This window comes from Lampetra fluviatilis, chromosome 66 (assembly GCF_964198595.1).
Source record: "Lampetra fluviatilis chromosome 66, kcLamFluv1.1, whole genome shotgun sequence".
Taxonomy (NCBI): domain Eukaryota; kingdom Metazoa; phylum Chordata; class Hyperoartia; order Petromyzontiformes; family Petromyzontidae; genus Lampetra; species Lampetra fluviatilis.
Genome location: NC_136340.1, coordinates 1,459,178 through 1,531,266, shown reverse-complemented (window position 1 = coordinate 1,531,266; position 72,089 = coordinate 1,459,178). Strand labels below are relative to the sequence as shown.

Genomic DNA, 72,089 nt, shown 5'->3' with positions numbered 1-72,089 from the left:
CTTTGGTGCAGGCTCCCCCCTTGTGTTACCCCGATTTCACACAACCGTTTTTGCTTGACACGGACGCCAGCAATACGGGTATCGGGGGGGTGCTCTCACAGGTGGTCGGGGGGGTTGAACGGGTGGTCGCCTACGGTAGTAGGGTTCTTTCCCCCGCAGAACAACGCTATTGCGTAACTCGTCGTGAATTGTTAGCCATTGTGTTTTTTACACAGCAATTCAGGCCGTATCTTTACGGCCGTCATTTTACGGTCCGGACGGACCATGCGGCTCTACAATACGCTATGCGCGTGGCACAGCCATCGGGCCAATTGTCCCGATGGTTGGAGGTCCTTCAAGACTACCAATTCACGACGATTTACCGCAAGGGGTTGCGGCACTCAAACGCGGACGCCTTGTCGCGGTTGCCGCCGTGCACGGACTGCACATGTTTGTTGGGATCAGCGCGGTGCAAACCCCCGGTCGCCGGCACCCCGGGAGTTGCGCTCGCCGCCACTGACACCCCGGGAGAGGACGCCCCCACGGGGAGGGATTCGCTGTTGTCGTTGCCCCTCATTGAGTGGGGCCGCCTCCAGATGTCCGACAGCTCCCTACTTACGCTACGTCGGAAAGTTGGCGCTCCCGAAGAAGGGGAGGCGCGGGTCGGTTCCTGGGTGTGCAGACAGGGCCTTTTGATGAGGTGGGACAACATGTCCCGGCGTCACGTGCTCGTTGTGCCTGTTGCTATGCGGGGTAGGGTTGTTCTGGCAGCTCATGAACGGCTCATGCATCTGGGTTTTCACAAAACGCTCGCCCTAATCCAGCGAGACTATTATTGGCCGGGGATGGGTAACGACGTGGCGAATATTCTTAAGGGATGCGTAGGGTGCGCCAAAAGGAAACCGCCACCATTGGCAGCTAATCCACCGCTGCAATCCATTCAGGTTTCGCGTATAAACGAATTGGTAGCGTTGGACATCTTGGGGCCCTTTCCGGTTACACCAAGGGGAAATAGGTTCCTGCTGGTTGGCGTGGAATACTTCACCCGATGGCCTATGGCATGGCCGCTCGCCAACCAGTCGGCTGCGGCGGTGGCGGACGCCTTTGTCCAGGGTTATGTGTTGGACAAGGGCGCCCCCGAACGCTTGCTGACGGATCAAGGGAAGAATTTTTCGAGCGTTTTGTTGCGCGAGGTGTGCGACCTGTTGGGTACAAAGAAAGTGCGTACTTCCCCCTACCACCCGCAGACTGACGGGATGGTTGAGCGTCTGAACAGGACGATTACGTCTATGTTGTGCCAACAGGTCTGCGACGATCAGGTTGATTGGGACTTACAGGTGCCGGGGGTACTCGCGGCCTATCGAATGGCCCCTCATGCGGCGACGGGGTTTTCCCCATTTTTTCTTATGTATGGGCGGGAGGCCGATCCGGCCATGGACGTCCAACTGGGGATTTCCCAGCCACGTGCAAAATCTAAATTGGCAGACCACATCAAATTTAATATCGGCAAATTGACTGAAGCGCGGGAGGCGGCAAGGTTGAATTCGCGGTCGCGGCAAATTGCAAACGAGAAATTGCATGAGCGGAGGGTGCATACGCATGATTGGAAACCAGGCGATAAGGCCTGGCTGCATTGTCCACATGCACCGTTGGCTACGTCCCCCAAGTTGTTGAGACCTTGGAGGGGACCGGTGGAAATTGTGCGGGTTGCACGACCCCAGAGTATACAGATTAAATGGGGGAAACGCCGTTGGTATGTGCACCCCTCCCGACTGAAGCCCTATGCGGCACCGTGTGACCCCGTTCTGTGCCGTGACGACCGGGCGTGTGATGTGACCGTCGACTCGGGGAGGGAGGTGTCGCAGGCTGATCCTCACGTGTCTCCACCTGACCCACCCCCAGGTGCCTCGGGCTTGACGGCTGCTGACCGTCGAGAGCCTGAACCCCGGGGCACGCACGAGTCCTCGATGCCTGGCCGATGTCTTCCTGAACCGCCGGCACCACCGGACGTTCAACCGCGTCTGGTGCCATACGACGGACCGGCAAGGCGGACTCGGGCTAGGTCTCAACAATTTTCATGAAGACGTTTTTTGCTCTACACCGAGCTCGCCCGGTGTTCCCCTCTGCCGGGGTAATGTCCCGTTGTAGGGACGCTCGGAAGAAAAGGGGACACTGCACGAGTCGAAAGAAAAAAAAAAAATTTCCATTTATTTTTTTTTTGCATACACTTTGCTATTGTCACTCGCCGGTTTGTATATATTGTTCTATTGTCGCGGTGGCATTGGTTGAGGGTTGCGGATGGTAGTGTTCGCGTCGTGTTGTGTTGTTAGCTTAGTTGTTGTTCTTGTTGTTGTGTTGTGTTACGGGGCACACAGGGGGGGTTTGTATATTTTTATAGCAGCCGGGGCGGCTGCGAGCTATGTGGTAGGGGGTGATGTAGTGGTGGTATTGACGTGCGCCGACTGTGACAGTGATGGATCACGGGGCGGCGCGGGGTGCGGGGTTGGGCACGCGTTGTGGGCGTGGTGTGGACGCGCGCGCCGGGAGTGACAGATGACGGGGCGGCGCGGAGTGAGTGGTGAGGCACGATGAGATGTGGGAAAAGAGGATCGTAGCCAGCGCCCGGCGATTGGTCGAATAAGTGGGTGCTCGCAGCGACGTCCGCAGGTGGGGTATAAAGGGGGACGCGCGAGAGCACTCGGGGAGAGTTACCCAGTTGAAGACCCGAAGACGGAGCTGAAGACTTAGTCGCCGAGTAGCTAAGTGGATGTTGGTCATCCGAGTAGCTCAGTGGCGTTAGTCGCCGAGTAGCTAAGTGGATGTTGGTCATCCGAGTAGCTCAGTGGCGTTAGTCGCCGAGTAGCTAAGTGGATGTTGGTCATCCGAGTAGCTCAGTGGCGTTAGTCGCCGAGTAGCTAAGTGGATGTTGGTCATCCGAGTAGCTCAGTGGGCGTTAGTCGCCAAGTAGCTAAGTGGGTGGTTGTCACCCGAGTACTAAGTGGATGTTGGTCATCCGAGTAGCCCAGTGGCGTTAGTCGCCGAGTAGCTAAGTGGATGTTGGTCATCCGAGTAGCTCAGTGGGCGTTAGTCGCCAAGTAGCTAAGTGGGTGTTTGTCACCCGAGTACTAAGTGGATGTTGGTCATCCGAGTAGCTCAGTGGGCGTTAGTCGCCAAGTAGCTAAGTGGGTGTTTGTCACCCGAGATACAAAGTAGGTGTTAGTCACCTGTAACCAAGTTTGATAAAATAAAGAGTGTGTTACCCGTGAAGTCGTCTCCCGCCGAGTTACTACATTACACAGGCACCACTCACTGGGCACCTCGCTCAGGTGCTGCTCCCTGGGCCATCTGCATGCCGCCAATACTAGCGTCGTTTCCTTGTCCATCTCTTCAGCTTTGGTTTCGGCGTCATCCACCTGTTTCCTCATGACCCACGCCTCAAGGTCATACCTGCTATCCTTCCGCCATGCTGCATCTGTCCATGGTCTCCACCTGCACCGATCTATACTCTCCACTCTGACCTGCGTCTATTTAATGGCCTCCACCGGCGTCGTGTGCACCGTGGTTGCAGGCGACGCACCAACATTTGACCGAACATACAACCACCAATGCTTCGTCCACTCAGACTAACGCCTGAGTTACCAGCCATCCTGCCTCCTGGGTCTCCTCAACACTCGCTCCATCACTAACAAGTCTGCCCTCGTTCATGACACCATCTTGGATCATAGCCTAGACCTCATCACTGAGACCTGATCCAGGCCTGATGATCCTCCTGCGGCTACATCGGAAGTCGCCCCGCATGGCTACAATGTTCTCCATGTTAACCCTACAACTGGACATCGTGGTGGAGGCTTGGCAGTCATTTACGCTACATAGCTCAGCATTAAACCACTTCATTACCATCCGTTTCTTCCACCTTTGAGATGCGTGTCTCTTACACCCAGTCTTCCACCTTCATCCTCATCCTTATTAACTGCATGCTCTCGTGAGGGCAGTATTTCCAACTTCCTGTTTGACCTATCAGGCCTTTGTTACGCCCTTAATATTTCATCCCAGGGGTTCGTGCTTACCGGTGATTTCAAATGCCTTAACACAAACCAATCAACCATTGACAATCACATTGCCGACACTCTCAATTCTCATAATTTGGAAGTTGTCAATCTGGACTCAAACCGTGTCTCTTCCACGGGCAGCGAGAGCATACTTGACCTCATCATCAAGCTGGATTCTGATAATCGCATTACTTCTGTCATGCAGGTAGCATATGTGTTTTATGAGTTGGCAGTACAGTGGTGTAGAGGAGTCACTCTGTGATTTGAGAAAGGGGATGGTGTAAGTGACAAGCCTACCGGCTGAGAACAGTTATAGAGGGAAAACCAGTCTCGACGGGTTGGGGACTCCCTATAAAAGGCAGCTCAGTTGGGGAAGGAGGGTGAGGCATAAAACAGCAACTCGACAGCCCTCCACCAGCAGAAGCAGCACCATCAGAATAACCATCAGCACCAGCAGCAAAAGCAGCTCCAGCAGCGCCAGCGAGAGGGGACCAGTAGGAGAGGTCTATCTCTCAGCTGTGAGTACAGAGTGTACACATTCACTAGAGGTATACTTTGCTTAAAACATGTCGTGAAAACCTGCACACAGAGACTTAAAAATGGGGTTACCCTGTATCTGTCTCACGTGGTTCGCAGCGGACCCGGATGGGATGGGGTACAAAGGCTAGTTATATCAAATTACACCCACCTTGTCTCCTCTCATCTGATCTACTTCTCCAGTAGCACGCTTAACCTTATCTTCACTTCCACTTGCTCAGCTTCCCATATCCTAGTTGACCCACATCTTCTGTCCGATCACCTATTACTGACTGTGACACTCACAATTCCATCCAACCTTTCATCCCTCTCCCCACGCCTCTGCCGAAATCTACGCTCCATCGATCACTCTGCACTTAATTCCCTAGTTTCCATGAACCTACCATTCATATCTGATTTCTCCTATCTCTACCCAGACCAAGCATCATCCATCCTACATTCCGCACTATCCTACTGATTAGACGCTCTTGCCCAACTGCTGCCTTTCACCCCTCTGAATCATCCCCCTAGGTATTGGCTAACACCTGGGCTAAAGATTCAACATCACCTCGTACCCGAAGCCGAGCAAACCTGAAATACCGTGCCCACTATTGATTCCTACTCACCTTACATTTTCTTATTTTATGGCTTCGTTTCCACACTGGAGGCTGCTCGCCAATGACATTTTCTATCCCGCATTTATTCCCTTTCCGTGCACCCTGCTCTGCTATTTTCGACCTTAAACACTCTACTACATCCTTCGCCATTCTCAACTGTTATGTATTCTTCTGCCCCTTCCCATTAGTTTTACCCAAATATTTGTTGGAGAATATTTCTCGAATGTGTCCTACCCTCCTCAATACCTGCCTTCCTGCCACCATCATATCTACCTGCCCCTCTCTTCCCTCCTCCAATTTTCCTCTACTTTAAATACCTTTTCCCCTGCGTTCCTCTTGGAGCTGTCAAACATCATCTCCTCAGCTCATCCGGCCCTTTATCAACTACCACCTTCCTCGCTTTCATCTGCCATCCCTACTATTCACCTGTTCCTCCTCGCTCTTTTCAACTCTTCCCTCTCATCTGGTATCATTCCTAACTTTTTAAAACCCGCCACTATTCTACCATTCTGAAAAAAAACCTTTAATAGTCCCTTTCATCCCTGCACACTATCGCCATATTTCCTAGCTTTCCTACTTCTCCAATCTCAATGAACGTCTAATTGACACCTTACCCACATCCTATATCTCTTCTTATGCTCGCTATCCCCTCCACCAATCTTGTTTCCACCCTCTCCATTCCACCAATACTACTCTCCTCCATGTGCATAACCACTTGGCTAACTCACACCACTCGGGCCTTTCATCTGTCCTAATTTCGCTAGATCTGTCTGTGGCTTTTGACACCCTTGATAACTCCATCCTCTTATCCACTCTGTCGAACCTCGGTATCTCTGGCATCCCACTTAAATTGCTCTGCTCTTAACCTCACTTCTCATTCATCCACTTTCTATTTTAACCATGGTTCTTCCTCCACCCTGCCCTGTCATGGTCGGCATCTCCCAGGGTTCTTTACTTGGTCCTCTGTGGGGGCTGACGCCCACCTCCCCGCTCCCCGTGAGCTGGTGGGGCGCGACGTCCACCCCCTCCACTCCCCCATCCTCCTCGGCCGCTTCTCGCCGGGCCACCGCCGATCGGGTGATCGCCCCCCCCCGCGCCCTCTCTGAGGGACATCGCTCACTAGCTGGCTCACCACCGCCCTGGGATTAACACGCGTGCGCCCCTATGGGCCCTCTTCACTCCACAACACGTCCGCACTCGCGGCGTTCCACCTGCCCACGCTGATTGCGCAATATACGTGTGTGTGTCCGCGCTCTCCCTGCGGGCTGGAGGCTAAGCCGTCGTGTCAACACGGTGAACGGCCACGGGTGGTTACTGAATAACCCGCTGGCAGTCACAGAGGCTCTGCAGCTGTTCGGATATTACTGGTAGGAACGAAGTCAACCAGCCTACAATAGATTATATCGTCCGTCCGTCCGTCCGTCCGATGTCCGATTAGGTGTAGCAACATCGCTCCCTACTGCAAACACTTGGCAGGACCCTACAAAAACCTTTAGACTCAGTGAGGCTTTCCTGGCTAAACAAGTGTAACATTCCCTTATAATTCCCTGAGATAGCTTTTAATTAAAACATTTAAATTAAAAATTAACTCATAATTCCCTGAGATAGCTTTTAATTAAAACATTTAAATTAAAAATTAACTCACAGCGGCCTAAAGCCTACAGCTAGGCCTAAAGCCTAGAATTAGGCCTCAAACTCTCCCTTCGTATCGTACCCCCGCGTGTGTGAAAGGGAGTTAATGTTTAACAATGTTACATTCCCTGATGTTTTTAAATAGAAACATTTAAATTTAAAGCTTTTACATAAATAATTAAAACATTTAAATTAAAAATTAACTCACAGCGGCCTTAAGCCTACAGCTAGGCCTAAAGACTAGAACTAGGCCTCAAACTCTCCCTTCGTATCGTACCCCCGCGTGTGTGAAAGGGAGTTAATGTTTAACAATGTTACATTCCCTGATGTTTTTTAAATAGAAACATTTATATTTAAAGCTTTTACATGAATAATTAAAACATTTAAATTAAAAATTAACTCACAGCGGCCTAAAGCCTACAGCTAGGCCTAAAGCCTAGAACTAGGCCTCAAACTCTCCCTTCGTATCGTCCGATTAGATGTAGCAACATCGCCCCCTACTACAAATACTTGGCAGGACCCTACAAAAACCTTTAGACTCAGTGAGGCTTTCCTGGCTAAACAAGTGTAATAATACATTATGTTTATATTCTTTGGTTATTCGTTCCTACCAGCCCACCCCGCAGGAACCTGTTAATTAATTAATCTGCGCTCGCGTGATACCCACCCACTTATTTTCTCTGCGCGATACACGTTAAAACTGCGGTTCTCGCGCGTACACGCGCTGGCGCGGACGGAGATTTATATTTTAATATGCGCGCACATCATACACACACTGATTTATATCACCCACACGCCGCAGTCCGCCAATCGCTGTTCCACCAATCTTCACACACACACACACAACGCGTCAACCATCAATCTGTACTAAGGTTTTATTCCCGGCGCGAATAGTGAACCCCTGTTTATGGCCCCCAGCGAACACCCTACGGGTCACGCCTAGCCTCTTATTTCCCACCCTTCGCGATGTGCGACTATTCTCAGGCTAGGTTTAACGGGAGAACTGGGCTGAATCGGCCAACTGAACGATCACTCACCTCGCAGACAAACTCACGGCATCAAACGGACACGGTGGGAGTTGGGGAGGACGCTGGACAGTGAAGACTCTGCCTGGCCGACGGTTCGCAGCTACACCCGGCAGACGTCATGCGGACGCTGAGGGCGGCTGGGATTCACGACGGTCGCACAAGAACTCTGATCTAAATTTGCTCCCTCCCTCCCCTCTTATCCTCTCAGAGCCCGTTAATCCCCGGGTGACATGATGTCATCCTGTGCGGCCAACCCGACCGCTTTACCTGCCGGGTTTTGAACGCTCTGGCCGTTGTGGGGGCATCACGTCATCCTCCCCCCTCTCTTCCCCCCCTTTCCATTGTCTCCGTATCTGCGTTCCTCATCTCTGATTCACCGACAATTTGTCTCTCTCTTAAATCCTCCTCCTAGGGTACCTAGGGAGTTTCCCACCACCTATTGTTTGCAAAGCCCCTAGAGTGTTTGCCTTCGAGGCCCCACCTCCCGTGTTGTGTATGCTTTATCGCGGCCAGCCTGCACCCCTACGACTTTTAAAGTTGATTTTAGGGGGGCCGCCATGTAATCCGGCCTGGGGGGGGAGGGTCGGCCAATCTCCTGGCAATGGGAAACCGGAGGACATCCTTGCTAGGGGCTCTTCGGATGAAAACCCTTGGTGCCAGGCACCCCCCATCGAGACCCTACGTGCGTGTGTGTGTTTAGTGGGGGTGTGCGTGTGTGTGTTTAGTGGGAGTGTGGGTGTGTGTGTTTAGTGGGGGTGTGCGTGTGTGTGTTTAGTGGGGGTGTGCGTGTGTGTGTTTAGTGGCGGTGTACGTGTGTGTGTTTAGTTGGGGTGTGTGTTTAGTGGGGGTGTGCATGTGTGTGTTTAGTGGGGGTGTGCGTGCGTTCGTGTGGAGAGGTGTGAGGGGATGGCGGCGCTGGCGGAGTTGCTCCATTGCTGTGGCACCACACCTCTCCAATGCTCCCTCGTGACGTCCCCCCTCGAGCCCATCCTTTCTTCTTTCAATCTCTGGTATCACCTATTTGCCGGCGACACTAACATTTTTTTCTCTTTCGGCTTTTACCTCTGACCTTTCCGACCACATCTCATCCTGCCTAATGGTCATCCAAGCATGGCTGACACGACATTTTATTTCCCTTAACCCTTCTAAAACCACTGTGCTCTCTATTCCCGCCTCCCGCTCTCCTCCTCCTAACCCCTCCACATCTTTCCATCTGCTCAGTCTTATTTAGATTGCTTCCGTCCAAATTATTGGCGTTGCCTTGATTCCTCATTCCCTTCACTTCCCACATCGCCAACACTACTTGCACATGCCGCTTCCATCTTTTAAATAGCCCCCTCATCACCATCACCGTTGCCAAACTTCTTGTGCACCCCCTCGACTTCACTCATCTGGATTACTGCAACTCGCTCCTGGTCGGTCTCTCTGCCTCTGCCCTTGCCCCTCTGCAACAAATGTAAAACTCAGCTGCACGCACCGCTCTCTTTAACCTCCCCTTCACCGCTCATTGCTCCCTTTTCCTTCAACAACTTCACTCATTTCCTATCTATCACCACTACTCACCTTCAGTTTTCAAAGCTTTGCATGGACTGACCCCCCCTGTCTGTCTTCTCTAATTTGCTTATATGTCCAATCACACCCGCTCAAGTCACAAGCTGCCTATCTTTATGCTGTCCCTCCTGCACCCTGCGCCCAATCTCACTTTCGTTCCTTCTCACTGCTTGCCTCTTTACAGTGAGGGAAAAAAGTATTTGATTCCCTGCTGATTTTGTACGTTTGCCCACTGACAAAGAAATGATCAGTCGATAATTTTAATGGTAGGTTTATTTGAACAGTGAGAGATAGAATAACAACAACAAAATCCAGAAAAACGCATGTCAAAAATGTTATAAATTGATTGGCATTAGTACTACTTGTGAAATGCGTAGGAGGTGGGCGGGGGGTTTTCAAAGTCATATTATGCCCGTGCATTATGCAGGATTAGCAGCATCAAAGGGAGGGGATAGGAGTAGCATTAATAAAGGGAAGGAATGTTAATAGTATGTAGCTGCAGTAGCTTATGGAGAGTATATTTAGTACACTGATGATACTATGTAGTTTATACTTTAGTTTTTTAAGTGGTTGTTTAGTTACTGCAGCTACATACTATTAACATTCCTTCCCTTTATTAATGCTACCCCTATCCCCTCCCTTTGATGCTGCTAATCCTGCATAATGCACGGGCATAATATGACTTTGAAAACCCCCCGCCCACCTCATTTCACAAGTAGTACTAATCACATACCTGCATTTCCCATAAATATGCTAAAATCATCTTGATATGCAAATTCTTTTGTCAAGGCGCCCTTCCCCCCTTCCAACCCAGCTTAAATATATGCTCCAAGCGTGGTGGTGTTTCATTCAGACGCTGTCTCCCCGACAGACCTGGTGTTCACCTGAGGACGGCTGATTGCGTTGTGGCCGAAACGTCGTGAGAATTATTTTATTGTTTTATTTTTATTATTTTATTACTTCCCTTCTACGTGACTTTACCGAAAGAACCAAGAAAATGGTTTATTGTATTTGCTTGTTTTTCGTTTAACTTCCTATCATTTGCACGCCTATCGAGTTTGTGTATTGTTTGTTATTGTAACGTTCTTACTCGCCCCTACTGTACATCTGTGAAATAGCTCATCGGATTCCTCCAATATACATAAATATTCTGATTCTCCCCATACACCCCCCTTTTATGCTCAGCACCCCAACCCCCCCAGCTCCATACCTTCTACCCCTCGTGTTGACATTGTTAATAAACCGGGAATACTTGTCTATCTCCCCACCACCACCCACCGTCGCTTGGGGTTCACGACTGCACCCCATCGCTCGCTAAAATTTACATCCTCATTTGATTGCTTACCGTGCACGCATTGATTCTGCTGGATCTCCTCTCTGTTTCAAAAAACTAATTTGACCTAAGGTCTTCGCTCATTTACCAGCTTCACATTCCCTATTGCTGTACAAATATTGGAGGAAGGGCCTTTGCTATTGATGCCCCCAGGGTCTGGAATGCTATTGCCAATAAACTGCAACTTGAATAACTACCTATGAGATCTTCACTCAAAACTGCTCTAGAGGAGTTGTACACCCCTAGCTGCCACTGCAATTTAGTGGCCTAAAATACAATGTTTCGCTCCGGATGATCGTAGCAAAGTATGCAAAGTATGATCTGTGTTTTGATTTAGTGCGCTGATCTTAAACGTGCATTGAAAAATGTTGATACTCCGACTGATGCTCCTACTGTTGTCGAGTGACTCATGCAGCCAGCTATGGCTGCAGAGTTTGGTAGTACATGTTGTTCACGTCGTTTATTGTGAAAATTCGGTCACAGTTCCTATGACCTGCACTGTTTCATTGCTTTTATGGCTTTATTTTGGTGATTTTCAAAAGTTTTTTGGTTTGGCCATGTTTGTTTGTTGTAGTATAGAGTTAGACTGATGGCCTTAATCTAAGTTGTCTTGTGGTTGTTATTGTTTTACTTACATCCCACTGGGATATTTGCACAGGGTTGGTGTACGGTGATTTTTTCAGCAATATTTTGCCGTCTTTTCTTGGATTTTCTGTTTGCACTTAGTCACTTTAAGATGTTTTCTTGCTCATGTTTTTGTTTTTTGTTTGTTGCGGTTGCACCCGATTCAAGAGCCGAATGGCTCACAGGGATATACCTAATAAATGAACTTTGAACTTTGAACTTTACGGACTGCAATTGCACGCCTGCGGGAACGTACAGACCGTGAGCATTCAAACGACGAAACAGACATCGCACAGGGTGCAGCAAAACGCCGTGCATCACTACGGTTGGGGACGAGTCTCTCGTGGGGTAACTGTTGACTTGCCCACAGAGTCGTACTTATGTTATAGACCTCAGGAGGGATGATAGGTTGAGTCAACCCCAAACCAGTATGTGACCTCGTAACCTTCTGATTGCGAGGAGCTCGCTCGCTCTATGAGCCACTCCACTGCTGACCAAAGGGACTCCACTAGAGGGAGCCGTCTCGGGTATTTGGTTTACTCTCTAAGACTGAGCGGACGTGTTGCTAGAAGTGGGCTCACCCACACTGTACCCCCCCACACGCGACCTGCGTATCGAACAATTGCAATCTACCGATTTAGACGACTGCCAGGTGGAGGTGATTGGGGCGAGTGCAACAAAGTTTCCTCATTGCTTTGCTGTGTCGGAAGATAGAGAAGGAACGAGCGACCTCTGGATTGAGAGTCCAGCGTGCAAACCCTGGCACCCAGAGCATCTCGTGAGCCAGCTGACAGACCATGGCCAATGTGCCATCGAGTGGACGAAAAGTGATCCCAACAAAGTAAAATAAACTTTGTTATAAATATAAATATTTATTTGACAATGTGAAACTTTTTATACTTCTAATTTAATCCTGTTTTGAAGCTTTATTCCTGTGCAGATCATTCCATTTAGCTTAGTTTTTTTGTCCGGTTCAGTTAATGAAAAGGGGTTAATACCGGTTTCCAGTTCCGGTTTTTGGTTCCAATGAATAACTCCTCTTTTTGGGAGCCCCTCTGCCTGAAGGCGCCTGGTCTTGATCAAGCCGAGCCCTGAAACATGCGGTCACTGTTGTGAATACTGTCCCCTAACCCGACAGACCCTTTCTGATTCAAACGTCACCGCTGTACCGAATTCTTTATATCAATGAATTTAAAATAACAAAGGGCGACGTTGGAAAGTTCATCTTCATTGTAAGACAGTACACGAAGGTGCGTTTTGTATCGTTGCGATGTGGTCGTCTCTGTGCAGGGTGGCCGTGGCACCCATGAGAAGTTGGCACGGACAGGGAGGGCATTCGCATGGAAGTGGCAACTCCACCCACGGATGGGTCAGGGGCCGTCCATAATCACGTCACGCACCTGGGGGGGGGGGGTCAGACATTTGTGACGATGTATGACGAGGGGGGGGGGGGTTGAGAAATGTGACGTCCCGTAAAAATGCGCAACTTTAAATAAATATGGACAACACGTTCTACTTAATTAAGTATACTTTTTAATAAATGTTTTCTCCTAGAACTTCAGAGTGCAGCGCCACATTAAATACGCACTGCAATTACAATAGTTTAAAGCGATTTGAAGCATGTTTTTTTTTTGGGGGGTGGGGGGGGCAGAGCTTTGTGACGTCATATTTGAGGGGGGTCTGACTTTTTGTGACGCCGTGTGATGAAGGTGGGGGGGGTCAAAAATCTTCCAAAATCGCGTGACGTCATTTATGGACGGCCCCTCATCACATGAGGACAGCAAGGGATCGAGACAATCTCCTGGGGTTGTTCGTCAACACAGGGTGGTCGCTAAACAAGGTTTGGGTTATTTTGCACGTTTCCAGTTGAATAATTTAAATAAAAAAAATAACAATGAAAATGTCAATCTCAAGTGTAGATTTGAATACAAACCGGGATAGGCTGTGACGTGGCGGGTCGTCTGCCCTGCTTTGACAGATTTTATTAATTGGAGCAGCAGTTGCACTAAAGCGAACTGTGGCACATTATGAATGGATCACTCTTTTAATTATATCCTTGTGCAGCAAGGGAGTAAAGTGTGGTTCTGTGAAAGTCCTGATGTGCAGTGCAGTGCATCAATGCATGTGATGACTGAGTCGGGCCTGTAGGTGGCTGGCAGGGTTATTGAATGACCGTGCGGATACCCCAGCCACATGGTTAATGGCGACTCGGAATAATTGCTGTGTGTGACACGTGCTGGTGCATTTTACAGGTAAAGGATCCAAAGGTTGTTTTTGATCGTTATATACATGTTCCAGACTTGTTCTAGACTTTTAGCTTCGCTTTGAATTGTTCGTTTGTGATATATGCAATTAGATGCGTTTTAGCACTGTGCATGGTAAAGGGATGACGCACTGTAATTACTTACTGTCATTATAAATCTCTAACTCTAATACTGTTTAGTCTATAACCATGCCCATGTACCCAGAGTATGACTACTTGCAGTGCTATTGAGAATAGAACACATGTAAAGTAGTAAGCTCTACAATGGTGATATACAGTACGTATACTGTACACATACAGTACATATAATGGGTGTAAGATACCGATATAAGTGGATGGTATAGATAGACATACAGCTTAGGATTAAAGGAATATTCGAATAGTGATGTGCAAATGTGATTGTCAAAGACAAAGATGGTTTATCAGTAGTAGAATTTGGTTTTAGAGAAAACTGTGATTGCATAACCGCACTTGAATACACCAGCCACATGGTTAATGGCGACTCGCAATAATTGCTGTGTGTGACACGTGCTGGTGCATTTTACAGAGTGACGGTGCTGTTCTTCACAAGATTGCTATTAACCACAATAAATGTGCTTGCCCTCGATTGGGAGCACCTGCCCACGTCCTTCATTTCGAGTGTGCAACAGAACCACTACGGAAAGTTCTCCATACATCGTCATCAGCACTGTTTTATACAAATATTTGTAACAGCATCTTCCAACCATTATTGTGCTTTAGTTTTTTTGCTGGCAAAGCTAATATTAATAATGTTTTTAGTAATACTGAGCTTGCTAACAGATTGTGGTCATTGGACATAGCTTGACAATATTCTCAGCCTGATTAGAGCCCCCGCATTAATATTCCAGTTGTAAGGATCGCCAGCAGCACTTACAATATTAAAATTATCTTCCATTTATGTTTCCCCTTCAATCTTTTTTGTTGTTTTTCTTTGTAAATGGCTTTTGTGTAAGCAAAGATCTAACATACTGAGTTGCGGGATTTATGTTATGTCAGTAACTATTAACAAGCTGTAGATTGAGTCTGTATGTGTGTATTTTTAGCCTGTATGGCTGTGGGCAGTGAGCCTCTCTAGTGAGCCTGTAGCGTGAGCCTGTTTGTGAGGCTGATGTGTGAAGTGAATCTGTGCAGTAAGCCGGTCTGTGTCTAGTGAGTCTGTATATCGTGAGCGTGTGCAGTGAGGCTGATGTGTGAAGTGAATCTGTGCAGTAAGCCGGTCTGTGTCTAGTGAGTCTGTATATCGTGAGCGTGTGCAGTGAGGCTGATGTGTGAAGTGAATCTGTGCAGTAAGCCGGTCTGTGTCTAGTGAGTCTGTATATCGTGAGCGTGTGCAGTGAGGCTGATGTGTGAAGTGAATCTGTGCAGTAAGCCGGTCTGTGTCTAGTGAGTCTGTATATCGTGAGCGTGTGCAGTGAGGCTGATGTGTGAAGTGAATCTGTGCAGTAAGCCGGTCTGTGTCTAGTGAGTGTGTCTGCATATCGTGAGCGGGTGCAGTGAGTGGCGACGTGGGGCGTCCATAGTGGAGCCTCCACGAGACCGGTGTTTGTCAGCAGCTCGAGTGGCGTGTGCTGTCTGCGTTATGGACAGGAATTCAACTTCCTTCTTGAGCTCGGCACACGCGCCCCTGCATCGTAGCAGCTACACGAGGTCTGTTGCCGTAGATTGGACAGGGCACTCAATCTCTTCATCAATAACGCTGCATTGACGGGGAACTATGTATCTATTCTCGTTGGTTCTTTCGGTAAATATACTCTTAGGTTTTTTCGGTAAAGTCACGTAGGTAAAAATAAATAATACAAATAATATAAATAATAATATAAATAAAATAATAAATCACGACGTTTCGGAGGCAACACAAGTCTCCATCATCAGGTGGGACCGTCACAGCTAAATTTGCTGTATCAAGTGAGGCAAAATTCCAAGAGACAAGCTCTTAAATACAAGTTAAGGGGGAGGGGGTGAGGGGCTTATCTGAATGTGGTAGCCAGGGAATGGAACGTGTTGGGGGGGGGGGGCTAAAAGAGAACAATCTTTCGGTAAAGTGACGTAGGTAGAAAAATAAAATAAGATAAAAAAAATCACATCACGACGTTTCGATCGCAACACAAGCGGTCGTCCGCAGGTGGAATAAGTATAACCCGTAAAAACAAAGTTTTTCACTATAAATCCTTTATATGCGTGGCAGCGAACTTAATATAAAGGATTTAAAAATATATTCGCCTGTGGAGGACGCGGGGATCGATCCCGCGACTTTTGGCATGGGAAGCGAGGGCGCTACCAACTGCGCTACTCCGCCACGGCCTGTGGAGGGGTTACGCTCTGGGCTCTTACACTCTTACGTTCAGCCAAAGCCATGAATGCGTTCTATTTGAATATATGTAAAATACAATTTTTTTGCCTAAAAAGTGTAAAATTTTGGGAATTTTTTTCACGAACAATAATTGTCTGGCACAACGAGTCTGTGTGGAAAATGTCAGCTCGATTGGATCACGGGAAGTGGGTTAAACAAACGACCGAAAGATTTGCACGGTCCTAAGCAAGCAAGCAAGCACGCAAGCAAGCAAGCAAGCACGCGAACTTAATATAAAGGATTTAACAAAAATCATCCAGCAGTGGAACTGCTGAACCAGGAAGAACACAGTGAGAGAGCTGTTACAACAAGAGGCTATATATGTTGGCTTGTTGTAGCAATAGGTTATATATGTTGGCTTGTTGTAATAGCTCTCTCGCTGTGTTCTTTCTGGTTCAGCAGTTCCACTGCTGGTTGATTTTTTACGCATGAGGACGACCGCTTGTGTTGCGATCGACCGCTTGTGTTGCGATCGATACTTCGCGATATATTTTATTTTATTGTTCTACCTACGTGACTTTACCGAAAGAACCAAAGAGTATGGATTCCTGCAGTCACGAAAGCTTCAAATCATTATGTATCTATTACATATTCATTATTTAAAATATTTCATATTCATATATTTTACTGATCTTTTGCGCCACTGTTAAGGCACGGAGGGTGACATCAGAACAGCCGCTGCAGAAACTGCAAAGAAAAAGTGGCCTAGAATTGTGAAGCCAAAGCAAACCGCAGCAGCCTCGCCCCACTGCCCACGCCTCCTGTTACCCCTTCAACCCGCATCTCGCCGTGGGTGCAGTGAGAGCTCTGGTCTCTCCGGTACACGGCCAGACGGGATCCTGGAGGACACGGGACCACCTCATCGAGAAGGACGACTTCTAGACCCACACCGCCTGCTCTAGAGCCATCTCTTCCAAAATAACCTCCTCCAGAACCTGCACCTTCCACAAGACCCACCACCTCCAACTCCAAGACCAGTCCCTCCACCAGCTTCCAGGCAAGTCGACTCGACTATGTATGGTTAACATGTAAGAGTGTAGGGAAAATGTACCAAGTATGATTGTGAATGTACCGATTTGTGAGGCGTTGCGAGTGACCATTGCGTGTCGTGAGCCTTTGTGTGTAGTGAGCGTGTTTGTTCCGTGATCCTGGTTGTGTAGTGAGCCTGTCTGTGCAGTGATCCTGTCAGGGTAATAAGCTTATCAGTGTAGTATGTCGGTCTTTGGATTTAGCAAGTCTGTGTAGTGAGCCTTTGTGTGTAGCGAGCGTGTTTGTATCGTGAGCCTGACTGTGTAGTGAGCATGTCTGTGTAGTCATTCTGTTTGCGTAGTATGCCTGTCAGTGTAGTGAGCCAGTCAGTGTAGTTGTGGTGCCACAGCGACGGGGCCGCTCGGCCGAGCCAGGGAGCCGCCCGGCTTCCACCGCCGCACTGCCCCCCATCACCCCCCCCACATAAACACGCACCCGCACCCACGTAGGGCCTCGTGGTCGGGTCACCTACCCTGAGTTTTCACCCGAGGGCCCCCTAGGGGGGTTACCCCACGGTTTCTCAGGGCCAGGGAATTGGACAGGACCCTTCCCAGGCCAAGTAACACTGCGGCGCCGTGGGCGGATTTGAGATCGCACGACCACGGCGAGCTCAGAGAGCCCCGCAGTTAGAAACGCATACAAACACAAACACGGGTCAGCAAGGCAGATAGCTGGGATCAGGAACCGGGACGACTGATTGGTCGAAAGTTCAAAGGCCGGCGGGATCGCAAAAGAGCGGGAAATCCTAGGCTCAGGATTGGTCGAGAGACCAAGGCGGTCGGGACGGGGGCGCCTAGCCTTTGATGTGAATAGTTTAAAAGAAAACGCAGGGGCAGTAGGGAACTCTCTTCTTCTGGAGTTTGGACACGGGGTCAGCGACGAAGGAGTCATCGGGCGAGCCGCTAGATTGTCTGCAGGACGATCTGAGCGCCGCAAGGTCACCAAGGACTACAGACGGTATCGTGTTGCGCGCCTTACAACACCTCAGAGCGGAGAGTAGGGTCCGTAGGAGAGGGTTAGTTCGGGGTAAGGACGAGTGGGAAAGCGGTTTAGCAGAGAGCTCAGCATAGAAGAGGGCTACACGGCACCAGAGTGTGGGTTAGAAGCGCCTTGCGGGCCCGCACACACACACGGGTGGCTCGGTTGGTTAGCAAGGGCTAATAAAATCTCGAGCGTAGTAACAAAACCGTGTTGTTGGGTGTTTTTGGAACGTGGTATTAGCGTGCACTGCATTCGCGAGTGTGTGGTCGATGTATGCATAAAGGCCGTGGTCTCTGTCCGATTGTGCGGGTACGGAGGTGTGTGCGTTAACGCCCGGGGAGAGCACTTTTGTGTGTTGGCGTGACTACGCAGCCGTGTGAGAGGAGAATCGTCCTTGTACGATATTTGGGTTGACGTGCACGCGCGAGTGGGGGAGGGGACGAGTCGTCGTGTCGGCGTGTGCCCCGCTTGCGTGTGCTCGTTACTTGCGTAAGCTCTCGGCGTGCGTAATCGGCGTACTCCAGGTGCGCGATCGTAACGTGAGCGACCAGCGCGGCGCAGAGCGGCGCAAGAGTGGGTGTCGCGTGGGGAGCTGCGTGTGTGTGCGTGCGACCACCCCGTGTGCGATACAGGTGCGCGATCATAACGCGAGTTGAGTTGGAGTGCGCGGAGCGGCGTGTGTGTGTGTGGGCGTGCGTACGTTCGCTCCGTGTGGGTTGCAGGCGCGCGATTAGGACAGGGAGGTATCGTAGTAGGGAGGGGCAGAATACTACTCGGTAATTAGCCATGCCGGCTACGCGGACCCGCGGGGGAGGGGAATCCTCGGGCGATGGTTCCCACGCCACGGGTGAGGAACCTAGCAGCGGGGGGGCGATTGATGATGCTAGCCCGGCCGTTAGCATTATCGAGGGAGGGATCTCGGGGGCTAGCGACCCCTACAAATTGGTGTCGGAAGCGGTACGGACCCCCGCGTTACCTCACGCTAAAATAAGACTGATATTTACCGGCCGGGGGGCCCCTTCGTGGAAGGCATTCGCCCGCAATCTCTTAGGGGCCAAGGAAATTAATGGATGGACGGACGCGCAGGCAGTACGTCAACTTAATATGAATCTTGATGGGCGGGCAGCCGATTTTGTAGAAGCGTTACCCGCGAGCGCACAGACACAGCTAGAGGAGCTGATGCGCCGACTCGATCAGCGTTTTGGCACGCGTGACGAGGAGGAAGCAAAATCGGCCTTAGAGGCGCGCCGTCGCCAACCTGGCGAAGATCTACGTGATTACGCCGAGGATGTGCGCGAGTTAACAAGGATCGCACGCCCGGGGTACGCAACTAATGTTATTGAGGAACTGGCCGCCGAGAAAATCCAGCGGTACCTGTCTCGCACGGCGTGGTGGCAGCCAGACATGAGCTGCCCACGTCTTCCCTTTAACGCCCTTGTCGAGCGCGCACGTAAGTGTGAAAGAATTCACAGCGAACGCGCGCAGCTCCGGGGGCTGGGACGAGAGCACGCCATTGCGAGCCTGCTCTCGGAAGACGAGGAGGAGGAACAGGAGCTCGCGAGAACGGTAAGGGGCCGGGAAAGAGAGCCTCCAGTGTCCCGCGAGACAACCCCGGGATGGGTTGCCGGTATACAAACGGGTATAAAGGATGTCTCCGGCCAGGTAACCCAGGTAGGTGACAGGGTAACCCAAGTAGACAACAAGGTAACCCAAGTACGGGCACACATGACTGCGCTGGAGACAATGGTAGAGACGGTCCAGGCCGAGGTAGGAGGATTAACTGGGAGGATAGCCCGACTAGAAGCAGAGTATGAGCAACAGCGCACGGGGGGAGGAGGGAGTGGGCAGAAAGTTCGCCACAGAGCCGCCACTCCTCCCAGGACGTGTTATGTGTGCGACCGTCGAGGGCATCTCATGAGGGACTGCCCTCAGCGCGCCCGTGCGAGGCCGATGCATAGGTCAAACACTAAGCCCCCCCTAGAGAGGGGACCACCAGGGGATGAAATCGACGTAGACCCGACCCAAACCAGCTGTAATAATAATGGCGAGCGAGTGATCCATAAACAGGTTACAACGACAACACCCAAGGGCGCATGGACCTCGGGCGATTGGCTGCGGGAGCTGGTGGCAGGGATAACGGGAGCCACGTCGCTGGTGGAAGGCCAGGTGAACGGGCAGCGCACCCGGATCCTGTTGGACACGGGCGCCGTGGCCTCTCTCATGAGCGCCGCGCACTGCAGCATGCTCGGGGTGGACGTGGGCTGCCTGCAGGCCCCGGATCGCGCGCTGCACACGGCAAGCGGAGCCGGGATGGGGTTGCTGGGGAAGGTCTCCCTCGAGGTCCGTCTAGGAAACCAGGTGTGCACACAGGAATTCTACGTTTCGAGTGTGTTGTGCCACGAGTGCATTGCAGGAACGGACCTCCTGGAAAAGTTGGGACTTAACGTACAGCCCCGGCAACGATGCGCTACGGTGGAGGGCAGCGGGGAGCGGATTCCGTTCCTAGGACAGGAGCCGAATCGCCCACGCTTCACACCCGTGGCCGCTACGCTGGTGTCGGCCGTCACCATCGGGCCTCTCGCCGAGATGCTGGTGCCAGTGGCAACCCTCTCCACCGACCCAACCCACCGACCATCGGGCGAGGTAATGCTGACTCCTCACCCGGAGTTGGCATCGCGATACGGGGTGGTAGGGTCAGCCACACTGGTAAACGCAGATGGGGGCCGGCTGTTTATACGTGTGTTTAACCCACACAGTACCCCGGCAATGATACGACGACGCACCCCGGTAGCCACCGTACACCCCCTGCACGCTCGCCACTCGAACGACTCGGTGTTCGCACTCTGGGCGGAGGACCCTGGCCGCCCCGAGGACAGCCAGGATCTGGCCTGGCGAGTCGGCCCGACCCCCCGAGCCGAGATTGTTCCCCTGCAGGATGCGCTACATGTGCCTTGGGCAGCCTTACCTAAGGGGGAGGCCGATCAGCTGCGCGGGTTATTGCGGGAGTACGCCGACGTGTTCAGTGAGCACGATTCGGACGTGGGCCGGACCGACCTGGTCAAGCACCAAATTGACACAGGTGCAGCCCGACCCATCAAACTCCCCGCATACCGAGTGGGCGCGCCTGAACGGACCCAGATCAAAGAGGCAGTCACGGATATGCTACGCGATAACATAATCCAGCCCTCCGCGAGCCCTTGGTCTGCCCCGGTGGTACTGGTAACGAAAAAGGACGGATCGACTCGGTTCTGCGTTGATTACCGAAAATTGAACGCAGTCACCCTCGGCGACGCTTTTCCCATCCCACGCATCGACGACACCTTCGACAGTCTCGCAGGAGCGCGGTATTTTTCCACCCTCGATCTGGCGTCCGGTTACTGGCAGGTGGAGATGACGGAGGAGGATCGGCCAAAAACAGCATTCACCACCCCGATGGGCCTGTTTGAGTTTCGAGTGTTGCCGTTCGGACTCACTAACGCGCCCGCGACGTTCCAGCGGTTGATGGAGTTGGTGATGCGGGGCTTGCAGTGGGAACAGTGCCTGATTTACCTGGACGACGTAATAGTGTTCAGTAGGTCGCTGTCCGAACACTGGTCCAGGCTGCGGGAAGTATTCCAGCGACTGCGAGCAGCCCATCTCAAGCTCAAGCCACGCAAGTGTTACATTGCGCAACGCGAGGTGGGGTACCTCGGACACCGAGTCAGCGAGGCAGGGGTGAGCACCGATCCCGAGAAGGTGCGTGCCGTAGTGGATTGGCCGCGGCCGAGGAACCTGACGGAGATCAGGTCATTCTTGGGACTCGCCACTTATTACCGTCGATTTGTAAAGGGATTCAGTGAGATTGCACGCCCCCTCACCCAACTCACCTCCCCTAAGAACCCCTATCAGTGGTCGGAGGCCTGCCAGACGGCTTTCACCACACTCAAAGACCACCTCACCCACACCCCCACCTTGGCTTTCCCAGATTTCACCACCGATTTTATTTTGGACACTGACGCCTGCAGCAGTGGGCTGGGCGCGGTGCTGTCGCAAGTGCAGGGTGGGACGGAGCGGGTCATCGCGTACGCCAGTCGGACCCTGAGCGGGGCCGAACTGAACTATTGTGTAACCCGTCAGGAACTGTATGCTGTAATTTTCGCGTGTAAACAGTTCCGACCGTACTTGTACGGCAGGAAATGTCGTGTGCGCACCGATCATTATGCACTGCAGTTCCTCCTTACATTCAAGGAACCGCGGGGGCAGATGGCTCGATGGCTGGCGCAGCTGCAGGAGTACAACCTGCAGATCGAGTACCGAGTGGGGCGGACACACGCGAACGCGGACGCCTTGTCAAGACGGCCCGCGGTGCGCGCTGAGACGAGGGAGGGAGACGCCTGCCCGTGCTTCACGGGGGGACGCTGCCGCCAGGCAGCAGAACCCAAGGAGCGCGCGGGAACTAAACTCCCCCCCCCGAGAGAGAGTGCAGTGTGCGCCACAGAGACCCTCGCAGGTGGCACTGAGGATCCCGTCGACCGCCCGGCAAGCGCGGGACCCGCGGCTCGGGACCCGATCGGACGGATCCAGGAGGACGTCGGCTGTGCCTTCCCGGGCCTAAACGACGAGCAGCTGAGACAGACCCAGCAGCGAGATCCGGATCTGGCGGCAGTGGAGGCGGCACTGCGGGAGGAAAAGAGCGCCCTACCAGGACCCTGGAGCGGTTTGTATGCCCGGTTGTGTGTACAGAACGGAGTGGTACGGGAGTTAACCGAGGCCGGCCAGCCGGGGTGTATCTGTGTTCCTGCCCAAGTGCGACCCCAGCTGCTACGACTGGTACACGACCACCCGCTCGGGGGCCATGATGGGGAACGGCGCACCCGGGAGACTCTGCGTCGCCAGTATCTCTGGCCTAAATTGGCGCAAGATGTGGCCGCCTGGGTGCAGGGCTGCCGGGCCTGTCAGCAGTGTGGGCAAAAGCCGGCGAGGTACCAGGTACCCCTGAGGCCGTTCCGAGTCAGTCGGACGAATCAGTTGGTCGGAATCGACCTGCAAGGGCCCTTTCCACGATCCCACCGGGGCAACCGATATATTCTTGTAGCGGTGGAGTACTTCACCCGCTACCCCGTGGCGGTGGCTATCCCGGATAAAACAGCCCTCGTAGTGGCCCGGGCCTTCGTGGAAAACTACGTACTTAAGTGCGGGATCCCCGAACGAGTCATTACCGACCAGGGTAGTGAATTCGAGGCCGAACTATTCCAGGCGCTGTGCCGAGAGTTCGGGATCCAGAAGGACCGAACCACGGCATATCACCCCCAGGCGAACGGGATGGTAGAGAGGATGAACCAGACTCTGGCCGGGAAGCTTAAACGCATGGCGGCCGCGAATCAACAGGACTGGGACGAACACCTCCCCTATGCCCTGTTCGCCTACACCACCGCCGTTCACACATCTACAGGACAGACCCCGTTCCTAATGATGTTTGGTCGCGAGTCTCGCCTGCCCGCAGATCTGCTGTTCGGTGTCCCTCCGCCGCAACGGGAGGAAGGGAGCCACCCCGTGGAGCACTTGCTGGAGACCCTGCGAGGGGCCAGGGGCCGAGCCTACCCGCACGGAGAGGCCGCGCACCAGCGGCAAGAGCAGGGCGCCCGACCCCGTATGGAGCCCCCCTTCTACACTGCGGGCTCCGAGGTGTGGCTGTACACTCCCCGCGTCGGTGCCGGACAGGTGGGGAAGCTGACCACCTACTGGCGAGGACCCTGGATTGTGAGACGGCAGATCTCACCATGGACGGTGCTGATTCAGGGAGGAGAGAGGGGCCGGGAGATGGTGGTCAACATCCGCCGACTGAAGCCGTGGCGAGCAGCCCCCGAGGGGGGGAGCCCCGCCGTCCAAGTACCCCGAAACCCCGGGGTCCCCCTACCCCCCGTGCCCGGGGGCCTCGCGCAGTATATGGGCCCCACGGAGCCCCGGGCTCCGAGGGGCCCCGGGCGGGGCCGGGGGCGACGAGGACGGCGACCCTTAAACCCCACCGCCTCTGAGTTTGTTCCCCAGCCCGCAGGTGCCAGAGACCGAGGGGAGCCGTTGGAATGGAGGAGGAGACCACCGCCGGAGCCCCAGGAGACGGAGCCGCCACCCCCGAGGCCAGCCACAAGGGCCGGGCGAATCCCGCGGACCCCGCGGCGATACCTCGTGGGGGCAACCCAGGCGAGGTGCTCCAGTCAACCCGGGACGGGGACTGGCACCCCGGGGGGCTATGTGGTGCCACAGCGACGGGGCCGCTCGGCCGAGCCAGGGAGCCGCCCGGCTTCCACCGCCGCACTGCCCCCCATCACCCCCCCCACATAAACACGCACCCGCACCCACGTAGGGCCTCGTGGTCGGGTCACCTACCCTGAGTTTTCACCCGAGGGCCCCCTAGGGGGGTTACCCCACGGTTTCTCAGGGCCAGGGAATTGGACAGGACCCTTCCCAGGCCAAGTAACACTGCGGCGCCGTGGGCGGATTTGAGATCGCACGACCACGGCGAGCTCAGAGAGCCCCGCAGTTAGAAACGCATACAAACACAAACACGGGTCAGCAAGGCAGATAGCTGGGATCAGGAACCGGGACGACTGATTGGTCGAAAGTTCAAAGGCCGGCGGGATCGCAAAAGAGCGGGAAATCCTAGGCTCAGGATTGGTCGAGAGACCAAGGCGGTCGGGACGGGGGCGCCTAGCCTTTGATGTGAATAGTTTAAAAGAAAACGCAGGGGCAGTAGGGAACTCTCTTCTTCTGGAGTTTGGACACGGGGTCAGCGACGAAGGAGTCATCGGGCGAGCCGCTAGATTGTCTGCAGGACGATCTGAGCGCCGCAAGGTCACCAAGGACTACAGACGGTATCGTGTTGCGCGCCTTACAACACCTCAGAGCGGAGAGTAGGGTCCGTAGGAGAGGGTTAGTTCGGGGTAAGGACGAGTGGGAAAGCGGTTTAGCAGAGAGCTCAGCATAGAAGAGGGCTACACGGCACCAGAGTGTGGGTTAGAAGCGCCTTGCGGGCCCGCACACACACACGGGTGGCTCGGTTGGTTAGCAAGGGCTAATAAAATCTCGAGCGTAGTAACAAAACCGTGTTGTTGGGTGTTTTTGGAACGTGGTATTAGCGTGCACTGCATTCGCGAGTGTGTGGTCGATGTATGCATAAAGGCCGTGGTCTCTGTCCGATTGTGCGGGTACGGAGGTGTGTGCGTTAACGCCCGGGGAGAGCACTTTTGTGTGTTGGCGTGACTACGCAGCCGTGTGAGAGGAGAATCGTCCTTGTACGATATTTGGGTTGACGTGCACGCGCGAGTGGGGGAGGGGACGAGTCGTCGTGTCGGCGTGTGCCCCGCTTGCGTGTGCTCGTTACTTGCGTAAGCTCTCGGCGTGCGTAATCGGCGTACTCCAGGTGCGCGATCGTAACGTGAGCGACCAGCGCGGCGCAGAGCGGCGCAAGAGTGGGTGTCGCGTGGGGAGCTGCGTGTGTGTGCGTGCGACCACCCCGTGTGCGATACAGGTGCGCGATCATAACGCGAGTTGAGTTGGAGTGCGCGGAGCGGCGTGTGTGTGTGTGGGCGTGCGTACGTTCGCTCCGTGTGGGTTGCAGGCGCGCGATTAGGACAGGGAGGTATCGTAGTAGGGAGGGGCAGAATACTACTCGGTAATTAGCCATGCCGGCTACGCGGACCCGCGGGGGAGGGGAATCCTCGGGCGATGGTTCCCACGCCACGGGTGAGGAACCTAGCAGCGGGGGGGCGATTGATGATGCTAGCCCGGCCGTTAGCATTATCGAGGGAGGGATCTCGGGGGCTAGCGACCCCTACATAGTGAGTCTGTCCGTGTTGCAGGCATGATGGGAGTGTTACAGACAAGGCTCTTCCTGTGTCTTCTCGCTGGAAGCCTCCATCTGAACGGTGACTCCTCACTGATCTCTTTTGCTCACGCACTCCGCCATCTCTCCAGACACCTCTCTTCACAACTTCTCACGTCTTTTCCTATGTTGCACTCATTCCCTCTGTAAAGGAGAGCCGACACAAGATTGCAGGGGTTTCGTCTTTTAATCCTTTTCTCCCATCCACACCTGTCCCCAGCCGTCCCAATCTCGTACCCGCCAAAGGCCCCTTCTTCTCGCCCGTTCTCCTCGATTACCCCTCCCACTAACCCTCCTATTGGTGGGAATTCTTCCCCTGACACCCCTACACCTCCATCTGTGCTCTTGCCATAACGCGATAAACTCCTCTATCTCCAGTACATGAGGAGTTATCCTGGGTGACCCCTAATCCCCAATCTTCTTCTCTCAACGAAAAGCCCAGTAATGAGGGCATCTCTCTCACTCGGAGGCATTTCCTCGCTACTCATGTCCACGTGGGACGTGTCTTCGCTTGTCACGATTACTTTGTTCAACATACATACGTCATTGTGATGCGACTTCATGTGTCATGTACCCCTTGTGCTCTCAGAGGCTGAAGGCAATGATTGGGGAGTAAACTATGGGCAGTTGGTGGTGACTGCAACAGAGGGAGCAGAGGTGGAAGTCCCTTGCGTGTTCTCGTTCCCCTCGGGACGAGGACCCGTTGTACGACAATGGTGGACGAGAGATGGCACTGCAGCCACAGCAGATAACATCGTCTACAGCTCCACGCCAACAGAGGTGGCTGTGAGCTACAGAGGGCGGACCTCCTTGAGCAGATATCTCAGCAGCGGTAGCTGCGCTATTATGATCAAGAATGTCGCAGTCTCAGATGCCACCATCTACTACTTCAAATTTGAGTTGAAGACCCAGGGCTACACTGGGACACCTGGAGTTCAGCTTCGTGTAAAATGTAGGACTGCACCTGGAGGATAAAATGATATTAAGATCATATGTGCTATTTTGCTACTTGCGTGGTAATGGATTTATTAGAATATGAAATCGACCATCTTTCATCTTATCGGAATATTAAGTTATATATTTTTTGTATTTATATTCTATGACCTGCTTACCTTTTCTCTATTTTTTACTCTAATCGTTTTGTTATATTGTTTGATGAGAAAATTGGTGACCTGCCCTTACTGGACATTTGGGGAAAAGCGCTTCATAGGTCATCAGATTCCTCCACTCTAAATACAGATTCTGACATTCCGGGGAAGGAGTCAGTAGTGGGATGTATTAGGCACTTAAATGGCGCGACATCTCCAAGTGCCCCACGTAGTTTCATGTACAGGAGATGTTCACCGCCATTTGTACGATCTGTGCGTCTCTCACAGGCGGTGGTGGGTTGACTGGCCCCTTGGTGAGCTACGGGCTCGCGGTGAGGGTGCGGGAGGGAGACCGGGCGCTACTGCCCTGCGCCTTCTGCTTCCCGTGGAGCCGCATTAGCTACAAAGTGCAGGGCTCCTGGCTCATTAACGATGCCTTTGGCGAGACAAAGACAGAGAACATCGTCTACAGCTCAGTGAGCAACACCAGCCCCATAGAGGGGTACAGGGGGAGAGTGGCGCTGGTGGGGAGTCTGAGCTCGGGGAGCTGCTCCCTGGAGATCAGAGACGCGAGGAAGGGAGACTCGAGGACATATTTTTTCCACGCCAACAGCGATGGAACTAAGTTCAGTGGCAATGCAGGAATTACAATTACAGGTATGGAACCTTTCATGGCTATTTTCTTAACAGTAAATAACTTAAGAGGCACCATTGGAACCTCATTTGCCAGTAATAAATATGATAAGTGGTTTTTTACCCTTCTATCTGGCAACAAAACTGACACCTTTTTTACAAGGAGTCATGTTTGCATAGACCACAATACTTTTGGCGTCATCTGGTCCAACCCATGTGAGACTAGGCTCTAAGGAAAGCTGTCTCGGGTGTGGACCAATCAACATCAAGGACAGTGCACATTATCAGAGTTGTGTTTTTTGTTTGCATTATGACTTCAGGTATTGTGGTCTATGCAAACATGACTCCTTGTAAAAAAGGTGTCAGTTTTGTTGCCAGATAGAAGGGTAAAAAAACAATTATCAACTTAAGAGGCATTACACTGGAAATGTTAAAAAACTGCAAACTCGTGTTTATATTTAGAGGCGAATGGATGTGATACGAGAATCCACGGCAATGTAACGTTCTGCCAAAACGAGACGCGCGTTGTGTGAGCTCCACAGCCTGTACCGTGGCATTCCCCTCTTCTATTCTATAATTGAAGTTTTCGTTACTGCAATAATAAAGTCACGTAGGTAGAAAATAATAGATCACGTCGTTTCGATCGCAACACAATCGTCCGTCATCAGGCGAAACAATCACAGCATGAAACTGCTGAACCAAAGAGTATGGATTCCTGCAGTCACGAAAGCTTCAAATCAAGATTTTAAATGCGTTTTTAAACCTGCCACCACCCGACACAGCCAATTAGTAAGGTTTGTCAAGTAAACAAAACAATCCAATTCGTTACTAGTACAGCACACCGGTGTGTTGGAGAGTAAACCATATATGGAGGCATGGCAGCGCAGTGCCTGGCCTTCTGGACACACTGGCTACCAGGAGGCCAGGAGATGGGTGGTACTGCTATGGATTGCTGAATCTATCAGTGCAGAGCTATGGGTGTTTCACCCACGTATGCATTTTTCCTCTCACTTCCCAAAATATAATTCATGGATGTGGACAAACATTTAAATGTGAGGTTTCAATTCATTGAGGCTTTCCAAGCTAAATAAAGGATGTTATTATTACTGTCCCATCATATGATTCCAGTGTGAGTATTCAATAGGGAGATCTGTGACTTGCAATACATGTATACCCCATCATAACCATGATGGTTATGACGATGATACCGTACCTCCAATTAGCGTCGTTGGCTATGTACGCTGGAAAGGAAGTTTAGCATACATGTTTTTTGTTGTAACAACTTTTTGTTCAGTCTATAACAGGTCATTAATTCCTGATACTGAGGGAAGCAAGAGACGGAGGGAGAAAGTGGGGACACGAGCTACTCTGAACTGCAGAACCACGAGCTCCCAGCAAGCAAACAACTTTAAGTGGTGGAAATACAGATCAGATGGTCAGTACGAGAGGTTGTCTGAGACGAGAAGTCACCTGACCTTGGAAGCTGTGGCTGTAAAACACGTGGGCTGGTATGAATGTGAAGCGTGGAGCTCAACAACAAACAGCGAATATTCATGGACGGAGCTGCAAGTTTTCTGTAAGTAATCACCCCCTAACTTGGTGACACGTGACATTAAAGATACTCTAATCGACAAACTACGAACTGTGCCACCAACTAACGGAGGGCATGCAATTAGCCTGACTAGAATTGGGATGAATGTTCCCTGTTATTCATGGTATTTGTGCAGAACTCAGCAGTGAAGCCACTGCTCGAGCAAGCCGGGGAGAGGCTCCCTGGTGCAGAGCACCGAGCGGTGCACCTCATTTCGTGTGGCACACAAACGCGCCACTGACGTTGTGTTCATGGTGTGTGTCAGCTGCTTCGGGACAGCGAATTGACTTGCAGGCACCATCGATATTTACCCGCTATCATTATAACACTTGCTAGTTGATCTAATATTAGATTTTTGAATGGATAGTGCAGCGCCTTATGTAGGCGCAGCTTTCTTGTACCAAAAATAAGCTATGCCTTAACTTGTGGGAGCAATACGTCTGACACGTGTTTGAGGTGTCTTGAATCAAACGGTTTCTTTATTTCTTAGTTGTGTAATGGGTTCCGGAGACACTTGTAGAGGTAACTTCTTTATTACAATTCAACACTCCAACTCTCCAACAGTCCTGACACTCCTGATACTCTGTTACAGCCTAGGTACACAGCCTAGGTACACAGCCTAGATACTCTACTCTGACTACGCTCTGGAACTCGCCCTCACAAGGTCGTAGAGTCGGGAGTTCCAGAGTCCCACCACTGGCTCTCACAACATCCCAGGGTCCTCAGATGGCTGGTCTTGTGTCTTGGGTCTTGAGCTACGACTGGCCCTGATCGTCCAGGGAGCTCCCCTTTTATGCCTAGTCCAACGAGGGGTGGGGTCGTGTGCACCACCAGACATCCCACAGAGCACACACAGCCCCCCCCCCCCCCCCGTTGGCGGCGCCAAGAGGCTTAAGCGCCTGGGAACCCAACGCCTGGCGCCAAGAGGCTTAAGCGTCTGGACCCGCCTGGGAACCCAGCGCCTGGTGCCAAGAGGCTTAAGCGCCTGGCCCGCCCAGGGTCCCAGAGCCCCCAGCAGCCCCTCCCTTCTTATGTCACTACAGTTGCACAAAAACGAGCGATTTCTAAAGGTATATCTTCGCCTGTTCACGTACTGTATCACGTTGTTGCACGGTCAAAGACTGTGTCCACTCGCTCCCCGCCCGGCTCTTCTCGTAACTTCCCGTTTATAATCTAGATTTGAAGTTTTCGTTTATACTCTAAAACCGGAAATGACGTCATGTGTTCAACCAACGGAGCGTCTAACCTAGGCCTCGGCAAGGTAAGGTAAAAGTGTAAAAACAACGAGCCTACCTTTACCCTACCTTAAACCTTACCACAATACAATCACTCTACCCTACCCTTTTACCCTTTAACAGGTAAGGTAAAAGGTAAAAAGCAACGAGCGTACCTTTACCCTACCCTTTACCCTTACCCCTTGGCATGCCGACACCTTTACCCTTTACCTTTACCCTTTTACCCGGTAAAAAGGGTAAATTACCTTACCTTGCCGAGGCCTAGTCTAACCACAGGGGGGTTTCTAAACAGTTGAAATATTCCAAATCAAATATAACCAGTCTGTCCAACAAATGTATGTCAGATGTACATCAAATGTATACACAGAAATAATACATTCACTTTCTGTCTCATGGCTCTCACACCTTGCTCTCAGTGTGTACCACTGCCTCTGTGCGTTGTGGGTGATGCCCTAAACTGCCGACCTGAACCCACCTTAACGTCACCGTGCCCCCTGCCCCAGCCATTCCCACGCGTGTGGCGCTCACCCCGGCCCCGCTGGAGTTGCACGCCACCGAGCCGGCCACCCTGGACTGCAGCGTGGACGCCGTGTTCCCCATGGACTCCGTCACCGTCCGCTGGATCCTGGTCGATGCCGTAAAGTGGACAAACTCAACCTCCCAGAGTCGATCTCCAGACGGGACGTTCACCGTGACGAGCCGGCTCAGCTTCACCCCGTCAGCCGAGGACGATGGAAAGAAATGTCGCTGTGAAGCCTCGGGAGGCGACCTGGTCTCAACGATGGTCCAAGAATTCATCTTGGTCGTCAAGTGTGAGTGTCCAGCAGTGGTTGTTGCTCGTGTGTCTAGATTGGTGTAGAAATTGTGCCACTGTGTGGTGCTGTAGTGACAATGTTACGAGCAGTACAGAGATTACTTGCTGTGTAATGTCCTCCAGTGACTGGAGGTCACTTAATTAATTTAGGTCAGATGATACATGTGAGCACAGCTGCTTTCTATGAAGGAAACTTAATAGGGGGTTTGATCTACAGTTGACTCCCCCTGCAAGGTCACCAAGACCCACTCGCTGAGCCCTGTGTGGCTGCACAAGAGAGTGGGTTGAAGGTCCCTCTCCTCTCCCATCCAGCGGTCGGGACGTTCTCTGCTCAGTGTTCAGGGTGCTTGTCTGGGCTCTCCGAGAGTCACAATCATTGTCACAATGACTGTCGGATTCTCCTCTGTTGACAGATGCACCGGTGGTGGTGAACCTGACTCAGGACGAGACGTGTGGGGGTGACCTCTGCATCCTCTGTGAGGTGAAGGCTAATCCTCGTGCCACCATCACCTGGAGGACCATGGAGAGTGATGCGTCAGAATTGATCCAGACCCAGGATGGAAATGGAACCGTGACCTTGAGCTCCTTAGTCATGAAGCGGTCACAGGAACAGAATGTGACCTGTGTGGCGGCAAACGAGGTTGGCGAGACCGAGGCCGTGTTTTACTTTAAAGGTGCTCATTCCGGAATTCACTCACTCAGGGTTTTGCTTCTTCCTCGTTTAACTCACTGAGGGTTTCACTCACTCACGATTTCCCTCATTCATGACTTTACTCAATCAACCTCCGTGCTGTGTGCAGGTTAACCTCGGGGAATAAGTGAACGGCGTATTTAACATAAATTGCTAAGGTTAATTTGCTGCCAACATATGTGCGTTTTTGCACAATTTTAGGTTTTCATAAGTTTTTTTAAATTGTATTTCAGAAGAGCCAAACTGTGCAGTTTAAAATATTAACCTAGCAGGCATTAGGGGCCTAATTCCATTCTTGTGGCAAGGACAAACCGAGCAGCACAACACTGATAATGTTGTAGCTCTTTACAAAACACGTGGCGACAAAAGCACGTGACTTGTGGCGAGGCACGTGGTGAGGGGCTGGCACAGGAAGCCACCAGCTCCACGCCGCCCAGGCCGTGACGGGGAGAGCCACGTGCAGCCGTGAGGGCTGCGGCTGCACGGGAGAGGCACCGCGCTGCACGCGCCCCTCTCCCCTGGCCAGCCACAGGGAGCTGCTGCTTCACCACCGCACTCGCTGCCCGCCTGGAGCCTCGAATGCTCGCGGGTGGCCTTCGTGTGGGGTCGTCTTGTAGCCACGGTAACGAGGAGGGCTCCTTTCTGCAGGCGGCGCGGGCTCTGGCTGCTGGTGCGTCCTCTCCCTCCTGGCGCCGGTGGTCGCCTGGACGGCCGTAGGGCTTTGTCTGCTGCTGCTGCTGTGGCGAGGGGCGGGCGAGGTAACGATGCAGCTGCCTCCATCGTGTCTGAGTGTGGCGACTGCCGCCCCTCTCCCCAACTCCAGCCTGTCTGTCACCTTCCGCTGCTACCTGTTTGTGGTTTGTTCAGGGAACAGCTCGAGATGGATCTTGGGTCCTGACAGGGTGGTTCCAGCAGCAGGTTGTACGCGCCAGGGAGTTGAGCCGATTGGTTTTCCGCTTTGGTTCAGGCAAAGCGCGAAAACCAATTGAACCGGTTACAGTTCACTTGGTTCAAAACGGTCTCGTAAGGTTGCGAAAAGCAGGGTAACCACGTTCACATTTGAACTTTTGCTCAAAATTAGCTACGTAAATTCAGATAAAATTACAAATGACAACTTCTCGGCAATGTGCAATGTTGATGTAGTGACCCAGACCAAGACCAAGGGGATTGAGCTCACTGCTGGTTTTATTGTCCCGTAACCTCCACCGCTCAAGAGCACTTCCAAGTCCCATAACCGGGAACAAGTCGCATGAGCAACAACTGAAGCAATGCCCGCTTCACAGCCCTCTTCAACAGTAGCTATATCCAACACACAATTACACTGAACATAGCGCCAGCTTGCACAGCACGCTTCAAGGGTCGGTGTATTCAGACAGTCGGTTTCAATTAACACCGCACGGTCCTGCACAGTGCTGGGTGGAGTTTGCGTCTCTCTCCGTGGTCGCGTGGTCGCGTGGATTTTTTCTCTCCGGCTCCTCCGATTTTTTTTTCCTCCAAATTAGAAACGTGCATTGAGGTTAATTTGATTATTTTGCTGCTGTAAATTTCCACATGATGAGCCACTTTGTTGAGCTCGCATTTGTCGCCAGGAGGCTTCTGAAAAATAAGTGAATACCCCAGTGGGCTTTGTCTGGTAAGATAAAAAAGAGTTTAGTTTAACTTGTTTGTTTTCAAGTGATTTGTTTACCTTTCCTATACTATGCACTCCTGTCGTGTTTGTGTTTTGTTTGTTGTTGTAACGTTCTTACCCGTCCCTACTGGGCATTGCTGAACAACAGATTTCTAGCTCACCGGATTGTCCTCCAGTATAAATACATATTAATTTTGGAGCTTTCGTGACTGCAGGAATTATTCTTTGGTTCTTTCGGTAAAGTCACGTATAGAGATAATATAATACATTAAATAATAGCATACTACGACGTTTCGATTGCAACACAGGCAATCATCATCAGGTATAAAAGAAATAGCAACAAAAATCTTATATGTCTGTCTATAGTTTTCTGGTTAGATTTTTGTTGCTATTTCTTTTATGCCTGATGATGATTGCTTGTGTTGCAATCGAAACGTCGTAGTTTGCCATTATTTAATTTATTATTTTATCTTTATTCGTGACTTTACCGAAAGAACCAAAGAATAAATACATATTTTGATTCTCCCCGTACACCCCCTTTGATTCTCAGCACACCAACCCCCCCCCCACCCCCAGCTGAAGGCCACCTCCTGTTGCCATTGTTTAGAAACCGTAAATACTTGTCTTTCTCCCCACCACCACCCCCCATCTATCACTGCCGCTTGGGTTCACGACTTGTACCCCCATGGGTCGCTAACATTTACATCTTCATTTGATTGCTGGCCGTGCACGCGTTGATTCACGGCCTGCACTTCCACGCCTGCGGGAACGCGCAGAGCGCGACATTCAGACGAAGCAACAGGCATCGCGCAGGGCGCAGCAAACGCGGCGGTATAAGCCCTGTTGACTTACCCACAAAGCGGAACTTATTTTATAAACCTCAGGAGGGATGATGGGCTGAGTAAACCCCCAACCAGGATGTGAACTCGTCACTTTCCGACCGCGCTCCCGCTAAGCCACCCGCGTTGAAAGGTGAAGGAGCAGCCCTGGCACTGCGTGCTCACGCCACTGCTGGCGGAAGGGACTCCATTCGAGGGAGCCGTCTCGGGTATTTGGTTTACTCTCTAAGATAGCGGACGTGTTGCTCGAGGTGGGCTCACCCACACGTTACCCCACCACACGCGACCTGCCGATCGACCAACTGTGATCTTCGCATTCACACCACCGCCAAAGTTTGCCAATTGCGTTGCTTTGCTGGGAGATGGAAAACGAACGAGCGACCTCTGGATTGCAAGTCCAGCGTGCAAACCCTGGCACCCAGAACATCTCCCTGAGCCAGCTGAGGGAGCGTAGCCAATGTACCATCGAGTGTACGAAAGTGAAACTGGCCAATAAAAACAGATTGTAAATATTACATGAAAAATTATTTACCATTTAAACCTTTTTAAACTGATATATTAATTTTGTTTTAGGGTTTCATTCAAGTGCAGATAGTTTAATTTAGCATATGTGTTTTATTTTGGTTCATGAAAAGTGTTTGATACCAGTTTCCCGTTCCGGTTCAAATTAAAAACTCACCTCATTGGGAGCCCCTCTGCCTGAAGGCCGTGATCAAGCTGAGCCCTGACACGTGCGGTCACTGTGCTGAGCATTGTCCCTGAGCCCCCCAGACCAATTCTGATTTAAATGTCACCTCTGTACCGGATGATGTATCTACATTAATCTATCAATGACTGTAAGTGCGACATTGTTAAGTTTCTCTTCAGTATAGGACAGTACCCGAAGGTGCGTTTCGTATCGTGGCGATGTGTCTGCCTCTGTGCAGGGTGGCGCTGGCGCCCATGACATGGCTCGGCCCGTCCATGGCACGGACACGGAGGGCATTCGCATGGAAGTGGCAACTCCAGCCACGGACCTCCGTTCATCACCAGATTAGGACAGCAAGGCGTCGAGAAAATCTCCTGGGGCTGTTCGTTAACACAGGGTGGTTCATTGGTAGCTAAATCAAGTCTTGCATTGACACATTAACAGTTGGATAATTTGAATTAAATTCGGATAAAAAATATAACAAATAGAAATGTAAGTCTCAAGTGTAGATTTCAATAAACCCGGATTAGACTGGGGCCTGGGGGTTTTTTCTGCCCTGCTTTGACAAGAGTTCAGGGATCTTTATTGGAGCAGCAGTTGCACCACAAGCGAACCACTGCAGAAGGTCCTCTAGACATCGTCATTAGCATTGTTTTATGCAAACGTTTCCAGCAGCGTCTTTCAACCATGATTGTGCTTTTGTTTTGTTTTATTGAAAAGACGAATATTAATCATGTTTACTACAACCGAGCTTGCTGAGAAATTGTGATAATTGTGCATAACTTGACAATGTATTTGTAGCAGCCAGAAAGCCGAATGTTACAGTATCTCGTCGGACGGTGATTGGTCTGCCCAATGTAAGCGACCCTCTTGTCTCGTTGCCCACACCGGGCCTCTTGTTGAGTAGGAGCGCAATTTGAGGGGGGTGGAGTGTGGCAGTCAGAGAGGGGATAGCTTTGGGGGCAGGGCGTCTCCTGCTTGGGGAGGGGTTCAGATTGATAGGGGGGGTGGAGCTTGGATAAACGGAAACCGGTGACAGAGATGAAGGGGGAGGAGGAGGGAGAGACGCGAGGGGGCGGAATTTTGCGGGTTCCGTTCCACGTCTTGATCGACGCGTCTGTTGCGCTGCGCTGCAGACTTGAGACCACGCCGACCACGGTGAAACTCCTCGTTCACGGCAAGAGAGTCGGCCGTGTCGTTGTGTCATCCCTGCAACCCTCGTCTCGGAGCCAGGAGTCCTGGTGACAACAACTTGCTGGCCTGTGAGCGTGATCGACTGGGGTTCTGCTGTTGACTGCTGGACTGGTCGCCAGTGTATCATCCCAGCAACCCTCGTCTCGGAGCCAGGAGGACCACCCGCCGCTGCCGTGAGAGTTGCCCTCCGCGAGTGCTGGGGACTGCGGGGCGTCGGCAGCTGGGACACTCGCGGGGAAGAGGGGGGGAGGTGACTGCCGGAGGGCCGTGAGGTTGTCCCTGGAACGTTTTGTTTAATCTGTTCCAGAACTGGGGAACACTTCACAGGTACCCTGGACGGTTGCTCCGCAAGTGTCTCCCGTCAGCGTTTGTGTTTGAGCAGATCCGTGAAAGCGGTATCGTCAGATTGTTGTTTGATTGTATTGTTTGTTGCTGCTTTGAGGGTGATGTGGGTTGCTATCATGGCTGGTGATATTTTCACTCCACCGGAGAAGTAGCAAACTTGTTGTTGTTAAACTCCATGATTTTGTAGATTACTGGCCGTGATCCTTGTTATACTCCGCACACGGTCATCGGGGGCGTCGCGTGAAACAGGGGCCCCACCATAAACTAAACCACAGCGGTGCGAGTACTGAGAGCTCGGGTTTCGATTATAGACCGAAACCTCCAAAGCTCATGTCGCAAATGAACGCACCATTACAATATTCGGCCTGATTAGCGCTTGTGCATTCATATTAAAGTTGTAGGGACCTCTCACAGCACTGACAATATTCTAATTTTATTCCACCGATGTACATGTTTTCTCTTTACAGCTTTTTTTGTTATAATCCCAATGTTTTCCTTTGGACATGGATTTTGCGTAAGCGGAGATCTAACATGCTGAGTGGCAGAATTTATGTTAAGCAAAAAACTACAAATATGATGCAACTCTGTTGACGCAAACATGGATATGCGAGCTTTATTGTATTCTGCTGAAAAATAAATCAAATGTGATGGTCAAGTCCCTGTTTCAATTAAATACATTTCTAGTTGTAAAAGCAACAGCCAGGCCTCGCCTTGTGTGACCGAGCAGTAAGGACACTGAACGCCTCAACGGGGTCTCAGCGTGACCTCGGCCTCCGGGTGACCCGGCCCCCTACGAGATGCGGGTGAACGAGGCACTCGTGGCTGCGGGCTCTGCCATCGCAAGCGCGTTCCTGCTCCTAGACACAGAGAGGGCGAACGTCACCACGAGCATCACGACGCGTTACACACGCAGCGTGCATGGAGGACGTGGCACGGGTGGGCAACGTTAAAACTGAAAGTTCAGAAGGGAGAAGTGGTAAAGAGTTGCAAAGCTGCATCCTCACTCACGCTGTGCACGCCGTCCCTCCCGAACCCCGCGTCTCCACTGGGTCCACGAAGAGCTGCGATCTCAGCGGGACACTGCCAGGAGACTCCTCTCCTGCAACCAGACAAGTTGATTCGAGTGCTTGTGTCTGTTGAGGCTGTGTCTTGTGAATCTGTCTTTGTCTAGTGAAGCTGTATAGTGAGCCTGTTTGTGTGTATTGAGCCTGGCTGTTAACGATGAGTCTGTCTAGTGAGCCTGTAGCGTGAGCCTGTTTGTGAGGCTGATGTGTGAAGTGAATCTGTGCAGCAAGCCGGTCTGTGTCTAGTGAGTCTCTCTGTATACCGTGAGCATGTGCAGTGAGTGGCGACGTGGGGTGTCCATAGTGGAGCCTCCGCGGTTTCGGTGTTTGTCAGCAGCTCGAGTGGCGCGTCCTGTCTGCGTTGTGGACAGGAATTCAACGCGCCCGTTGTTTTTCCTCCTGCATCATAGCAGATACACGAGTTATGTTGCCGTACATTGCACAAAACACAGAACACGTTTACCAATAACGCTACATTGAAGGGGAATAATGTATCTATTATGAAAAAAAATGTATTGTTATTTTATTCATCTTTTGCACCACTGTTAAGGCACGGTGGGTGACATCAGAACAGTCGCTGCAAGAAACAGTGGAAAGAAAAAGTGGTCTAGAATCGGGAAGCCGAAGCAAACCGCAGCAGACTCGCCACACTTCCACACTGCCCACGCCTTCTGCAAACCCCTCACCCCGCGTTTCCCAGCAGGTGCAGGGAGAGAGCTCTGGTCACTCCAGATTCCTCTCTTCACATGTGTAGTGGTGATACGCGCTGGGTGTGTACGTCATGTGCCAGCGCGTATGTACGTGTGTGTGTGGTGACGCGCGCTGACGGGGAGGAGCAGGCGCCAGTGCGCGGGTGGGGGTAGTGCTGCTGATTGGCTGTGTGCCGGTGACGCGCTGAGAGGGAGTGATCGGGTGGCAGCGCGGTGTGATTGGTCGAGGAGTGGAAACACGCGCTGGGCGGAAACGGATCGTAGAGATAGCGCGTGGTGATTGGGTAACTGAGGAGCGGTGCCGACGTTGAGGTCCGCATCCGCTCCGTCTCCCGGGAGGAAGAGATATATAAGATGATGCACAGAGGAGTAGGGGGGGCAGAAGTGGAACCATCTAAGAATGAAGACGAAGGTGCAGAGATAGAGCCCGGAGAGGAGAGTAATGGAGAGTAGAGGAGAGTAAGGTATAAGTGTGTAGCCAGAGAGAGAGAACGGTCTACACGAGCTGAGTGATGTGTAGTGTGTAGCCAGAGAGAGAGGAAGGTCTACACGAGCTGAGTGATGTATAGTGTGTAGCCAGAGAGAGAGAAAGGTCTACACGAGCTGAGCGATGTATAGTGTGTAGCCAGAGAGAGAGAAAGGTCTACACGAGCCGAGTATGCATACGGTGTAGCCAGAGAGAGAGAAAGGTCTACACGAGCCGAGTATGCATACGGTGTAGCCAGAGAGAGATGTAAAGTCTACACGAGACAAGTAAAGAGTGTAGCAGAGGCGTAAGGTCTACACGCGACGAGTGAAGAGTGTAGCAGAGGCGCAGAGTCTACACGAGACGAGAGAAGAGTGTAGCCGAGGCGCGGAGTCTACACGAGGCACAGAGAGCCAGCAGCACAGAATCTACGAGAGTCAAGAGAAGCGTAGGGCGGAGAGAAGAGGTCACGAGTTGTACCGTTGTATGGTGACCGCATTGTGAAGAAGAGAGGCCACGCGTTGTATCGTTACAAGTCAAGATTTAATAAAAGAAGTGTGTTCCCGTCAAGGAGTTTCCTGCCGTCATTTTCCAATACTTCATCTGGCGTCAGAAGTGAAACGGGCTTCCAAGCATGGAGACAAGGAAGACCCGTAGGACCCACGGGATTGACCGCGAGGAAAACCTGGACGACTCGGGGCCGCTGGTGGCGGGGGGCGAGGAGGAAGACTTGCCCACGCTACAGGATCCGTCGACGGCGCCGGCCGAGCGACCGGGGACCGAGGCCGTGCTTCGTGAGGCGCACTCCCGACTGGCGGAGCTGCTGCTCGCCGCCGCGTCCATCTTGGCGGAGATCAGCTCGTCGGGAGGAGCGGGGACGGTGGGGGACATTTTACAAGGTCGCCCCGCAGATTCCCGCCAAAACGAATGGGGGATTCCCGCCATTGCGCCTGGGCCTACTTTTGGCGGGAACGGCGAGCGCCACGTGGTGGTGGGTTCCCAAGCACGCGCATCGACGTCATCAGCGCGCGAGGGGGTCCGCCATTTTACGTCTGCCGCTGGAGCCGCCATCTTACACACCGACGGAGAGGCGGAGAGGAACCACGAGGCGGATGACTTCATTTTTCAGCAGCGTCTGCCCACGTTGTCAGCCTTCAAGGCGGAAGGCGGAGACTGGGGCAAATTTCAGCGAAGGTTTTTGGCGCATCAAGAGATGTCAGCGTGGTCCGATGCTACGGCGCTGCGGGCGTTGCCTGCCCTGCTGGACGACGACGCGCTCGCGGCCTTCAGGTCTGCACGGAAGTCGGACCGCTCCACGCTGAAGGATGCGCTGGGTTTGTTGGCCAGGGTCTACGGACCTCCCTCGGCGTGCCGCCATCATTTCTACGCAAGACGGAAAGCGGCCACGGAGACCGCGCTGGCCTATCGCACGGCGTTGCTGGCTCTTGCTGATGCTGCGTTCCCTCGGATGGACGAGGAGGGCCAGGACGCGATGGTTTTGGAGCAGCTGCTTAAGTTGGCGCAGGACCTGGGGGTCCCTATCAACACAGCTGACGAGATTGATATTTCTTCTTTGAGAGTCGCCACGAGTATTCAAGCGCACGAGGCCCTACAACGGAAACAAGGAGTTGGTTGCAACGCTGCTGTCGTCGCAGCTCCGGGTTCGGTGGTCACCGAACCCCAAGTCGTCAGCCCACGAGAGGAGGCGTTCGCCACGGGACGACCAGGGGACTGGAGGCCGGGGGCTCGGTCGCCTCTGCGATCGGGCCGAAAGTCGGAGCAACCAAGATCTACTCCGACCCTCGTCACGTGCTATAACTGCGGCCTCCGGGGCCACGTGGCGTCCGGGTGCCGCGCTCCGCGTCAGCGCGCCATGGGTGCTCGGCTGGACGACGACCGAGATCCCAAGTCATCTCTACAATCCCCGGCAAGTCGCGGCACCTCACACGCTCGGCCTGTTTATTCGGCACACATGGGACGCCGCGTTGCGGCGGAGGAGGGCCGGTTAAGGGTCAGGGATTCGGTTCGGCGAGGGGGGTTCGGCCGGGACCAGGGAGACATTGAATGGGCGGAATTGGGGCATAGAATTGTGGCTGCTTCGGCGGGTTCGTCCGTTGTTACGGGATCTATTGATGGGGTCGAGATTAGGGTGTTAGTGGACACGGGGGCATCGGCAACTATTATATCGGACCTCATTTATGATATTCTCCCAGTCCAATGTCGTCCGCTGCTTCCAGTGGATGTGCCATTTTACGCCGCTAATGGGGGATCATTGGGCATTATCGGTCAGATTAGGGCGTCCATTTGCATTGGAAATATCAAATTGTCGGGACCCGTTTTCGTTTCGTCTTCTTTGGCGGTTCCGTGTCTTTTGGGCACTGATTTTTTGGCTAAAATGCCCATTAAAATTCTTATCGATCAACGATGCATTGAACTGCCATCGGGTCGCCGGATTGCATTTTTGACGAGCCCTACTGACATTCGGACGGCGTGCGCTACGATACAAGCGGTGGCGACACAGACCGTGCATGTGCCCCCGGGTTCACAGATGTTGATTCCCCTCCGGTTGCGGAAACCATGGGTGAGGGAGGCTTCGGAACAAAGTATGCTTTTGGGTCCTTCTAACAAGGCTGTCGGGGGTCTTGATTTATCGGTGGCTCACACTTTGGTGCGGGCTGACAGGGATCCGTTTGTGATGGTTTTGAACGCGGGGTCGCGGCCAGCTGTCATTCCACAGGGCACCGTGCTGGCTCACGCGGCGCGGGTCCCTGTGGATGATGGGTTGGTTGCGCAGGTGGGCTCGAGCCCCGCGCGGAACGTTGAGCCAAGGGAAGACCTTGAGTGGGTCCATTCGCTATGCGCCGCCTCGGACGATTTGTCGGCGGCGCAGTCGGGTGCGCTGCGCGAGTTGCTCATATAATTCTCTGATGTGTTCAGTAAACATGAGTATGACATTGGGTGCACGGATTTGTTGCACCACCACATTGAAACGGGCGATGCGGCGCCGGTCAAGCTAAATCCCTTCCGACTGAGTCCCGTGGAGAAGGAACATGTTCAGTCGGCTGTTAACGAAATGCTAGAAACCGATATTATTTCGCCCTCCTCTAGCCCGTGGGGAGCGCCTATTGTGCTGGTTAAGAAGCAGGACGGGTCCCTGCGATTCTGCGTTGATTTCCGTCGCCTGAATAAGATCTCTGTGGCTGACGCGTATCCGCTCCCCAGGATGGATGAGTCCCTCGATGCATTGTCTGGTGCGCGATATTTTTCGACTCTTGATTTGTTATCGGGGTTTTGGCAGTTGCCGCTCGACGAAGAGTCGAAACCTAAGACAGCATTTCGGACTCCAGGGGGGCTGTTCCAGTTTAACCGGTTACCCAGGGGACTTCACTCCTCTCCAGCGACGTTTCAGCGACTTATGGAGTTGGTTTTGTCGGGCTTGCAGTGGGATACATGCTTGATTTATATGGACGATGTCATTGTTTTCAGTAAAACGTTTGAAGAACACCTCCAGCGATTGAGAGGGGTGTTCTTGCGAATGCGATCGGCTAAGCTGAAATTTAAACCGGCCAAATGTCACCTCCTTCGGAAGTCGGTTAGATACTTGGGTCACATTGTCGATTCTTCGGGGATCTCCACCGATCCCGCGAAGACGGATTGTGTCGGTTCGTGGCCGACACCTACGTCCGTTTCCGACGTGCGTAGTTTCATCGGGTTTGCTTCTTATTATCGGCGGTTCGTTGAGCACTTCGCCACTATTGCAAAACCCTTGCACGCTCTAACGGCGAAGGGAGTGAAGTTCAAATGGGGACCGGAGGAGGAGGCCGCGTTTCGCTCCCTCCGGGACGCCTTGGTGGGTGCCCCACCCTTGTGTTATCCCGATTTTGCGAGTCCCTTTTTGCTTTACACGGATGCTAGCAACACGGGCATTGGGGGGGTGCTATCCCAAGTCGTTGGGGGTGTCGAAAGAGTTGTCGCCTACGGTAGTAGGGTGTTGTCTCCGGCGGAGCAGCGCTACTGCGTCACCCGTCGCGAGCTGCTTGCCATTGTCTTTTTTGTGCAGCAGTTTAGGCCATATCTCTATGGTCGTCACTTTACGGTCCGAACGGACCACGCGGCGCTACAGTATTCATTGAGGGTCGCCCAACCCTCGGGCCAGTTGTCGCGTTGGTTGGAAGTCCTCCAGGACTATCAGTTTACGACTACGTACCGTAAGGGGTTGCGACACACAAATGCCGATTGCTTGTCGGGGTTGTTGCCTTGTGATGAATGCGCGTGTTTGTCGGGATCGGCGCGCTGTAAACCGACGCTTGCGGGGGGGATGGGGGCACTGGCTGCGACAGCGGGCGCACCGATCGTGGATGATTCCACTGCCTCTCAGGGTCGGGACTCGCTGCTCTCGTTGTCGCTCAGCGAATGGGGCCGTCTCCAGATGGCGGACAGCTCGCTGCTAGCATTGCGCCGCAAGGTTGGGGGTCCCGAGGGGGACCAGGAGCGTACCGGCTCCTATGTACTTAAGCAGGGCATGTTATTGAGATGGGACAGTTTGTCCCGGCGGAACGCACTCGTGGTGCCTTCCGCTGTAAGGGGGAGGGTTGTCTTGGCGGCACACGAACGCCTCTTGCATTTGGGAGTTAACAAGACGCTTGCCCTGCTTCAGCGTGACTATTACTGGCCGGGAATGGGAAGTGATGTGGTAAATATTCTGAAGGGGTGCGTTGAGTGCGCCAGGCGTAAACCACCGCCCGTGGCAGCTAATCCACCGCTGCAATCTATTCAGGTCTCGCGTACTAACGAGCTCGTTGCACTCGATATTTTGGGGCCCTTCCCAGTCACGCCGAGAGGGAATAAATATTTGTTAGTGGGGGTCGAATACTTTACCCGATGGCCTATGGCGTGGCCTCTCGCTAACCAGTCGGCAGCGGCTGTGACGGACGCCTTCGTCCAGGGCTATGTCCTGGACAAGGGGGCTCCCGAACGCCTGCTGACCGACCAAGGTAAAAATTTTTCGAGTAAATTGTTGCAAGAGGTGTGCGATCTGTTGGGTGCCAAGAAGGTGCGTACCTCCCCGTACCACCCGCAGACAGACGGGAGGGTGGAGAGACTCCACAAAACTTTGACTTCCATGCTGTGCCAGCAGGTGTGCGAGGCACATGTAGATTGGGACCTGCAGGTCCCGGGAGTCCTTGCCGCGTATAGAATGGCCCCCCATGCAGCTACGGGGTTTTCCCCATTTTATTTGATGTACGGTCGGGAAGCTGACCCGCCAATGGAAACGCAACTTGGCCTGTCCGCTCCACGAACTAATTCTAAATTGGCAGAACATATTAAGTTTAATATTCACAAGCTGACAGAGGCGAGGGAGGCCGCACGGCTTAATTCGCGGGCTCGCCAAATTGCTAATGAACGGTTGCGGGCACGGAAGGTGTCCGGGCACGATTGGAAACCAGGTGACAGGGCCTGGCTGCATTGCCCTCAGGCACCCTTGGCTACGTCGCCTAAATTGTTGAGACCGTGGAGGGGACCCGTGGAGGTCGTGCGCGTTGCACGACCCCAGTGCGTTCAGATAAAGTGGGGAAAGCGCCGTTGGTACGTTCACCCCTCCCGACTGAAACCGTTCTCGCCTCCATATGGCCTCCCCTTGTGTCGTCATGGCCGAGCGTGTGACGTGACCGGCGACCCACAGGGGGAAATGTCTCTGCCTGATCCACGCGTATTTTCGCCTGATCTGCTCCCAGGTGTCTCGGATCTGACAGCTGCCGACCACCGGCGGCCGGATCTCCGCGGCGGGGCCGGTCCTTTCAGGCCCGTTCCGCGCCGTCTGGAGCAGCCGGAACCGTCGGACGGTCGTCAGTGTCCCGCCCCATACGACGGACCAGCCAGACGGACTCGCGCCAAGTCGTGCTACTTTGCGCGACCCGCCTCGTGAGGAGTCGGGGCTGTTGGTGCGCCTCGTCACTGCGTGTAGTCGCAGGGGCGCGGGGCGCGTTCGTTTTCTGGAATTTGCTTGTATTGTGTTGTTGTTGACTTTTCGTGTTCATTGTCAATTTGTACATAGTTGTTCTTGTTGTTGTTGTTCTTGTTGTTATGTTACGGGGCACACTGGGGGGTTACGGGGTTTTTTTTTGGTTGGTTGTCATCTTATCGTAGCGGTTGGTTGTTGTTAGCAGCCGGGCCGGCTGCGAGCTATGTGGGAGGGGGTGATGTAGTGGTGATACGCGCTGGGTGTGTACGTCATGTGCCAGCGCGTATGTACGTGTGTGTGTGGTGACGCGCGCTGACGGGGAGGAGCAGGCGTCAGTGCGCGGGTGGGGGTAGTGCTGCTGATTGGCTGTGTGCCGGTGACGCGCTGAGAGGGAGTGATCGGGTGGCAGCGCGGTGTGATTGGTCGAGGAGTGGAAACACGCGCTGGGCGGAAACGGATCGTAGAGATAGCGCGTGGTGATTGGGTAACTGAGGAGCGGTGCCGACGTTGAGGTCCGCATCCGCTCCGTCTCCCGGGAGGAAGAGATATATAAGATGATGCACAGAGGAGTAGGGGGGGCAGAAGTGGAACCATCTAAGAATGAAGACGAAGGTGCAGAGATAGAGCCCGGAGAGGAGAGTAATGGAGAGTAGAGGAGAGTAAGGTATAAGTGTGTAGCCAGAGAGAGAGAACGGTCTACACGAGCTGAGTGATGTATAGTGTGTAGCCAGAGAGAGAGGAAGGTCTACACGAGTTGAGTGATGTATAGTGTGTAGCCAGAGAGAGAGAAAGGTCTACACGAGCTGAGCGATGTATAGTGTGTAGCCAGAGAGAGAGAAAGGTCTACACGAGCCGAGTATGCATACGGTGTAGCCAGAGAGAGAGAAAGGTCTACACGAGCCGAGTATGCATACGGTGTAGCCAGAGAGAGATGTAAAGTCTACACGAGACAAGTAAAGAGTGTAGCAGAGGCGTAAGGTCTACACGCGACGAGTGAAGAGTGTAGCAGAGGCGCAGAGTCTACACGAGACGAGAGAAGAGTGTAGCCGAGGCGCGGAGTCTACACGAGGCACAGAGAGCCAGCAGCACAGAATCTACGAGAGTCAAGAGAAGCGTAGGGCGGAGAGAAGAGGTCACGAGTTGTACCGTTGTATGGTGACCGCATTGTGAAGAAGAGAGGCCACGCGTTGTATCGTTACAAGTCAAGATTTAATAAAAGAAGTGTGTTCCCGTCAAGGAGTTTCCTGCCGTCATTTTCCAATACTTCACATGTTCTCACGTCTCTCGCTCTGGTGTCCTCCTTTCCTCAATCTCTTCTTAATATCTGCTCCCTCCATGACGTGGTAGACTCCTCTATCTCCAGTGCACGAGGAGTTGTCCTGGGTGACCCCTAAGCTCAAATCTTGCTCTTTCAACACAAAGCCAACTAATGCGGGCATCTCTCACTCCCTCGGAGGCATTTCATCGCTCCTCATTTCCACGTGGGACATGTCTCCATTTGTCACTTGTACTTTGTTCAACACACATCACTGTGATGCGACTTCATGTCTCGTGTGCCCCTTGTGTCTTGTGCTCTCAGAGGCTGCAGGCAATGTTTGGGGAGTAAACTATGGACAGTTGGTGGTGACTGCAACAGAGGGAGCAGAGGTGGAACTCCATTGCGCGTTCTCGTTCCGCTCGGGACAAGGACCCATTGCACGATTGAGGTGGATGAGAGATGGCACTGCAGCCACAGCAGATAACATCGTCTACAGCCTCACGCCAACAGAGGTGGCTGTGAGCTACAGAGGCCGGACCTCCTTGAGCAGAGATCTCTGCAGCGGTAGCTGCACTCTCAATATCAAGAATTACACAGTCTCAGATGCCACCACCTACTACTTCAGATTTGAGTTGAAGACCCAGGCATCCACTGGGACAATAGAAGCTCTGCATCATGTAAAATGTACGACTACAGCTGCAGGATAAAATAATATTAAGGTCACATGGGCTCTCATGTTACTTGCATAATAATTTACATGCATTTCTTAGAATATGGATTCGACCCGCTTTCATATTTTAGGAATATTCACTTAAATGCTTTATGCATTTTATTTAATTTATATTTTGTAATTTGCTTTATTTTTCTCTATCTTGTACTCCTATCGTTTATTTGTATTGTTTGCCGTTGTAAATTGGTGACCTACCTGCCCCTCCTGGACATTTTTCTAAAAGAGATTTATAGCTCATCAGATTCCTCCACTCTAAATAGTGAATCTGATTCTGATATTCAGGGGAAGGAGTAATCAGTGGGATGTCTTATGCACTTCAATGGCGCGACATCTCCAATTGCCCCACGTAGTTTCCTGAATGCGACTGTGGTCGCTGATGCCGGAATCCACGGCCACTGGGTCCTGCAGGGGCAGACGCGGTACAGGAGAAGTTCACCGCCATGTGTACGGTCACTGTGTGCGTCTCTCACAGTCGGTGTTGAGTTGACTGCTGCCTATGTGAGCTACGGACACTCGGTGGGGGTGCGGCAGGGAGACCGCGCGCTGCTGCCCTGCGCCTTCTGCTTCGTGTGTAGCCGCAGTGACCACATCGTGCTGGACTCCTGCCTCATTAACGATGCCTTTGACAATGAAGTATTGGAAAATGACGGCAGGAAACTCCTTGACGGGAACACACTTCTTTTATTAAATCTTGACTTGTAACGATACAACGCGTGGCCTCTCTTCTTCACAATGCGGTCACCATACAACGGTACAACTCGTGACCTCTTCTCTCCGCCCTACGCTTCTCTCGACTCTCGTAGATTCTGTGCTGCTGGCTCTCGGTGCCTCGTGTAGACTCCGCGCCTCGGCTACACTCTTCTCTCGTCTCGTGTAGACTTTGCACCTCTGGCTACACACTCTTCGGTACCCGTCTCGTGTAGACCTTACATCTCCGGCTACACACTCTTCAGTACCTATCTCGTGTAGACCTTACACTCTCTCTCTGGCTACACCGTATGCATACTCGGCTCGTGTAGACCTTACACTCTCTCTCTGGCTACACCGTATGCATACTCGGCTCGTGTAGACCTTCCACTCTCTCTCTGGCTACACACCATACATTACTCAGCTCGTGTAGACCTTTCTCTCTCTCTGGCTACACACTATACATTACTCAGCTCGTGTAGACCTTTCTCTCTCTCTGGCTACACACTATACATTACTCAGCTCGTGTAGACCTTTCTCTCTCTCTGGCTACACACTTATACGTTACTCTCCATTTCTCTCCTCTCCGGGCTCTATCTCTGCACATTCGTCTTCATTCCTAGATGGTTCCACTTCTGCCCTCTACTCCTCTGTGCATCACCTTATATATCTCTTCCTCCCGGGAGACGGAGCGGATGCGGACCTCAACGTCGGCACCGCTCCTCAGTTACCCAATCACCACGCGCTATCTCTACGATCCGTTTCCGCCCAGCGCGTGTTTCCACTCCCCGACCAATCACACCGCGCTGCCACCCGATCACTCCCTCTCAGCGCGTCACCGGCACACAGCCAATCAGCAGCACTACCCCCACCCGCGCACTGACGCCTGCTCCTCCCCGTCAGCGCGCGTCACCACACACACACCCGTACATACGCGCTGGCACACGACGTATACACCCAGCGCGTATCACCACTACATCACCCCCTCCCACATAGCTCGCAGCCGGCCCGGCTGCTAACAACAACCAACCGCAACGATAAGACGACAACCAAACAAAAAAAACCCTGTAACCCCCCAGTGTGCCCCGTAACATAACAACAACAACAACAACTATATACAGATTGACAATGAACACGAAAAGTCAACAATAACACAATACAAGCAAATTCCAAAAAACGAACGCGCCCCACGTCCCTGCGACTACACGCAATGACGAGGCGCTCCAACTGCCCCGACTCCTCACGAGGCAGGTCACGCAAAGTAGCACGACCTGGCGCGAGTCCGTCTGGCTGGTCCGTCGTATGGGGCGGGACACTGACGACCGTCCGGCGGTTCCGGCTGCTCCAGACGGCGCGGAACGGGCCTGAAAGGGCCGGCCCCGCCGCGGAGATCCGGCCGCCGGTGATCGGCAGCTGTCAGTTCCGAGACACCTGGGAGCAGATCAGGCGAAAATACGTGTGGATCAGGCAGAGACATTTCCCCCTCTGGGTCGCCGGTCACGTCACACGCCCGGCCATCACGACACAAGGGGAGGCCATATGGAGGCGAGAACGGTTTCAGTCGGGAGGGGTGAACGTACCAACGGCGCTTTCCCCACTTTATCTGAACGCACTGGGGCCGTGCAACGCGCACGACCTCCACGGGTCCCCTCCACGGTCTCAACAATTTAGGCGACGTAGCCAAGGGTGCCTGAGGGCAATGCAGCCAGGCCCTGTCACCTGGTTTCCATTCGTGCATGGACACCTTCCGTGCCCGCAACCGTTCATTAGCAATTTGGCGAGCCCACGAATTAAGCCGTGCGGCCTCCCTCGCCTCTGTCAGCTTGTGAATATTAAACTTAATATGTTCTGCCAATTTAGAATTAGTTCGTGGAGCGGACAGGCCAAGTTGCGTTTCCATTGGCGGGTCAGCTTCCCGACCGTACATCAAATAGAATGGGGAAAACCCCGTAGCTGCATGGGGGGCCATTCTATACGCGGCAAGGACCCCCGGGACCTGCAGGTCCCAATCTACATGTGCCTCGCACACCTGCTGGCACAGCATGGAAGTCAAAGTTTTGTGGAGTCTCTCCACCATCCCGTCTGTCTGCGGGTGGTACGGGGAGGTACGCACCTTCTTGGTACCCAACAGATCGCACACCTCTTGCAACAATTTACTCGAAAAATTTTTACCTTGGTCGGTCAGCAGGCGTTCGGGAGCCCCCTTGTCCAGGACATAGCCCTGGACGAAGGCGTCCGTCACAGCCGCTGCCGACTGGTTAGCGAGAGGCCACGCCATAGGCCATCGGGTAAAGTATTCGACCCCCACTAACAAATATTTATTCCCTCTCGGCGTGACTGGGAAGGGCCCCAAAATATCGAGTGCAACGAGCTCATTAGTACGCGAGACCTGAATAGATTGCAGCGGTGGATTAGCTGCCACGGGCGGTGGTTTACGCCTGGCGCACTCAACGCACCCCTTCAGAATATTTACCACATCACTTCCCATTCCCGGCCAGTAATAGTCACGCTGAAGCAGGGCAAGCGTCTTGTTAACTCCCAAATGCAAGAGGCGTTCGTGTGCCGCCAAGACAACCCTCCCCCTTACAGCGGAAGGCACCACGAGTGCGTTCCGCCGGGACAAACTGTCCCATCTCAATAACATGCCCTGCTTAAGTACATAGGAGCCGGTACGCTCCTGGTCCCCCTCGGGACCCCCAACCTTGCGGCGCAATGCTAGCAGCGAGCTGTCCGCCATCTGGAGACGGCCCCATTCGCTGAGCGACAACGAGAGCAGCGAGTCCCGACCCTGAGAGGCAGTGGAATCATCCACGATCGGTGCGCCCGCTGTCGCAGCCAGTGCCCCCATCTCCCCCGCAAGCGTCGGTTTACAGCGCGCCGATCCCGACAAACACGCGCATTCATCACAAGGCAACAACCGCGACAAGCAATCGGCATTTGTGTGTCGCAACCCCTTACGGTACGTAGTCGTAAACTGATAGTCCTGGAGGACTTCCAACCAACGCGACAACTGGCCCGAGGGTTGGGCGACCCTCAATGAATACTGTAGCGCCGCGTGGTCCGTTCGGACCGTAAAGTGACGACCATAGAGATATGGCCTAAACTGCTGCACAAAAAAGACAATGGCAAGCAGCTCGCGACGGGTGACGCAGTAGCGCTGCTCCGCCGGAGACAACACCCTACTACCGTAGGCGACAACTCTTTCGACACCCCCAACGACTTGGGATAGCACCCCCCCAATGCCCGTGTTGCTAGCATCCGTGTCCAGCAAAAAGGGACTCGCAAAATCGGGATAACACAAGGGTGGGGCACCCACCAAGGCGTCCCGGAGGGAGCGAAACGCGGCCTCCTCCTCCGGTCCCCATTTGAACTTCACTCCCTTCGCCGTTAGAGCGTGCAAGGGTTTTGCAATAGTGGCGAAGTGCTCAACGAACCGCCGATAATAAGAAGCAAACCCGATGAAACTACGCACGTCGGAAACGGACGTAGGTGTCGGCCACGAACCGACACAATCTGTCTTCGCGGGATCGGTGGAGATCCCCGAAGAATCGACAATGTGACCCAAGTATCTAACCGACTTACGAAGGAGGTGACATTTGGCCGGTTTAAATTTCAGCTTAGCCGATCGCATTCGCAAGAACACCCCTCTCAATCGCTGGAGGTGTTCTTCAAACGTTTTACTGAAAACAATGACATCGTCCATATAAATCAAGCATGTATCCCACTGCAAGCCCGACAAAACCAACTCCATAAGTCGCTGAAACGTCGCTGGAGAGGAGTGAAGTCCCATGGGTAACCGGTTAAACTGGAACAGCCCCCCTGGAGTCCGAAATGCTGTCTTAGGTTTCGACTCTTCGTCGAGCGGCAACTGCCAAAACCCCGATAACAAATCAAGAGTCGAAAAATATCGCGCACCAGACAATGCATCGAGGGACTCATCCATCCTGGGGAGCGGATACGCGTCAGCCACAGAGATCTTATTCAGGCGACGGAAATCAACGCAGAATCGCAGGGACCCGTCCTGCTTCTTAACCAGCACAATAGGCGCTCCCCACGGGCTAGAGGAGGGCGAAATAATATCGGCTTCTAGCATTTCGTTAACAGCCGACTGAACGTGTTCCTTCTCCACGGGACTCAGTCGGAAGGGATTTAGCTTGACCGGCGCCGCATCACCCGTTTCAATGTGGTGGTGCAACAAATCCGTGCACCCAATGTCATACTTATGTTTACTGAACACATCAGAGAATTCTATGAGCAACTCGCGCAGCGCACCCAACTGCGCCGCCGACAAATCGTCCGAGGCGGCGCATAGCGAATGGACCCACTCAAGGTCTTCCCTTGGCTCAACGTTCCGCGCGGGGCTCGAGCCCACCTGCGCAACCAACCCATCATCCACAGGAACCCGCGCCGCGTGAGCCAGCACGGTGCCCTGCGGAATGACAGCTGGCCGCGACCCCGCGTTCAAAACCATCACAAACGGATCCCTGTCAGCCCGCACCAAAGTGTGAGCCACCGATAAATCAAGACCCCCGACAGCCTTGTTAGAAGGACCCAAAAGCATACTTTGTTCCGAAGCCTCCCTCACCCATGGTTTCCGCAACCGGAGGGGAATCAACATCTGTGAACCCGGGGGCACTTGCACGGTCTGTGTCGCCACCGCTTGTATCGTAGCGCACGCCGTCCGAATGTCAGTAGGGCTCGTCAAAAATGAAATCCGGTGACCCGATGGCAGTTCAATGCATCGTTGATCGATAAGAATTTTAATAGGCATTTTAGCCAAAAAATCAGTGCCCAAAAGACACGGAACTGCCAAAGAAGACGAAACGAAAACGGGTCCCGACAATTTGATATCTCCAATGCAAATGGACGCCCTAATCTGACCGATAATGCCCAACGATCCCCCATTAGCGGCGTAAAATGGCACATCCACTGGAAGCAGCGGACGACATTGGACTGGAAGAATATTATAAATGAGGTCCGATATAATAGTTGCCGATGCCCCCGTGTCCACTAACACCCTAATCTCGACCCCATCAATAGATCCCGTAACAACGGACGAACCCGCCGAAGCAGCCACAATTCTATGCCCCAATTCCGCCCATTCAATGTCTCCCTGGTCCCGGCCGAACCCCCCTCGCCGAACCGAATCCCCGAACCTTAACCGGCCCTCCTCCGCCGCAACGCGGCGTCCCATGTGTGCCGAATAAACAGGCCGAGCGTGTGAGGTGCCGCGACTTGCCGGGGATTGTAGAGATGACTTGGGCTCTCGGTCGTCGTCCAGCCGAGCTCCCATGGCGCGCTGACGCGGAGCGCGGCACCCGGACGCCACGTGGCCCCGGAGGCCGCAGTTATAGCACGTGACGAGGGTCGGAGTAGATCTTGGTTGCTCCGACTTTCGGCCCGATCGCAGAGGCGACCGGGCCCCCGGCCTCCAGTCCCCTGGTCGTCCCGTGGCGAACGCCTCCTCTCGTGGGCTGACGACTTGGGGTTCGGTGACCACCGAACCCGGGGCTGCGACGACAGCAGCGTTGCAACCAACGCCTTGTTTCCGTTGTAGGGCCTCGTGCGCTTGAATACTCGTGGCGACTCTCAAAGAAGAAATATCAATCTCGTCAGCTGTGTTGATAGGGACCCCCAGGTCCTGCGCCAACTTAAGCAGCTGCTCCAAAACCATCGCGTCTTGACCCTCCTCGTCCATCCGAGGGAACGCAGCATCAGCAAGAGCCAGCAACGCCGTGCGATAGGCCAGCGCGGTCTCCGTGGCCGCTTTCCGTCTTGCGTAGAAATGATGGCGGCACGCCGAGGGAGGTCCGTAGACCCTGGCCAACAAACCCAGCGCATCCTTCAGCGTGGAGCGGTCCGACTTCCGTGCAGACCTGAAGGCCGCGAGCGCGTCGTCGTCCAGCATGGCGGGCAACGCCCGCAGTGCCGTAGCATCGGACCACGCTGACATCTCTTGATGCGCCAAAAACCTTCGCTGAAATTGGCCCCAGTCTCCGCCTTCCGCCTTGAAGGCTGACAACGTGGGCAGACGCTGCTGAAAAATGAAGTCATCCGCCTCGTGGTTCCTCTCCGCCTCTCCGTCGGTGTGTAAGATGGCGGCTCCAGCGGCAGACGTAAAATGGCGGACCTCCTCGCGCGCTGATGACGTCGATGCGCGCGCTTGGGAACCCACCACCACGTGGCGCTCGCCGTTCCCGCCAAAAGTAGGCCCAGGCGCAATGGCGGGAATCCCCCATTCGTTTTGGCGGGAATCTGCGGGGCGACCTTGTAAAATGTCCCCCACCGTCCCCGCTCCTCCCGACGAGCTGATCTCCGCCAAGATGGACGCGGCGGCGAGCAGCAGCTCCGCCAGTCGGGAGTGCGCCTCACGAAGCACGGCCTCGGTCCCCGGTCGCTCGCCCGGCGCCGTCGACGGATCCTGTAGCGTGGGCAAGTCTTCCTCCTCGCCCCCCGCCACCAGCGGCCCCGAGTCGTCCAGGTTTTCCTCGCGGTCAATCCCGTGGGTCCTACGGGTCTTCCTTGTCTCCATGCTTGGAAGCCCGTTTCACTTCTGACGCCAGATGAAGTATTGGAAAATGACGGCAGGAAACTCCTTGACGGGAACACACTTCTTTTATTAAATCTTGACTTGTAACGATACAACGCGTGGCCTCTCTTCTTCACAATGCGGTCACCATACAACGGTACAACTCGTGACCTCTTCTCTCCGCCCTACGCTTCTCTCGACTCTCGTAGATTCTGTGCTGCTGGCTCTCGGTGCCTCGTGTAGACTCCGCGCCTCGGCTACACTCTTCTCTCGTCTCGTGTAGACTCTGCGCCTCTGCTACACTCTTCACTCGTCTCGTGTAGACCTTACGCCTCTGCTACACTCTTCACTCGTCTCGTGTAGACTTTGCACCTCTGGCTACACACTCTTCGGTACCCGTCTCGTGTAGACCTTACATCTCCGGCTACACACTCTTCAGTACCTATCTCGTGTAGACCTTACACTCTCTCTCTGGCTACACCGTATGCATACTCGGCTCGTGTAGACCTTACACTCTCTCTCTGGCTACACCGTATGCATACTCGGCTCGTGTAGACCTTCCACTCTCTCTCTGGCTACACACCATACATTACTCAGCTCGTGTAGACCTTTCTCTCTCTCTGGCTACACACTATACATTACTCAGCTCGTGTAGACCTTTCTCTCTCTCTGGCTACACACTATACATTACTCAGCTCGTGTAGACCTTTCTCTCTCTCTGGCTACACACTTATACGTTACTCTCCATTTCTCTCCTCTCCGGGCTCTATCTCTGCACATTCGTCTTCATTCCTAGATGGTTCCACTTCTGCCCTCTACTCCTCTGTGCATCACCTTATATATCTCTTCCTCCCGGGAGACGGAGCGGATGCGGACCTCAACGTCGGCACCGCTCCTCAGTTACCCAATCATCACGCGCTATCTCTACGATCCGTTTCCGCCCAGCGCGTGTTTCCACTCCCCGACCAATCACACCGCGCTGCCACCCGATCACTCCCTCTCAGCGCGTCACCGGCACACAGCCAATCAGCAGCACTACCCCCACCCGCGCACTGACGCCTGCTCCTCCCCGTCAGCGCGCGTCACCACACACACACCCGTACATACGCGCTGGCACACGACGTATACACCCAGCGCGTATCACCACTACAACAAGAACAAATGCAAAGAACATCGTCTACAGCTCAGTGTGGGATTTTAGCCCCAAGAACGAGTACAGGGGGAGAGTGGCGCTGGTGGGGAGTCTGAGCTCGGGGAGCTGCTCCCTGGAGATCAGAGATGCGAGGAGGGGAGACTCGAGGACATATTTCTTATGCGCCAACATCGATGGAACTACGTTCAGGGGCACAGAAGTAAGTATAGTTAGAGGTATGGACCCAATTGAGACGCGGGTTTCGGGAGAGACGGCGTGCACAGCGTGAGGGAGGATGCAGCTTTGCAACTCTTTACCACTTCTCCCTTCCGAACTTTCCCGTTTTAACGTCGCCCACCCGTGTCACGTGCCCCATGCGCACTGCGTCCGCAACGTGTCGCGCAACGCGTGTTGACGTTCCCCTCTCTGTGTCTCGGGGCAGTAACGCGCTGGCGATGGCAGAACCCGCAGCCACGAATTCCTCATTCACCCGCATCTCATAGAAGGCCGAGCACACGCAGCGAACCCGTTGAGGCGTTCCGTGTCCCCACTGCTCGGTCACACCATGCGAGGGAGTCCTTGCTGTTGCCTTTACAACTTGAAATATATTTAATTTGCACGGGGCCGTTACTGTTAAATTGTACTTATTTTTCATCAGAATAATACAATAAAGCGCGCACGTCCATGTTTGCGTCAACAGAGTTCATCATGTTTGTAGTCATTCGCATAACATGAATTCCACAACTCAGTATGTTACAACTTCGCTTCTGTTGAATCCACGTCCAAAGGAAAAACATTGGGATTATAACAAAAAAACAGTAAAGCGAAAATATGTTAATCAATGGAAGGAAATTTGAATATTGTCAGTGCTGCAAGTGGTCCTTACAACTCTTATATTAATGTGGGAGCACTAATCAGGCTCAATATATTGTCAAGTCAAGCACAATTATCACAATTTCTTAGCAAGCTCGGTTACAGTAAAAACATTAATATTAGGCTTTTCGATTTAAAGCTTTCATAACTGCAGGGATTCATCTTATTGGTTCTTTCAGTAAAGCCACGTAGAAGGGAAATAATACAATAATTATTATGTTTTATTTTTATTATTTTATTACTTCCCTTCCACGTGATATCTGTCTGCTTATATATCTGTCTATAGTTTTCTGGTTAGATTTTTGTTGCTATTTCATTTATACCTGATGATGATTGCTTGTGTTGCAATCGAAACGTCGTATGCTATTATTTAATTTATTATTTTATCATTATACGTGACTTTACCGAAAGAACCAAAGAGTAATTCCTGCAGTCACGAAAGCTCCAAAATTAAGATTTTACCAAAAGAACCAAGAAGATTAGGCTTTTCAACAACAAAAAACGAAAGCACAATCATGGTTGAGAGATGCTGCTGGAAATATTTGTATAATACAGTGCCGATGACGATGTCTAGAGGACCTTCTGCAGTGGTTCGCTTGTGGTTCAACTGCTGCTCCAATAAAGATCCTTGAACGTTGTCAAAGCAGGGCAGACAACCTCCCAGGCCCCAGTCTAATCTGGGTTTATGAAATCTACACTTGAGACTTACATTTCTATTTGTAATATTTTTTCCTCCGAATTAAATTCAAATTATCCAACTGTTAATGTGTCAATGCAAGACTTGTTTTAGCTACCAATGAACCACCCTGTGTTAACGAACAGCCCCAGGAGATTATCTCGACGCCTTGCTGTCCTAATCTGGTGATGAACGGAGGTCCGTGGCTGGAGTTGCCACTTCCATGCGAATGCCCTCCGTGTTCGTGCCATGGACGGGCCGAGCCTTGTCATGGGCGCCAGCGCCACCCTGCACAGAGGCAGACACATCGCCACGATACGAAACGCACCTTCGGGTACTGTCCTATACTGAAGAGAAACTTAACAGTGTCGCACTTACAGTCATTGATAGATTAATGTAGATACATCATCCGGTACAGAGGTGACATTTAAATCAGAAATGGTCTGGGGGGCTCAGGGACAATGCTCAGCACAGTGACCGCACGTGTCAGGGCTCGGCTTGATCACGGCCTTCAGGCAGAGGGGCTCCCAACAAGGGGAGTTTTTAATTTGAACCGAAAACCGAAACAGGAAACCGGTATTAACCACTTTTCATGAGCCGAAATAAAATTTTTTAACTATCTGCACTGGAAGGAAACCCCAAAACAGGATTAAGTTAGCAGTTTAAAAAGGTTTACATGATACATAAAAATGTAATATAGTGTTTCTTGGCCGGTTTCACTTTTCGTACACTCGATGGCACATTGACCATGCTCCCTCAGCTGGCTCAGGGAGATGCTCAATGTGCCAGGATTTGCACGCTGGACTTGCAATCCAGAGGTCGCTCGTTCCTTCTCCATCTCCCAGCAAAGCAACGTAATTGGCAAACTGTAATTAACTCGCCGCAATCACCTCCATCTGGCAGTGATGTAAATGGGAAGATCGCAGTTAGTGGATCGGCCGGTCGCGTGTGGTGGGGTAAAGTGTGGGTGAGCCCACTTCTAGCAACACGTCCGCTCAGTCTTAGAGAGTAAACCAAATACCCGAGACGGCTCCCTCGAATGGAGTCCCTTCCGCCAGCAGTGGCGTGAGCACGCAGTGCCAGGGCTGCTCCTTCACCTTTCAACGCGGGTGGCTCAGCGGGAGCGCGAGCTTCTCGCGGTCGGAAAGTGACGAGTTCACATCCTGGATGGGGGTTTACTCAGCCCATCATCCCTCCTGAGGTTTATAAAATAAGTTCCGCTTTGTGGGTAAGTCAACAGGGCTTGTACCACGAGAGACTCGTCCCGAACCGTGGTGATGTGCCGCGTTTGCTGCGCCCTGCGCGATGCCTGTTGCTTCGTCTGAATGTCGCGCTCTGCGCATTCCCGCAGGCGTGGAAGTGCAGTCCGTGAATCAACGCGTGCACGGCCAGCAATCAAATGAAGATGTAAATGTTAGCGACCCATGGGGGTACAAGTCGTGAACCCAAGCTAGAGTGATAGATGGGGGTGGTGTTGGGGAGATAGACAAGTATTTACTGTTTCTAAACAATGGCAACAGGAGGAGGCCTTCGGCTGGGGGGGGGGTGAGCATCAAAGGGGGTGTACGGGGAGAATCAAAATATTGACTTATACTGGAGGACAATCCGGTGAGCTAGAAAGCATTTTTTTCAGCAATGCCCAGTAGGGACGGGTAAGAACGTTACAACAACAAACAAAACACAAACACGACAGGAGTGCATAGTATAGGAAAGGTAAACAAATCCCTTGAAAACAAACAAGTTAAACTAAACTCTTTTTTATCTTAGCAGTCAAAGCCCACTGAGGTATTAACTTATTTTTCAGAAGCCTCCTGGCGACAAATGAGAGCTCAACAAAGTGGCTCATCATGTGGAAATTTACAGCAGCAAAATAATTAACCTCAATGCACGTTTCTAATTTGGAGGAGAAAAACCGGAGCCTTAGAGAAAAAATCCACGCGACCACGGGGAGAGGGGAGAGACGCAAACTCCACCCAGCACTGTGCAGGACCGTGCGGTGTTAATTGAAACCGACTGTCTGAATACACCGACCCTTGAAGCGTGCTGTGCAAGCTGGCGCTATGTTCAGTGTAATTGTGTGTTGGATATAGCTACTGTAGAAGAGGGCTGTGAAGCGGGCATTGCTTCAGTTGTCGCTCATGCGACCTGTTCCCGGTTATGGGACTTGGAAGTGCTCTGGAGCGGCAGAGGTTACGGGACAATAAAACCAGCCCTGAGCTCAATCCCCTTTGTCGTGGTCTGGGTCGCTACATCAACATTGCACATTGCCGAGAAGTTGTCATTTGTAATTGTATCTGAATTTACCAGCTAATTTTGAGCAAAAGTTCAAATGTGAACGTGGTTACCCTGCTTTTCGCAACCTTTCGAGACCGTTTTGAACCAAGTGAACTGTAACCGGTTCAGTTGGTTTTCGGCTTTACCTGCACCAAACTGGAAAACCAATCGGTTCAATTCCCTGGCGCGTACAACCTGCTGCTAGAACCACCCTGTCAGGACCCAAGAGGCATCTCCAACTGTTCCCTGAACAAACCACAAACGCGAAGCAGCGGAAGGTGACAGACAGGCTGGAGTTGGGGAGAGGGGCGGCTGTCACCACACTCAGACACGATGGAGGCAGCTGCACCGTTACCTCGCCCGCCCCTCGCCACAGCAGCAGCAGACAAAGCCCTACGCCCGTCCAGGCGACCACCGGCGCCAGGAGGGAGAGGACGCACCAGCAGCCAGAGCCCGCGCCGCCTGCAGAAAGGAGCCCTCCTCGTTACCGTGGCTACAAGACGACCCCACACGAAGGCCACCCGCGAGCATTCGAGGCTCAAGGCGGACAGCGAGTGCGGTGGCGAAGCAGCAGCTCCCTGTGGCTGGCCAGGGGAGAGGGGCGCGTGCAGCGCGGTGCCTCTCCCGTGCAGCCGCAGCCCTCACGGCTGCACGTGGCTCTCCCCGTCACGGCCTGGGCGGCGTGGAGCCGGTGGCTTCCTGTGCCAGCCCCTCACCACGTGCCTCGCCACAAGTCACGTGCTTTTGCCGCCACGTGTTTTGTAAAGAGCTACAACATTATCAGTGTTGTGCTGCTCGGTTGGCCCGTGTCACAAGAATGGAATGAGCCCCCTTAGCCTGCTAGATTAATATTGTACACTTCACAATTTGGATATTTTACGATGAAATAAGAACGCGATAAAAACCTAAAATGTGCAAAACCCATATGATTTATGCAGTCATTTAAACTGAGAAATCTCTGTTAAACACGCCCTTCACTCATTCGCTGAGGTTAACCTTCACACTGCACAGACTTAAATTGAGCGAAGTCATTAATGAGGGCAATCCTGAGTGAGTAAATTCTGGAATGAGCACCTTGAATGTCAAATACGGCCTCGGTCTCGCCGACCTCGTTTGCCGCCACACACGTAACAATGTGTTCCTGTGATCGATTCATAACCACGGAGCTCCGAGTCAGGGTTCTATCCCCATGCTGGGTCTGGTTCCATTCTGATGCATCGCTCCCCACGGTTCTCCAGGTGATGGTGGCAGGAGGATTCGCCTTCACCTCACAGAGGATGCAGAGGTCACCCCCACACGTCTCGTCCTGAGACAGGTTCACCACCACCGGTGCATCTGCCAACAGAGGAGAATCCGACAGTCATTGTCTTGACAACTGGATGGGAGTGGAGAGGGAGCCTCTCATTACTCCATTGTGCAACCACACAGGGCTCAGTGAGTGGGGCTTGGTGACCTTACAGACGGAGTCATCTGTCAAGGCTCTATCTGACAGACTCACAGCATTTACTGTCTGCCCAGCAGGGTTGTTCTGTGCTGGCACTGAGGAGCTTTGCATCTCATGTCATCTGGCCCTGTGTGCAGACTAAAGACCACTGTTCAGTTTCTTTCACATGCAGCAGCGATGATCGCCTGTGTTATCTCACCTCAAGTAATTAAGTGGCTTACACTCACTGGAGGGCATCACACAAAGCCAGCAATTACTGTGCCACCCATAGCACGACACAGTGGCACAGTCTGTACACGAATATAAACACAAGGGCAACAACTACTGCTGGAGACTCACACTTGACGTCCAGGATGAATTCTTGGACCATCGTTGAGGCTAGGTCGCCTCCCGAGGCTTCACAGCGACATTTCCTTCCATCGTCCTCGGCTGATGAGGTGAAGCTGAGCCGGCTCGTCACGGTGAACGTCCCATCTGGAGATCGACTCCGGGAGGTTGAGTTTGTCCACTTGTTAAACTGAGTTTGTCCACTTGAGTTTGTCCACTTGACGACGTCGTCCAAGACCCAGCGGATGGCGACGGAGTCCATGGGGACCACGGCGTCCACGCTGCAGCCCAGGGTGGCCGGGACGGTGGCACGGAGCTCTGACTGGGCCCGTAGAAAGGCTGAACACCAGGGGCATGGGTTACTGACATGAGTTGACATGGGCAGGTAGAGTGATATTAACAGTCCAGAACATCATCCACAATGCACAGAGGCTGTGAATGAAAATACAATATCCCAAATATTACTAAAATATTGGAATTTAAATATATATGTGACTGTTATATTTGTAGTGACTGGGAATGTCACTGTGTGGTGCCGGGCTTGCGAGGCCACGGTGGATAATATGTTGTCATTATGAGCAATCCGGTTACTGGGCGTAGTACCAGCCCTAGCGGGGCTTGGGTGAGCGCTGGTTAGTGCGGAAGCACCATGTACAGTGTGCGGTGTGGGCTCCCGGTGAGGGAGCGAGAGGGAGTGTCAACCAGCCAGGGTTACGTTGGGGCATGATACGCTAGTTGGCCTGCCGACACATGACCGGATGATATTGAAGGGGAGCCACCGGTGGAGGGGGTCCGGTGGGTGGTCACGTGGTATAGAAGAGCTCTCCGGAGCCTTCGGGAAAGGGCCAGAGAGATCTAGAAGGTGGGCGGGGCGAGTGGCGGAGCCAGCCCCAGCCGGGGCCGATATAACAGGGCCCTGTGAGGGGCTCGAGGTTTTTGCCTGTTGGTGAGAGAAAATCCACGTCGGGTTGAAGAAGCCTCTAGCCACGTGGTCTGGGACCGAGATTGTGGTCTAGACCGGAAGAGCGGGACCATCGTAGTTCTGCCGTAGCGTGGCTAGAATGTAGTTCACCACCCGAGTGTAGGTTACATTATGTTATGTCGTTGTTAATAAAAAGTGTTGCTCCCAAGACAACGTCTGCGACTCAGTTGGACTCAATACATATTGTTACTGAAGTACAAAACTGGGTGAACACAACAACCGAACCTCACATCACCGCACACACAGGAACCAAACAGCATCAACAATGATCTTTCAGCAAAAACAGTAATCACACATCACACACAGTAATCACACACAGTAATCACACAACACACAGTAATCACACATCACACAAAGTAATCACACATCACACACAGTAATCACACAACACACAGTAATCACACAACACACACAGTAATCCCACAACACACACAGTAATCACACATCACACACAGTAATCACACATCAACACAGTAATCACACAACACACACAGTAATCACACATCACACACAGTAATCAGACATCACACACAATAATCACACATCACACACAGTAATCACACATCACACAGTAATCACACATCACACACAGTAATCACACATCACACACAGTAATCACACATCACACACAGTAATCACACAACACACAGTAATCACACATCACACACAGTAATCACACATCACACACAGTAATCACACATCACACACAGTAATCACACATCACACACAGTAATCACACATCACACACAGTAATCACACATCACACACAGTAATCACACATCACACACAGTAATCACACATCACACACAGTAATCACAAACAGTAATCACACAACACACACAGTAATCACACAACACACACAGTAATCACACATCACACACAGTAATCACACATCACACACAGTAATCACACAACACACACAGTAATCACGCAACACACACAGTAATCACACATCACACACAGTAATCACACATCACACACAGTAATCACACAACACACACAGTAATCACACAACACACACAGTAATCACACAACACACACAGTAATCACACATCACACACAGTAATCACACATCACACACAGTAATCACACATTACACACAGTAATCACGCAACACACACAGTAATCACGCAACACACAGTAATCACACAATACACACAGTAATCACACAATACACACAGTAATCACACAATACACACAGTAATCACACATCACACACAGTAATCACACAACACACACAGTAATCACACATCACACACAGTAATCACACAACACACACAGTAATCACACAACACACACAGTAATCACACAACACACACAGTAATCACACAACACACACAGTAATCACACAACACACAGTAATCACACATCACACACAGTAATCGCACAACACACACAGTAATCAAACATCACACACAGTAATCAAACATCACACACAGTAATCACACATCACACACAAGAATCACACAACACACACAATAATCACACATCACACACAGTAATCACACAACATACACAGTAATCACACATCACACACAGTAATCACACAACACACACAGTAATTACACATCACACACAGTAATCACACAACACACACAGTAATCACACATCACACACAGTAATCACACAACACACGCAGTAATCACACAACACACACAGTAATCACACATCACACACAGTAATCACACATCACACGCAGTAAATCACACATCACACACAGTAATCACACATCACACACAGTAATCACACAACACACGCAGTAATCACACATCACACGCAGTAATCACACAACACACACAGTAATCACACAACACACCCAGTAATCACACATCACACACAGTAATCACACAACACACACATAAATCACACAACACACACATTAATCACACAACACACACAGTAATCACACATCACACACAGTAATCACACAGCACACACAGTAATCACACATCACACACAGTAATCACACATCACACACAGTAATCACACATCACACACAGTAATCACACAACACACACAGTAATCACACATCACACACAGTAATCACACATCACACACAGTAATCACACATCACACACAGTAATCACACATCACACACAGTAATCACACATCACACAGTAATCACACATCACACAGTAATCACACATCACACACAGTAATCACACAACATACACAGTAATCACACAACACACACAGTAATCACTCATCACACACAGTAATCACACAACATACACAGTAATCACACAACACACACAGTAATCACACAACACACACAGTAATCACACATCGCACACAGTAATCACACAACATACACAGTAATCACACAACACACACAGTAATCACACAACACACACAGTAATCACACATCACACACAGTAATCACACAACACAAACAGTAATCACACAACACACACAGTAATCACACAACACACACAGTAATCACACAACACACACAGTAATCACACAACACACACAGTAATCACACAACACAAACAGTAATCACACAACACACACAGTAATCACACAACACACACAGTAATCACACATCACACAGTAATCACACATCACACACAGTAATCACACATCACACACAGTAATCAGACATCACACACAATAATCACACATCACACACAGTAATCACACATCACACAGTAATCACACATCACACACAGTAATCACACATCACACACAGTAATCACACATCACACACAGTAATCACACATCACACACAGTAATCACACATCACACACAGTAATCACAAACAGTAATCACACAACACACACAGTAATCACACAACACACACAGTAATCACACATCACACACAGTAATCACACATCACACACAGTAATCACACAACACACACAGTAATCACGCAACACACACAGTAATCACACATCACACACAGTAATCACACATCACACACAGTAATCACACAACACACACAGTAATCACACATCACACACAGTAATCACACATCACACACAGTAATCACACAACACACACAGTAATCACGCAACACACACAGTAATCACACAATACACACAGTAATCACACATCACACACAGTAATCACACATCACACACAGTAATCACACATCACACACAGTAATCACACATCACACACAGTAATCACACAACACACAGTAATCACACATCACACACAGTAATCACAAACAGTAATCACACAACACACACAGTAATCACACAACACACACAGTAATCACACATCACACACAGTAATCACACATCACACACAGTAATCACACATCACACACAGTAATCACAAACAGTAATCACACAACACACACAGTAATCACACAACACACACAGTAATCACACATCACACACAGTAATCACAAACAGTAATCACACAACACACACAGTAATCACACATCACACACAGTAATCACACATCACACACAGTAATCACGCAACACAAACAGTAATCACACATCACACACAGTAATCACACAGCACACACAGTAATCACACATCACACACAGTAATCACACAACACAAACAGTAATCACACATCACACACAGTAATCACACATCACACACAGTAATCACACAACACACACAGTAATCACACATCACACACAGTAATCACACATCACACACAGTAATCACACAACACACACAGTAATCACACAACACACACAGTAATCACACATCACACACAGTAATCACACATCACACACAGTAATCACACATCACACACAGTAATCACGCAACACACAGTAATCACACAACACACACAGTAATCACACATCACACACAGTAATCACACAACACACACAGTAATCACACATCACACACAGTAATCACACAACACACACAGTAATCACACAACACACACAGTAATCACACAACACACACAGTAATCACACAACACACAGTAATCACACATCACACACAGTAATCGCACAACACACACAGTAATCAAACATCACACACAGTAATCAAACATCACATACAGTAATCACACATCACACACAAGAATCATCACACAACACACACATAAATCACACAACACACACATTAATCACACAACACACACAGTAATCACACATCACACACAGTAATCACACAGCACACACAGTAATCACACATCACACACAGTAATCACACATCACACACAGTAATCACACATCACACACAGTAATCACACATCACACACAGTAATCACACATCACACACAGTAATCACACATCACACACAGTAATCACACATCACACACAGTAATCACACATCACACAGTAATCACACATCACACAGTAATCACACATCACACACAGTAATCACACAACACAAACAGTAATCACACAACACACACAGTAATCACACAACACACACAGTAATCACACAACACAAACAGTAATCACACAACACACACAGTAATCACACAACACACACAGTAATCACACAACACACACAGTAATCACACAACACAAACAATAATCACACAACACACACAGTAATCACACATCACACACAGTAATCACACATCACACACAGTAATCACACAACACATACAGTAATCACACATCACACTCAGTAAACACACATCACACACATTAATCACACAACACAAACAGTAATCACACAACACACACAGTAATCACACATCACACTCAGTAAACACACATCACACACAGTAATCACACAACACAAACAGTAATCACACATCACACACAGTAATCACACAACACACACAGTAATCACACATCACACTCAGTAATCACACAACACAAACAGTAATCACACAACACACACAATAATCACACATCACACACAGTAATCACACATCACACACAGTAATCACACAACACACAGTAATCACACATCACACACAGTAATCACACAACACACACAGTAATCACACATCACACACAGTAATCACACAACACACACAGTAATCACACAACACAAACAGTAATCACACAACACACACAGTAATCACACATCACACACAGTAATCACACATCACACACAGTAATCACACAACACATACAGTAATCACACATCACACTCAGTAAACACACAACACACACAGTAATCACACAACACACACAGTAATCACACAACACACACAGTAATCACACATCACACTCAGTAAACACACATCACACACAGTAATCACACAACACAAACAGTAATCACACATCACACACAGTAATCACACAACACACACAGTAATCACACATCACACTCAGTAATCACACAACACAAACAGTAATCACACAACACACACAATAATCACACATCACACACAGTAATCACACATCACACACAGTAATCACACAACACACAGTAATCACACATCACACACAGTAATCACACAACACACACAGTAATCACACATCACACTCAGTAAACACACATCACACACAGTAATCACACAACACACACAGTAATCACACAACACAAACAGTAATCACACATCACACACAGTAATCACACAACACACAGTAATCACACAACACACACAGTAATCACACAACACACAAGTAATCACACAACACACACGGTAATCACACAACACACACAGTAATCACACATCACACTCAGTAAACACACATCACACACAGTAATCAGACAACACACACAGTAATCACACAACACAAACAGTAATCACACATCACACACAGTAATCACACAACACACAGTAATCACACAACACACACAGTAATCACACAACACACACAGTAATCACACAACACACACAGTAGTCACACAGCACACACAGTAATCACACATCACACACAGTAATCACACAACACACACAGCAATCACACATCGCACACAGTAATTACGCATCACACACAGTAATCACACAACACACACAGTAATCACACAGCACACACAGTAATCACACAACACACACAGTAATTACCCTACATTGCTGGGGTCACAAAAAAGATCTCCAAAATCCTGATTAAACACAAGATCCAGGTCCGATTCAACACAGTACATAAAATCCGTGATCTGGTACCGTCTGTAAAAGATGTGGTTCCAGACATACAGTACCCTGGTGTCTACAAACTAAGTTGCCTCTGTGGTAGCAGTTACATTGGGGAAACCAAACGACATGTCTCGGACCGCATCCGTGAACATAAAGCAGACCTGAAACACGGTAGGACAAACACCTCAGCCGTGGCAGATCACTGTTACAACTCAGTGGGCTCACATGACATTGACTTCTCCAAGACAGAGGTTCTCTGCAAGCCATCTGGCTATCATGAGAGATTCGTACGTGAGGCGATCCACATTTACAAACACAGAGACAATTTTAACCGAGAAGATGGATTCTGGCTTAGCAATCACTGGAAGGACGTAATACACCATTTTGATACACATTAGGGTGGGTAGAATAATACATAGTGTTATATTAAAAATGTATAAGGTATAGGGTGGTTTATAGCAATACAGTATGTAATTTAATGTTGGTTTTGCCTATGGAAGTATATAGTACGGTATAGACGCGTGTGATGTAAGAGAATAAAGTTTAGATGGAAGCATATTATATAATTTTTTACAACGTAGAATTTTTCATGTATTACTTACTGTTAGTAACTCAGCTTATTGTAGAGTATAGTAAGTTTACTGATGATGCTATGTAGTTTATACTTTAGTTTGTCATGCAGTTTATACTGTAGTTTTTTACGTGGTTGTTTAGTAACTACAGCTACATACTATTAACATTCCTTTCCTTTGTTAATGCTCCCCCCCTTCCCCCCCCCCCTTTGATGCTGCTAATCCTGCATAATGCACGGGCATAGTATTGATTTGGAACCCCCCCCGCCCACCTCCTACGCATTTTCCATATGCTGAATTCCTCTTGATATGCAAATTATTTTGTGTAGGCGCTCTTCTTCCCACCTCCCCCCCCTCTAACCCAGCTTAAATATACGCTCCAAGCTTGGGGTGTTTCATTCTTCGCCTGAGGATGGCTGCTTGCGTTGTGGCCGAAACGTCGTGAGAATTGTTTTATTATGTTTTATTTTTATTATTTTATTACTTCCCTTCTACGTGACTTTACCGAAAGAACCAAGAAGATGAATCCCTGCAGTCACGAAAGCTTTAAATCGAAATTTAACCGCCTCTACGGGGAGGGTTTCCACATAACTTTGAGATCCTTCAACAAGCTCCGGGACAAGAAGGCTCAGCTAATCGAGTCTCTCACCTTTCTGAAGAGATGCCGCGACTCTAAGGTAATACCGAACGCATTTACACTAACATCTGCTGCTGTAACTTCTTCTAATGCGAAACGAATTCTGTCTAGAACTAGCTTAGCTCTTATCTCAGAGAAAATCAGACTTACGCGCACCGAACTAGATCAGTTAGACAAGACACTCTACAAATCACACTTATCCTTGAGTGCAACAATGTCCACATCGGATTGGGAACATGTGGAAAAAATGACTGCCTCTTCAGCTGCCGCTATGTCGACTAAATGTAAGGACAACTTGATTTCCAAATTCAACCGCCTCTCAAACAAGAAACCGGACCCACACATTGAAAAGCTAGATGTTAACAAAGTCGTAATTAATCGCAGTAACAGTCCTATTTCTGAAGGTTTGAAATCCGTTTTAGCTAAAGGACTAAACTTTGCAGTCACACCTAGACACATACCAGTTAATGATATAATTGCTCGAGTAGATGTAGCTCTCAAGGGCTTGAGTCACATCGCTGCAGACGTAGCAAGATCGGAAATCTCTGTAACCCTCAAAAACGCTAAGATGCCAGCTAGCAACATCAGCAAAGATGAGCGTTTTGAATTAGCTCAATTAAAAAAGAGGGATGACATTGTCATCCTCTCAGCCGACAAAGGCAATGCCACTGTCATCATGGACAAAATAGAATACAACAACAAAATTCAAGAACTACTCACCGATGGCAGCTATACAAAAATAAAAAGAGACCCCACCAACAGCCTCGTCTCCAAAACCAACAACATCATTTCTGCTTCAACCGCATTAATTGATCAGACCAAACAGTTCTCGTTGAAACCTTCTGCAGCCAGGCCACCAAGATTGTACGGCTTGCCAAAGATACATAAAGAAGATACACCTCTTCGTCCCATTGTCTCTACTATCAACTCCCCCACTTACAAACTGGCTCGTTTTTTGTCCGAAATCCTACGGCCTTTCACTGGAAAAACCACCTCTGCAGTACTAAACTCTACTGACCTGGTATCAACAATCAAGGGGATTGCCCTGTCCCCAGACGACCTGCTTGTCAGTTTTGATGTGGTTTCCTTGTTCACCAAGGTGCCTGTGCCTGACACCATCGCAATCATTGAAGACTTGATTCATCAAGGACTGAATGCTGGGGTACCCCCCCTGGTGAGACACTGCTTAACCAATACATACTTCACCTGGAATGGAACCTTCTACAAGCAAATTGAGGGCACCCCAATGGGCTCCCCCTTATATCCGGTTGTAGCCAACATCTTCATGGAGAAATTTGAGACGGACGCCATCCAGACTGCCACTCTACGCCCGACCTTATGGAAGAGGTACGTAGACGACACTTTTGTCATCTGGCCACATGGCCGGCCTGCTCTAGACCAATTTCTCGACCATATCAATTCCATACACCCAGCCATCAGATTCACCATGGAAGTCGAAAATGATGGCAAGCTACCCTTTTTGGATGTCCTAATCAAAAGGAGACCTGATGGTTCAATGAGCCACTCTGTCTACAGGAAAGCCACCCACACGGATGCTTATCTAAAACCGGATTCCCACCACCATCCATCCCAGAAGAATTCCCTCATCAAGACTCTATATCATAGAGCCCAATGCATCTCCGACCATGAACACATTTCCAGTGAACTCAAACACGTACGCCAAGCTCTTAAGGCTAATGGTTACTCCGACTACACAATCCGCAAAGCCATCACTCCAACCACCAAGAAGGATCCTGTTGAGGAGCCTTTCAAGACCATCACCTTACCCTACATTGCTGGGGTCACAAAAAAGATCTCCAAAATCCTGATTAAACACAAGATCCAGGTCCGATTCAACACAGTACATAAAATCCGTGATCTGGTACCGTCTGTAAAAGATGTGGTTCCAGACATACAGTACCCTGGTGTCTACAAACTAAGTTGCCTCTGTGGTAGCAGTTACATTGGGGAAACCAAACGACATGTCTCGGACCGCATCCGTGAACATAAAGCTGACCTGAAACACGGTAGGACAAACACCTCAGCCGTGGCAGATCACTGTTACAACTCAGTGGGCTCACATGACATTGACTTCTCCAAGACAGAGGTTCTCTGCAAGCCATCTGGCTATCATGAGAGATTCGTACATGAGGCGATCCACATTTACAAACACAGAGACAATTTTAACCGAGAAGATGGATTCTGGCTTAGCAATCACTGGAAGGACGTAATACACCATTTTGATACACATTAGGGTGGGTAGAATAATACATAGTGTTATATTAAAAATGTATAAGGTATAGGGTGGTTTATAGCAATACAGTATGTAATTTAATGTTGGTTTTGCCTATGGAAGTATATAGTACGGTATAGACGCGTGTGATGTAAGAGAATAAAGTTTAGATGGAAGCATATTATATAATTTTTTACAACGTAGAATTTTTCATGTATTACTTACTGTTAGTAACTCAGCTTATTGTAGAGTATAGTAAGTTTACTGATGATGCTATGTAGTTTATACTTTAGTTTGTCATGCAGTTTATACTGTAGTTTTTTACGTGGTTGTTTAGTAACTACAGCTACATACTATTAACATTCCTTTCCTTTGTTAATGCTCCCCCCCTTCCCCCCCCCCCTTTGATGCTGCTAATCCTGCATAATGCACGGGCATAGTATTGATTTGGAACCCCCCCCGCCCACCTCCTACGCATTTTCCATATGCTGAATTCCTCTTGATATGCAAATTATTTTGTGTAGGCGCTCTTCTTCCCACCTCCCCCCCCTCTAACCCAGCTTAAATATACGCTCCAAGCTTGGGGTGTTTCATTCTTCGCCTGAGGATGGCTGCTTGCGTTGTGGCCGAAACGTCGTGAGAATTGTTTTATTATGTTTTATTTTTATTATTTTATTACTTCCCTTCTACGTGACTTTACCGAAAGAACCAAGAAGATGAATCCCTGCAGTCACGAAAGCTTTAAATCGAAATTTAATCACACATTGATCACAGTAATCACACAGCACACACAGTAATCACACAACACACACAGTAATCACACAACACACACAGTAATCACACATCACACACAGTAATCACACAACACACACAGTAATCACACATCACACATCACACACAGTAATCACACAACACACACAGTAATCACACATCACACACAGTAATCACACAACACACACAGTAATCACACATCACACACAGTAATCA

General features: G+C 51.0%; 1 long non-coding RNA gene across 1 annotated transcript; it reads left to right on the top strand.

Annotated features, from left to right (window-relative positions):
* Positions 1-36,519: 36,519 nt before the first annotated feature.
* Positions 36,520-47,279, top strand: LOC144952242 (uncharacterized). The gene is made up of 3 exons (XR_013640601.1): positions 36,520-36,564; positions 46,364-46,490; positions 47,245-47,279. It is a non-coding gene; the product is annotated as an uncharacterized LOC144952242 (long non-coding RNA).
* The last annotated feature ends 24,810 nt before the right edge of the window (positions 47,280-72,089 follow it).